We start from the raw sequence: 60,948 nt of genomic DNA on the forward strand, positions 1-60,948 counted from the left end.
ACGAAGAGTCCCGGACTATACACATCTAGATACTGACACTTTTTTTTTTCAGACAGAATGCTTATTGTTTGGAGGCATATTTCGATTAGACGTATTTTATGATTTAAAACGTATTTAATTGCAGTTCAGAGTTTACATTTTGTATTGTCCCTTCGATCAGATAATATATATATATATATGTATATATATATATATATGTATATATATATTTTTTTTTTTGGGGGGGGGGGTCTCTTTCTTTCATATTATTGCCATTATTGATGCTTACGGTCTAAAAGTAAATTCTTGTCCCTGTAATAGTTTCAGTGCATCAAAAACCAATCAGAACGTTTGACTTTGCACGTTTATTGGCTTCTCTTCCAATCATGAGTCATGTATAACTTCCAGAACTACATGTGCTTGGATTTGTGGACGATTGTTGGTACACTTATTACTCACTTCTGCATCTAAAAAGTATATGGTCACTCCAACGTGTTTGACTTACATTGTAGGCTTGATACGGCGACTGGTGATTTATCAGTCATAAGGTCCATACTGGCGACCTAGTTGTCCAGTTTCAAAGTCCGTACGCTAGACGTCACTTCAGCAGTTTAATTAGGCGATGCGGCTTGTTCAGCGCGTTGCACGACACAAACGAAATAGAGATCCTATATGTTTCCTCACAGAACCCCTAATTTCACAATTTTAGTGTAAACCAATGGCGCCGAATTTCTGGTACATGAAGAATGAAAACGAAATGATAATGTGACATGATATGAAGGTGCCTTCATAGCACACTCAGAGGAGAGCAAATTCAGAGAATGCGGGCCAATAAGATGTCTCTGTGTAGACATGCATTCATATTATGTTGCGTAAAAAAATCCACAGTAACATTCTCGTATAGTATACTCCGTCGTATTTATGCAACTATATTGTGTCTAATTTTTTTCGTTCAGTACTGCGATGTGAAACATAAAGAACGTTGCCTTTATTTTCCATGCGTTGAAATATTATATGGCTATAATTTGATCAAGAATAGTACATGAAGAGTGAAGTTTAGAATTAACAGCAATTCGTGTATGTAGAGATTAATCCCGCTTCCTACACGCTTGTTCTTACAGATCTAATCATCCTGCTTGTTTATGCTACGGTATTAGCAGTATCTATTCAGCACATAATTGCTACAAAATACAATACCAATGTGTGTCCATCTAATGGCAAAAGCACACAAGTGCCTTAGAGGCCATTGGCCTTGAGCTCTGAAATGCCTTTGCTGGACTTTTATCGAACCTAAGTTGCAATCATAGATTGCGAATCCTTGCTCTCGATTCGCAGTGCCAAGATCGTGTAGTTTCTGTCATTCATTCCGTATACAGTGTGTAATAATTCAAACGTCCAAAAGTATCGGGCATATTATATTATATCTGCATTGTTATAGAGATAACCAGCGATTTTTTATACCCTTACACGTAACCGTAACATCATGTGTAGATACATTACAAGTTAATTGCATTCTAGTAAATAAATAATCTTCTTTGTGCTATGACCGTCCAGTTGCAAGAATATCGTCCACTGAAAGAATTGGACTCTGCAATACGACAAACAGCTGAATATTTATGTATATATCAGGATGATGAGAGAATTGTTTTTCATTTTGAGAATACTTTATATCTAATAAAGGTGGAAATGGTATAATTATTTTGTCTTTCTTTATGATTTCTCATTAAATGAGAATGTTTATAAATGTATAAATATATACAATGTATATTTATGAATAAATAAATATGAATGTATACATATATATATATATATATATGTAGTGTATATACATATTGTATATATATATACATATATGTATGTATGTAAACATAACGCTATACATTGTATGTCGATTTTATATATGAAACACGAAATGGTAAATCCAACATTTTGAGTGTTAAATTTGACATTTACAAAATATTTAAGGGTGACATTTAAAATGTTGATTTACCTTTTCATTTCCATAATTATATACATAAAGTGCATAGATATTTATACATATACACCGTATGCGTGTGCGTGTGTGTGCGTGCGTGTACACGGGGCTGAATACGCTTTGCAATGTACATAACACCCATGAAGTCAGTCTAAGAAGCCTGTTCGATAAAACGACATTCACACCATAGCGCTGCTTTGCTTTGGTGGCGAAGTTTCGACTGTGAGGGCGCAGTTGAAGGAGACGTAGAGACATCAACACCTAATCTGTAGTATACATGTATAGTATCTCTATGAAGGAGACCTACCAATTTCTAGATAATTTGTTAGTCCTAGAGTAGACTTCACGAGCTCCTGTCACTTCCCCTGCCACGACTCAACATACCGTCGCCCGTCAAGGAAGATTGGACCTTTGTAATATCTTGATTTCATAGAAATATGGATGAGATTTGAACATTACAAACAGAAAAAAGAAAGAAAGAAAGATACAAGTAATGTCCTCATATTCATCTTCTTATACTGGTAAACTAGAGTCCTCCACAATGCAAACACAGTGAATACATTGTAAACAGTAGTCTGTTGCAACTCAACAGTCCTTTCACGTGGCAATTATTTATTTCATCCATGGATATCGTACCCCGTCTTCTAACTTGCATAATTAATCATACATCGATAGGTCATTTCTAGGATGGGCAAGTCAACTTTGGAAATCAACCGCACTCTTGAATCCATGAAAATAACATTCATATCTAAAGTTAAACATATACCAATCGACATATAGCTATATAAATTTGGCTGCCAAATGTTATTACACTTTTAGGGTGGAAGAGAGCCATTATCAGGCCATTATACATGTACACATAGAGTATAACCTGCCAAACATGACTAGTCAAATACAGGATCTGTCTAGACAAACATCCCTTCCATCAAATTAATTGGTGCATAGGCATTCTTATTCATAGGCAACTGTGGGGTAAATTTGTTAGTGAGTAATTGACCAAATTGCATGCATGGAACTATTGATTGTTCTAAATGCTGTCTGTCCAATAATTTACATTAAAAAAACTGCAATGAGTTCTCTATTTGCTTCAACCATTCAGAGTAGAGCTCATACTACATCAAGGAGATACCTCCTTGACCATACCACAGAGTACCAGTACACAATACATGTATGTACTTAACTGTCATGCAATACAAGTGTAGAGACAAGCAATATCCTACAGAAACAGTCAGTTGAACCTGATTTCACAGATTTAGGTCAATGTAAATCTGTTTGTGAGTATTGTACTTTTCTCTGCAAACTTATATGTTGAATATATTCCATTCTCCTTATTTCATTTTCTCATAAACATGGGAAATTGTTACCACATTATGATCACTTGTCACTACCACCAACACAGCAGAATTTCTTACTCAACCAATACAGGTGTATGTATATGATTTCTGGCAGTCCCTGTAGCATCAAAGCAAACATGGCGTCATGCCATCAATACATTTTGAGCATGGCACCAGTAACTTCTTGATCAAAATCAGGGATGCCAAGTTCAAACAATTTTTATGAGTGAGATTTTCATGACTCGGCATCTTGGCGCGCAAATGTGTGCGCGAGCGAGGGTGTGGGAGGGGTTTTTTCCCCCTGTGGCCTCCCACAGTAGGGAGCTTTTTCAATTTTTAGCTCTTAATGGTGTGATCAGGTGCATACTTAAGTGACTATTTTTTACTTATTTCGAAAGACAAAACGGAAATATACCTTCAATTTCAACTATCACTTTAATCATTTAAGCTATGCTCCTTATTATAGGCCCAAGTTGAAGACTTTGCCCGATGAGTGAGAAAAATGGGTGCCATGCGTGAGATCGTGCGACGGACCCTAAATGCTTGAGTCTCACGCAGAATGCGTGAGACTTGGTAGCTCTGCAAAATTGATGACTCATGAACAACATAAAAAACCACCAAAACAAGTTTTGATTGGGCGAATTGATATACATGCACATGTATCTGAAGTAATTATGCACATGAATACGAACAAGTTTGATGTAACTGAAGGGTAAGTAAGTCTCCCACTTTAATAGCGATCCAGTTGAAATTTCTATTGCGTTGCCAAGCTGACCTTGGCTGAACTGTGGCAACCACTACACATTGTCTTACCCCACAACATTGCATGTTTCCAGTATGAGGTGAGTATCCCAGTGGTATAACCACAAGACCTTTCTTTCTCATCAGTGCAACTACGCCTGGCGGGATATTATGCATTTTATTGGACATTTACTAATTAACCAGAAGACTACTGTTAAAGGGGAATTCCAATAGACTCATATAATTTCATATTAAGTAGTACATAGATGGATACCATAGTGCCGTGTTCACAGGGGCAGATCCAGGAATTCCGTAAAGGGGGGGGGGGGGCACAAAATAATATTTCTTGTGCTCCTTCCGGGTTTCACCTCATTTTTTTCTTTTAACTGTAAAAGTGGTTTCTTTCGCGTACAGAAACTTTCGCGGTTTCCATCGGTGCCGACTTTTTTGCGTGTGTTTAAATTCGCGGTCGGTAATGATAGCGTTGTAACAAGCGACGAGTTCAAAACATTTTTGCATGATGTTAAGTTCGCGGTTCAACCTCAAAGCGCGAAAATAAAACCACCGCAAAAGAAACGACTTTTACAGTATTTCTTTTGTTTAAACAACAAATATAGAGGGGGAGCACGCCCGGTGCGCCCCCCTTTGGATCTGCTACTGGTTCAGATTTGTGGAATTTGTCGTGGTGCTGGAGCAGATAAACTAATACAGCTGTACTCTGGAAAACCCAAAACATTATACACTAAACAAGGATGATGAAATAGGAGGCTCACACATTGCAGTAATGTAGTAATGTTATTCCATTACAGTACCACTTGCTTAACAGGTTCACCTGTGTACAACCTATGCATGGTTATTCTTTTGTTCTGCTTCCTTGGGCACCTAGTAATATAGTCGTATGTGAAGCTGCTGTGTCATCATCCTTGTTCATTGTGATTTGTTATGAATTTTGAAAACATTCTTATGCCTCACCCTAATCACATATAAATTCTGAAACTCTGCACCCAGTATAACCAATTTAAAGATGTCTAGATGCAAAAGTTAACAAACCATCTGGGGGCCTCTTAGAAAATGAGAGTCCCTGTACGGCAGATAAATAGGATCAACTTTGCAGACAAAGGTGAAGTATTTTGGTTCAGGGAACGGATTGACACAAATTCCTGCTACACACTACAGTCATTGCTCTTTGTCTAAATGTACCCATCTATGTAGATCCTACAGAGCTTTCTCTGTCTACTAGGTGATGACAGCGACCAAGAAATTCTTTGTGAAAAGACACCTAGTCTGATCCTTACATCGTGTTCATCATCACCTAACTTATGGGATTTTCAAACTTTAATTGTATTTTTATGCTGAAAAGATTTTCATGAACACATAAACTGATGTATTCAGCAACAGCTTATTTTTGTTTTTTCATATCAAAACAAAAAATGGGATTTAAAAAAAAATCCTTGAATCATGATCATTTAACTTAGAGTGTGTGGATCAAGCTTCATCGTAACTGGCAGGGTTTTACACAATCTGCTTTGCACAGTAAGTGACTACTTTGGCAGCTTCTAGGTCAGCAATGAGTCATTCGCTTCACAGAGGATTTTATTGTAAAAAGTTTGTGTGACTGAAATCTCATGAGCAAAACTGTCTTAGATCAACTCTGGCAGATAAAAACTGAGGTGCCTGGAATGTAACTTTGTCTCGCATATTGTATCTGATGAGGTATTTTGACACTAGGATCTATGAATCAAAGGTTCATGATATATTATTCCAAAAATAAGAACCAAAGAATGCTAATCATCAGCTTCCTGATGGTTCCTTCCCTTTGTCCTGTTCTGCCTCCTTCCTGCAGTTCTCTGACTCTGCCGTCTCCTCAGCAGCTACTTCTGTTACCGACTGCAAAAAGTCCCTTTTCACCAGCTCCTGGAGTTCTTCGGCAGACAGGGCCTGCTCGGGGAACATTTTTCTCTTCAAAGCACTCACTTGGGTGTCACTTCTGGAATCAAAGTCGCCGTCCTCATAGTCATACGCAGCGTTGGAGGAAACGAGATGCCTGGCGGAGTCATGGCGGGCCTCATCTAGGGTACGCAGCATATCTCTGGAAGTGAGTCTTTGGTTTGAGCCCTGACCAGGGCTAGGCTTCCCTTTTAGCCTCTTGAGTTTGGCCTCTGTGAGAGTGAGCGTGGAATTAAGAGAGAAAACAGGATGGGAGGGGGGCGGAGGGGGAGGGAAGGAGTGTTTAGATGGGGAAATAGGAAACAAGTAATGGCATTAATGTAAGTACTGGTATGTCTTCTTTTCTTTTCTTTTTTCTTTTAGTTTTGCATTGCACACCTTGCAAAGTATACAAGACAGAAGTTTTGGTATAGAAAAGGAACAGAATCTTATTTTTCTATCCAGATTTTTTTTTGTTTTTTGTTTTTTTGCTGCCATAATCATCAATCTGGTAGTGAAGATAAAACTGTATGATTTGGACATGCATCTAGTGTAATTCCATCATTTCACAGCAAGCCAGTCTGGCCATTACTGAAAGACACTATATTTGCACGTAGTCAACAAGACACTAATCATCTTATGCAGATCTTTCTAATTAGCTTTAGATAAAGCTGCAGTACTATTTCCTATTCGGGTGAAGAGGATAAAAATTAATTTTCAGGAGCCAAGAGATGATTCTGCACACTCTTTGGTTTTATGAGGACTTGTTATGAACATTTACTTGTGTCAAAGCCACACATCTACTTCACGATTTGACACTATCATCTTGATCATAATGGAGGCAAAAGTCCTAATCCTGTTGCAACATGCTTAAATTTAATTCATATCAAACACAGTTTTGTTTTTTTGTTTTTGTTTTTTTGGGGGAGGGGAGTAATGAACTGTTGAACTATGCCTTTCATCCATACAGAACAGTAAATTGACAGTATTGCTTGAATCCAGGCTGCCAGTTCAATATAAAAAAGGAAAATACAGGGTTTCTCACTTTTTGATACATTTACACAAGTACACATCTCACATTTTAACATGTTGTATTTGTATAAATCACGGTATAAATTTACAGACTATAAAATTTAGTACATGTAATAGTAACAGTAATAGTAACAATAGATGACAGAGCTCAGACAGAGGTGCTAATTATGCGGCGCGGCACACTCGTGAAATAGGCCCCACCACAGCATGTCCATACTACATACTACGGCGGATTGCCTGTTTATACTCGTGAATTCAGCCCCACCGTGTGGCATTCATCGGTAGATAAGCACGGCGGTGGGGTTTTCTTCCACAGTATATAATGATTTACTCGTGAATGCGGCCCCACGTGGCCCACCAAACGGCGTTTACGCGAGATTGATAAACAGCGATGGGGCCGATTTCCACAGCATAAAATAGCATCTTTCGTCCTCCCTTTCTTCCGTTTTTTTCTTTAGTCTTTAACTTTTTATTCTCGGAAGGACTCCCTAATATCCCTCGACTAATTCAAGGGCCAATTTAACCATAAATACAAACCTACCTAACCCTACCAAGGATGTACTAGCCTAGTACCTCCTTGACCCTACTAAACCCTAACCCCTAACCTACATTGTAACCTTGCTTGCTGACGCACGGCACGGGTGCACACGCACTGCGGTGGGGCCGATTTCATGAAGACTGTATCATACAAGCTGTAATATCATTTAACATACCTCTAAAGTCCGACATTTATGAAGTTTCATTCAAAAAACAACAAAGACAGCAATCTGAACTGGTATCATTGCATTGTACAGAGACGTCAGAGTAACAAATTTGGGCAATTGCCAGCATAGCAAGACTGGACTCGTTGGCAAGCTGAAAACACACAGAACTCCACACATGGGACTGAGTTAAAACTCGGAACCCTTCTTAGCTAATCGAACACTTGCCAAGGGAAGCCAAGTAGCCATCAGCGCGCCAAGACTCATTCTCTTGATTGGACGTATTTGGTGTTTGTCTGTTCCCATTCAAAGGGTCGAATAACTCCGGAGTGAAATTATCTTCGAAAAAAAGGCTATCACTCTCCGATAATTTTTCACTAACGTTTCCGAACGCAGCATTGTTTTGATCCTCCATCTTAAACAGCGCACTCTGTAGTTGTAGGCAGTGCCGTATATTTAATATTTAATATACGGCACTGGTTGTAGGTACAGACAACTTACGGAACTTTACAGATGTGAGTATAATTCACTTCTGTGGTATAATTATGCAGTTGGCGATTGGGGCCACAAGATGGACAGGAGCACACGCAGTATCGTGTGCTTCTAGTCGTGTCCTTGGCTTGATATAAAGTTATCAATTTTGGATGCTGAAACTAATAAAAAAATTTGAATGATTCAGTGATTACTGAATCTTAAACTCTAATTTTCTGCAATCCAAGAAAGAAGCAGCAATTGTGCAAAAAAATCAATTAAAGGTGGCAATTAGACTATAATATTACTCACGTTTCACCAGGGATGTGTCTTTCTCATCCCCATGATTTCACATGAAATGTAAACATCCTACAAAAATAAAAAATAAAAAATAAAAAAGAAGTTGAGCATTACATTGATTAAATGTCGGTAGATCATCAATCAACTGTTGAGCGAATGTCGTACCTTCGGAGCCACAATTTCCGCGGAGCTGGACATTATTGTTAGCGGAGCAGTAGGCCTACAGGCAGAAAGAGCAAAAGCCGCAACGTGTCTATATCGGAGCTATTAATGTCGGGGTGTGTGTATGTGAGGGGGGGGGGGGGGGGGGAAGGGTTATTGTAGTGTCACTCCAACGCCACCGGGAGGTGCCAATCATGGCCGGCGGAACCGGGGCGTCGCTCATCATCCCCCCCCCCTACTTTTCTGCACAATACATAGGAATACATAGGGTGTAACCCCTTGGTCCCCACCCCATCGGCCACCCCAACTTTTTTTTTTTCCCCGGAAGTGGCACCAGAACATTTTTTTTTTCCGCTTGTCAGCTGAAGAAACCCGAAAATGGAATCAGAAAGTTGTGGTGATTTTTTTTTTCTTGCCAGCTTAAGAAACCCGGAAGAGGCACTAGAAATAGTACCCCCTCCACTTTTCAAAACGTGGTGCCCAATATCTTGCGAAAAAGTGATCCGTTACACTTACCTATATCCTGTTTGAAATATAGTATCTCGTGCAAGAAAAACGGTTATACGGATCGATTTCTATAGAGTATTTTTTATTATCTATTTATCTATTTAAAAAAGTATAGGGCCTACAGAGATGAATTTGTTTTTCGACAGATTTGAAAACAGAATAAAAATAAGTAGGCAATAGTAGTGGGGAGGATTTTCTTTGGATACACAGGGACGTCGATTGTACCAATAAAATATGGAGGGGGTTCCCCTCAAAGAGAGATCCTTTGATATGGGGAAAATCATTCAAATAGATTAAAACATGTAAATATCACATGGCAAATCGTAAACAAAATGTTGCATCTTGTAGTTTTGTAGGTCTAAATCTAATTGTGCAAACTATTATACCATAAGACCTATAGCATGACCACATAATTTCTAATGATCCAGCTGAACAATTGAGTATGATTTCGAAACGTTTTATAATCTCTATGAGACTAAATGTTTGAAAATGGCATGCAATCTTAGAATACATCATCAGAATTGATAATGGTCCAGTCCATTGTCGGCCATGTGGTAGGCTGTAGGCCTATACCTTGAGGTCGAAATTCCATTAGAGATCCAAGAAGAAGAGACCATGAGGTTTCTTTATTATGGTTTCTAATGGCTTCTGTTGGAGTTCAAGGGACCAACAACAATATAATTAGTAATAGACATTATTATGGTCTATTAGACACCACTTCAAACGTTCCCAATGGACCAAAAATCAACCACCAGGACCAACAGAAAGTATCGGAAGAGACTCCACCAAAATCTATATCAGGGCAGATTATCCATCAAAGAAGCCAACAGGACCAACAGTACTGAAAATCACAATCCACTTTTATGGAAACTATATAATTTGAGTATAGTGCAGACTCCTTTGGAGTCTGTTTCACTGAAAATTCGACTGTCTCCCGGCGTGCCCAAAGGGTCCAGCTGTACTAGGCCCGTCCCTGTTCAATATTTTAAGCCTACATCTGGGCCCCATTTCATTAAAAAAAAAGTTGATATGATAGCAACTCTTGCTAAAGTGGCAATTGTCATGCAGTAACAACAAAAATCCAGCTTTCCGATTGGTTGTTACTATTGGAAGTTGCTATTCCAGCAAAAGTTGTTATCCTAACATCTGACAGTGAGAACTTTTTGCATTTTGATGTTGTTAATGCTGCAATTTGATGCATGTTTTTGCGTGTTTTATCGATTTGAAACAGTCCCACTGGTTTAAGTAAAGTGGCAGTATTTTGATGTATTGATCAATTTGCCTATAATCATGTTATCATTTAAATAAATTTCTTGTATGATTTTTTTTCAATGAATATCATGAAAGCTGTCTGTTAAGCAATCAAACAGAATAATCATGAAAATGAGATTGTAGGATGATTTTGCATTTTCAGACCTGAAATTCAGCGATGTGGAGCCAACGTTTGGTGGAATACTTAGAATGTTTTTTTTTCACCAATAAATAAATAAGATGATTAGGGAAGTGTTTGATTTTCAGGGAAGTGTTGATAGCTAAATCTAGGAGTTTAGCTCTTATTCCGCGTGTGCATCACCACTGTGCATGTATAGGATAATGTACAAGATCTAATGAGGTAGAGGTGGATGGTGTGGGAGAGGATTACCCCTCTCGCTCTACGGAGCTATTGCGTTTTTAGAATTGAAATAATGCGATCTGAAGCACACTATGATGCGGAAAATTCGGAAATTGTCATTCCCCAAAGTGTACTAAGTTTGTAGAGGGGACCAAGCAATACCTCTCTCATAGTCAAGGGAGCTTTTTCATTTTTAGAACTGAGATTCAACGATCTGGCGCACACTTTTGTTGGAATATCTAGAAATGAGACAAAGTATAATAGGACTGTGGGACGGGATACGAAAGCCCTGTTTCCCCTCATTCATGAGGGAGATTTTGTATTTTATGACTGCAGTTAAACGTTCTGGTGTACAAATTTTGTGGCATATTTGGAACTGTCTACAGAGTATGTTCAAAGTGTAGCCATAGTTTACTAGTATGCATGGGGGGTGGGGGAGAGAAGGGAGAAGGATTGGGAGAGTGCTATCCCGACCCTTCCCTTATACGAGGGAGCTTTTGCCTTTGTAAAGTTGAAATTGAGATATCTCGTATACGCATATTTGATGGAATATTTGGGGAAATTGTCAAAAATTGTACTAAATCTGAATAGAGGGAACTGAGCGAGGAAAGGGTTGATTGAAAAGGAGATATTTCCCTAGTACATGAGGGAACTTTTGATTTTTTTTTAAATTGAAGTGATTTCGGTTTTGTACACTATTCAGATTTTTTGTCAATCTGAAAAGTGTACTAAGGCTATTGAAAGGGCACAGAGGGGAGGGGTTTTGGGATGGAGTATCCCCCTCCCAAACAAGAGAGATTTTGCTATTTTAGAATTGAAATTCAACGATCTGGTGAACACTTTGATTGATATAATTATTGAAAAATTATAATCTTGATAAAAGTTTGATCGGGAGCAGCTTCATGCACATGCATACAGTATACACGCAATTTTTCATTTTTTTTTTACCTTCTTCCAAATCCCCCGTCCAAATCCTGATGTCTGAATTTCAAACTCAATGTACCTTGAAATGGAACTTTTGCCTGATGAAAGCTAATAGCTACAATAACTTCACTTTTAAACATATTTGTATTATACATTTTTCATACATGGCTTAAGCGGCTTCTATGAGAGCAGAGTATACATGAATATCTCGAATAAGGACAGAATTAGTGAGTGAAGCATTGTTTTTTTTTTTGTTTTTTTTTTTGTTTTGTGTTTTTTTTTTTTTGTTGTTGTCGTTGTTGTTTTTTGCCAACCAGAAAGACAACATCATTGGGGATACATCCTTGGGTGAAACAGGTCTACGCAGCTGCTGAGCCGATTGTGGTAACTTATGATATGGACACGGGGAAGGCAGGAATGGAATCCAAACTTTGAATATAATGTGCAATGAAAAAAGAGATTCTGAAATATGGCCATTCCGTGCCCAATATGTTAAATCTATACCGATGTGGGATAGATGATTGAAAGTGGAAAAAAAAGGTCGACATGAAAGAAATACACACAATATAATCAGAATTAGCAAGGGAAACTTTGAAATGAAAATGACATTTATATCACAGGGGGGAAAAGGACACGTGAAAACGTGTTTAGGCCCTACTTGTTTATCGTTGAATTTGAACGTAATTCAACGTGTGAAGTTGTGTACCTATGAAATTGAAATTCGTACTTGGGACGGAATTGAACGTCTATCTAGCTGCCGTGAAATTGAATGGCAACTTCAATGCCCAATTTGAGCCTTTAAGTTGAATGAACTTCCCTTTAAATAATGAAATAGAACCTAAAAGGAATGACATGAAACGAATAGGGGTGCTCACAGAATGAAAATGAACGATGGTATCAGATCAGTGACCAAAATCGGTTGAATTTGAACGCTTTTTTCATTAATTCGAATGCAAATCTGATGAAATTGGGCGGGAAAACCTATATCAAATAAGCAGATCGATATATAGCCGATATTTGGTTAGTGTTAAAGATTTATCTTCAGATTGCTAAGAAAGACGTCGGTATCGATCCCCAATAATGGAAAGCACAACCTGTGGAATTCTTGTGTGCATCCAAAGAAAAACTTATGGGGAAATCGAAAGGGCATCGCTTGAGCGTCGCTGGGGTTTTACAGACCGCTCGACTTCAAAAATCGTTGGGCGCGGCGATGCCTGAAGGCCGCCTCACACTATACGTGTACCAGTATGAGATTTTTCAAGCGATAGCTTGCGATGCGACACTGAGCGATATCGCACCCCGTTGTCTTCTGAACAGGTGCTGGGCCATGCGGCATCGTACAGCACACCACACAACACGCAATGTTCTGCACACCTCTTCCGGGTACGCTGTACTACACTGTAGTATACACTTACTAAAAGCGAGTTCGTGTCGAGTTGCTAACGAGTGTTTCGGCACGCCAAGATTTCATCAAGACTGAGAAACGAAAGGCATGTCATCTTGACTCTGGTGCATCAGTCCATTTTATCAGCTAAAAACTTTCGGCAGCGATAGACGTTTACTACTGATCACTGCGCTACGTAGGCTCCGTATCTTTCACAAAAGATAAACAAACTGGCCGACGCGACGTAGCTGGACAGGTAAGCACCACCACACACCCACAAGCCTAACCGCACCGGCGACTGCAATAGCATTCTAGGTGGTTTCCGGTTTAGCACAGCTCCTACGAACCCGACACGCACAACTGGTTGGTTAGATTGAACACAAGATCGAGAGAATTTACAGACCCAGTTCCTTGTACCAGTTCATGTATTCGATTGAATTAACGATACTTTTGTGAATGAGCCTCACCATGTTTTGTAAAGCATGAATGGAGTTTCTACACTAAAGCTAAGGCCTATGTAATCCCCTACTACGAACACGGTTACGGTTTACACTGACCGCACTAGCGACCCATATACGCTCCGGGGTTAGGTTTCCACGAGTGTGCTCGACGGGATTTACTGAATAGCCTTGGGATTAGAATACTACATTATGTATGTAAAGTGTAGCAGGGTTGCTTACGGTCCATTGCGGAAGTGTTTAAAGGAATCGTATAGTTTTGGTTCAAGATTCAAGTCATTTATTATCATGCACTAAGGCATAAAAATCTTCTCGACAGTCTCCATGTCAAAATTCCACATGTAAAGGAAAATAAATATATGTATACATAACTGAAAGACAAGTAACATAACACTAAACAAAGTACATCAAGTAAGCATATTCTAATAATCAGAATATTGCACTTGGTCCCTGCACATGTACGTGTGCAGCAGGTTTCTAACTCTTTTTGGTGAGATAATGAGAAACCTCTTATGAAATATGAAAGAGCATGTAATTCGACTATGAGGAATTCAACGTTTATTTGATGAAAATTGGTTTTGAAATGGCTGAGATATCCAAAAAAGAGCGATTCTGACAAAGTGTGGGACCCACACTTTATTACTATCGCTTTGTTTTACTTTGTTTTTGGATGTTTCAGTTATTCTAAACCTGATTTTCATCAAATAAACTTTGAATTCCTCTTAAAATGGTATGCTCAGTATTATATCATATTAGTGTTTTCTTGGTATCTCGCAAAAAGTTGAAAGCCCAATTTTCATCTCCACCAATAGTGTACCCCCTGTACTCAGGAGCTAGAATGTTAAAGTTTAACATTCTAGCTCCTGAGTACAGGGGTGCTCTATTGTACAGTAACTGTTGTACTGTGGTCCAAACGCGAAGACTGGTCAAAATTAGCTGGTAGTACTTACGTGTTTTGGCTGTACAGTAATTCGCATCCTCCATGCTTTTCTGCAGATCTGAAGAAGTGCTCTGTGGGACTGAAATAAGCCAATGCACAAGGTGTGTGCAACCTTTACATATACCCCACAATACACCAGTATTCCTAGGTGGTTCATTTCACTCATTTTGGAGTGACCTCAGGGATCACTCGAAGATTTTGGAGTGATCCCTGAGGTCACTCTAAAACGAGTGAAAATGAACATTTTCACTCAAAATTCACTCCAATTTCACTCTAAATTCACTCTTTTTTTTGTATTCACTCCTTCAAGAGTGAATATTTTCACTTGATTTTTTTTTTTTTTTTTTGTAGAGAATATCTTTCAAGTTGCAGTTGGCTGGATAGAAGTGATTGGAACTTCATTAATTAAAACATCCTCACCATAGACTAAAATTGTAAATCAACTTTGAGAAGTAAATCTAATTTCTGCTCTACATTATAAGGATTATGAGCACAGTTGTGTTCATATCATTACTAAATATTGCAGAAAAATTCCTTCAACCTTACTTAAAACCAGTCCCATCAGTTGCAAGATTCTCAGTGAATACTATCATGCAGTGGGGCCAATTGGATAAAACAGTTCTTTCTGCCTTAACTAACAAATTTGTTCCAATCTTTGTAACTTATATTGTAGGTTTTGCATCATGGCCCTTTCTAAACAGCCACCAACCAGGCATGCAGAGCAGCTAGCTGTTGCAAACAACACTTTTGGGATGCAACTTTTCCAAACCCTGAAGGGGGAAAAACAGAACAAGAACCTGTTTTTCTCTCCCTTCAGCATCTCAGTTGCTTTGGCTATGACCTACATTGGAGCTCGAGAAGATACAGCATTACAAATGTCCAGTGTGCTTCAGTTCAGCAAATTTAGCGACAACAAAGTTCATCAAGCCTTCAAGGAACTAACAACACATCTCTTCACTCAGAATCCTGGTTACACACTAAAGACTGCCAACAAGCTGTATGGAAAAGCAGCTTATCCATTCACTGAAGAGTTCCTGCAAATTGCTGCAGAGTTTTATGATTCCATGGTAGAAGCTGTGCCAGATTTTGGGTCTCCTGCAGCAAGGAAGAGCATTAATGATTGGGTCTCTGAACAGACCAATGGAAAGATTAAAGACCTCATTGCACCTGGAGTGCTTGGACCACTGACAAGACTTGTCTTAGTGAATGCCATCTACTTCAAGGGGAACTGGGCATCTCAGTTTGATGGAAACAAAACTAAAGCAGATGTTTTCAAAGTTCTTGATGACCGTCAGAAAGTACCTGTCAATCTCATGTTTCAGTCTGGTAAATTTCCGGTTATTGTAGATGACCCTAATGACTGCATTGTCTTAGAAATGCCATACAAGGGTCAAGATTTGAATATGCTGGTCATTTTGCCAAACAAGGACGATGGCCTTCCAAAGCTCGAAGAGAAACTGTCTGCTGAAGTACTTCAGGGTTGGAATAAGAACTTACGAAAGAAGCTTGCCAAAGTCTGGATGCCAAAGTTTAAACTGGAAGATGCGTTCAGTCTAAATCAAGTCCTTGTCAAGATGGGAATGAAGGATGCCTTTGATGAAAACAGAGCTAATTTTTCAGGCATTTCAGGAAAACAAGACCTCTTTATCTCTGAAGTTGTCCACAAGGCTTTTGTGGATGTGAATGAAAAGGGAAGTGAAGCAGCAGCAGCAACAGCTGTTGTTATGAAAATGCGTTGTGCCATGCCACGTGAACCAGAGAAGCCAATTATCTTTCGGGCTGACCATCCATTCCTGTTCATGATTTGTCACTGTGAGAGCCAAACGATCTTATTCCTTGGGCGAGTCATGGACACTACTTAAATAGTCTGAGGTCTTGTTTCTCTAAAACAATAAACCAGTTCTACTTCTACATATGAGCAGAAAAAAAAAAAGTTGTTTATACCAACAGGCATGTTGATTTTTAAGTTCACTGGGGTAAGAATCTGTGATGTAATGATTATTCATGTAATCCTTATAAATGCTGCTTGTTAGCACATCAACCTGACAGCAAAAGTTGTATTCAGCCATATCAATAGAAGGAGATTGTTAATACATTCAATGCAAAATAATAAGATGGATGCTTCCTCAAATGTTGCTAGACAGATCATTCTGGTCATCTGGTCTACACAAGTTCGTTCCTTGTTTGAAAAGGATCTATGAATTCCATTTGTTACATAAAGCTTATAATGCATAATGTTGCTCTGAAAACAAGAAGTCCCCCTAACTTAGAAAAAAGAAAAGTCATTCGGACTAATGTGTTCATGAGCTAACTCCATATTGGCTTATGTCCCTTGCGCCACAGGGATATGTGCATGTTGTACCTGTGAAGAATGAAGTTTTCCACATAGGGTTCTGCAATATTATTTGCAAAATTATGAGGCAGATGATGTAGTTGCCACAGTAAAGAAGCAGAAATGTGTCTCTTCACCATTTCATTTCAGACATATGTATTGAGCCTTTGGTTAAAAAGACCTTACTTATTTTCATTATATATGTTTATCAGTCCTGGTGCCTTTGAAAACAAATAATAAAATTCATGAGAATGAGTCATACCACTATAGAAGATTCTTTAAGGCCTGTACCAGCACAGGATATGATACATTCCTGTAACAGGGTATAAAGGTTTTTATTTCACTGCTAGAAAGACAAATTGGAGAAAGAGAAAGAGAAAGTGGTACGTGTACGTACATACATGTATATGAATACCGGTAGCTTTTATAAATGATTGTCTGAATTATTGTTTTTCAATTTCGTGGTGAGTCCATGGAATACGCTATGGTAGGTTACGGTTTCTATTTCATTTTCACATTAAGATAGCATATATTGTGTTTATATTATGCATATTGGACTTACAATCTATACAGAAATACATATACATACATGTCATCACCTACTTATACATACTTACCAACTTGTTATAATGTTCAAGAAGAGTGATGACATGTAATAGATATTCATTTTGCATGCCTTAATAAGTAGCAAAGTTCACTATGATATAAGTAAACTGTATTTTCACGTAAAGGTGTATGAATGATAATTTATGTTTGGGCAAATGTGTGCTGCAATATATGCATAACCTTCATTTGAGATGTTTACTTCTGATGATAGTATTCATACATCAACCTTTATACTTATAGAAAAGTTTTAACCTCGTTAGAAACATCAGTTAACTGTAACTATCGATAAGTAAGGTACATTTATACGTATCACATCAGCAGATCAAAACACAACGTCATTCGTACACGTCTATTAAATGCAGATTATATCACACATTTGAAACGTAAAGGATTTTCTTTTACATTCTCATATATTTCGGTCAATCCACAGTCTTTGCTTATGACTTATTACATGTATATACATGTATATACAGGTATAGATGTATACCGTAATCACGCGGAAATCATTATATACGTGATAGGGGAATCAATAGCCGACTAAGGCATTGATCCACATATACAGTACATTACTTTGTATACCACCTTGAAGTTATGAGCTTCACTCTTACTCCTTTTGTCAGGTTATTGTCATCGCTATTACCGTTGATTGCTCTGAAACTTCTGTTTTATTTACTCATAGTTATTATGTTTTGTAGTAAAAATGCACCTGGCATTATTGTCTTGCCTTGTGTTTACTCTTTCTCCATATTATTACACCATTCCTCAAATAGAGCTGTGTAGTTTCGTTTAGTGCTCATGAAATTATCTCAGAGGGTTTCGTGTACTTCGTTTATATTTACAGTATATGAGGATCGGAGAATTTCAGATACATTGTATTCAATTACATGTACATACACATTGTATGTCGTAACCCTAACCAGGCCGGGCTTTTTGGCCTGTTCTGTTGCCAGGGGAGGGTTGATTCAACCCCCCCCCCCCCCCCCCCCCGCTCGAGATCTTGGACGTTGATCGCGAAAATTGGCTCATACATTATCTGTTGCGTAATCTACCGAAGTATAAAAGAAAAAAATGAATTTTTCATTTCGTATATTTTATATTAATAAAGCTAATGGCATCCTAATTTTTAGTGACATTATTCCTTGTAGCATTCCTAACAATGTACTAGTACTTGAAGAAAAAAAATCTGGTATCAAAATTAAGTTCTTATGTACTCTATTTTATGGATTTTTAATATATTTCTTTGTTTTCCGACCTTTTTTTTTTCATTTTTTCCACAAAATTTATTACAGAACCTCTTTTAAGCATAATTATGCTAAAATTAATTGATTTCAGCCGTTGAAAGTGAAAATAATCATATCTTTTTGAATAAGGTGAGAAAACTATTTGCATAGACTTTGTATACAAAATCACCTTTTAGCCATTTTGGGTCTGACAAGCATGTATAAGAGGTCGTGCAGCGTCGTGATGGTACGTCCAATTTTCGCGAAAATGGTGTCATAAGATGTGCGAGACTTGAAAGTATTAAAAAAAAAAATCACGCGGCAGAATAGTCGCGGAAAATGTCGAGGGGAGAGTGATTCAACCCCCCCCCCCCCCACCCCCCGGCCCTTTTATGGTAAAAACATTGAATTTGCCAAGATACAGTATATGAATAGATTGCCTACTTTTTAGTACTATGACTTGGACAGTAGGCATAATTGAGTACTTCTCGTCATCAAACTTGGGAAGTTGATGCACGGTTGAGGGAATAGTCCATTCAATCATGGTGAGAATCGCGGAAGGTCAGAGGTCATCGGTCAAGGTCAAATTTGATTTTTTTTTTCTTGTGATAATATGTGCAACACTTGCACTGTATAGGACATTCTTGGAACATGTCTTCAAACTTTGCACAATAAAGCCATTCCATGGTAACTGATTTTACTTCGGCTGCGCATATACATTGTAGCTTTCATGAACCTTCAGTGTATGGTGGAATGAGTTTGGTTATAGAAGCATACCGGAAGTCGTAAATAGCGCATAATGTGCGCAGTTGGTTCGTGATCATTTCTAAGTGGCTTGGGGGTTGGGCTTTAGTCGTGTTTGTTGACCTGCATGTGTCGTACATGTATAACCGACGATGTTCTGCACTGCTTATTAGTAGATATCTAACTGCTTCCTTGAAGGCACTATATGCAATGCAATTGTTGTAATTTCGTGATACACTCGTGCCAAAATGGACATCTACATGTAAATACGTGTCATGTTTTATAACAAAATTTTTCTACTATATTTCTTCAGATATCTTAGAATTGCCCAGAAAAAAAACCCCAAACAAGTCTCTAAACTGATATGCTATCTACTATGTTCATGTTAGTGCATTGCAGAGAAACGTGTCAGTTATGCTCAGTTTATGTACATTATATAGATGATGACTGGCGGGGGAGGGAACATACCGAATGTTCCACCCGAAGGGTTTGAAATGCCATTGAGGGAGGTTATAAGTCCCGAGACGAAGTCGAGGGACTTATAGCCTCCCGAAATAGCATTTCAAACCCTGAGGGTGGAACGTTTGGTACATGTTCCCGACAACAAAAGTCATCATCTGTTATATTATATGGGTTAGTCAAATACGTCAACGTTAACCACCAGATCGTAGAGATTCAGTGTACTTACGCGTAGCTAGCGTAGCCCCGCGCCCGACCAGACGCCGTAAGTGCGCTACACAGCGACTTGACTGTAGTTACAGTGTACGATCTTTGCAACCACCAGCATGAGCACAACGCACTCGATAGCTCGCTCGCGCAGAGCGAAATTCACTGTGCGCGCGTGGGTGGCCGGTCCTAACTAGGCCTTCTGTCATTTGTTACGTGAAAATGTTCTCCCATGGGAGAACATTACCAAGAATGGTCGCCCATGGGCGAACATAACGAATGTACCTCCATCACGTTTAGCTAATCACTAACCGGTATTTGACTAACCCATTTAATATAATACACTGTAGTTACACATCAGTCTGGGGGAAGGTGCGTTCCATTGTCTGTTGTTCATCATAATTACGATTGTAGTACTTTATCAGTGATTTACAAATGATGTCATTGACAGAATCTTGCATGGTTCAGAATGTTTCTCCTTTTTTTTTTGTCTTCTTTTTCTTCTTTGTATGGCCGTATGAATACTATATCCAAGAACATGTACGCAAACTGAATAAAATTAGAAAAGTTATTATGAAGTACGTGTATTCAGATTTTCTTTTGACCACATAATATGTGATGATCAAGGTATTATGAATCGAACAATACAAGCCAGCATGCGTACCTGTATGTGATGCATTGCTCCGGTAAGATCCACTCATGTGTGATCACTGCCCCATACAGTAATATTTGACCTGTTAAACTTGTTCTTATGGTTTCAACACGCGTTGATATTCCCGTGGGTTTGTGGTTGTACAATTGTCGAAGTTTTGTTGTTCGTCTTTCTCGTCATGCAATGTTTGAAATGTTATACCAATTGAATGCATCATACGAATCAAAATATCGAAAAGAGTAAGATATTTTGGTGTGGAAAAGAATAAGAACAAAGAATATTTGACCTTTCACATAATTTTCAAAAGTCAAAGAGTAGTGAATATAAACTCTCAAACTATAGTGTTATGTCTATTTGTGTGGTTTTTTGTCGAGCCCACCGGAGGTGTGGGGAGATTAAGAGATCGCCTGCGGCGTCTGTCCGTCCGTCGTCCGTCCGTCGTCTGTCCGTAACGCTACAAAAACTTCAATAACTCTTTACTCTGGGCTTCAATTGCAATCAAACTTCGAGGGAAGAGGGGTCATACAAAGTTTCACATTTTACCATATATGAAGGTCACCTCAAGGTCAAAGCTCACAGGCAGGGGTCAACGAACTCTAAGAGCCCAATGTTAAGTTTTTAGGGCGCGTTTCTATTATGGGTCATAACTTTTGATCAATAACTCCATTTGTGACTAAACGTGGATGGTAGATGTCCCTTGGGGAGTGATGATCACCACAAGGTCCAAGGTCACAAGCAGGGGTCAACGAACGTTTAGGGCCCTATGTTATGTTTTTATGGCGCGTTTCTATTAAGGGTCATAACTTTTGATCCTTAACTCCATTTGTGACTAAACTTGGATGGTAGATGTCCTTTGGGGAGTGGATAATCACCACAAGGTCAAAGGTCACAAGCAGGGGTCAACAAACTTTTAGAGCCCAATGTTAAGTTTTTATGGCGCATTTCTATTATTGGACATAACTTTTGATCCAAAACTCCATTTGTGACCAAACTTGGATGGTAGATGTCCCTTAGGGAGTGGATGATCGCCACAAGGTCAAAGGTCACAAGCAGGAGTCAACGAACTTTTAGAGCCTAATGATAATGTTAATTTTTATGGCGTGTTTCTATTATGGGTCATAACTTGTGATCCATAACTCCATTTGCGACTAAACTTGGATGGTAGATGTCCCTTGGGGAGTGGATAATCACCACAAGGTCAAAGGTCACAAGCAGGAGTCTACGAACTTTTAGAGCCCAATGTTAAGTTTTTATGGCGCGTTTCTATTATGGGTCATAACTTTTGATCCATAGGTCCGTTTGTGACCAAACTTGGATGGTAGATGTCCCTTGGGGAGTGGATGATCACCACAAGGTCAAAGGTCACAGGCAGGGGTCAACGAACTTTAAGGGCCCAATGTTAAGTTTTTATGGCACGTTTCATTTTTGCCATAAATTTTTACCCTATTTTATCTCTTTTTATCTGTTATATCTCTTTTTTTAATCTGTTATATCCCATTCGCGTACAATTTCTTGTACGCGAATGGGCGAGACACATTATGGCGCTTGCCTTGTTTTTCATTGAAGTCGTCCTTTAGTACACTTGTACTTATGCACTTGTACTAAATTATGTTTCGATTGTATTCTTGAGACATTAAAAGTTGACTGGTATGCCCCAGGCCTGGATAAACTTGTACATGCAGTTTTCTCTTCAGGATTTAATTCCATTATCATGAAGACTTTTTCATGTTCTTACAACAACGAAAGATTGGATGATGTACGCACAGAACGATCAATGAAAAAAAAAGAAGCTTGACAATACCCTTGAGAACCTGTCCTAAGTGTGCCAACAATATCGTGTACCATTGAGGAAAATACATTCCCATGTTAAATATATCGATGTAGATTTTGATTCATCCAGGTAGTATGCTAAAAGCGTGTAAATTAAATCTGTTCGACTGGACTTACTTGTGAAAATCACGGAGAAAACAGTTTCGTGACTCGTCCGAGTCACTTCTTCAGCTCTGTCTGGCTGGCGAGCATTCACCCGTGGAGGGTGAATGGGCGATGTTACTGCCTTTATTGTCTGTACGTCGAGGAATTTTCCGGATCACCGACTTGTATGTTGGTGAAAGGTTGTGTCGGAGTCCCCCTCCCCTATTGAGTGAAGGATTTTCCGCATTCACATACACAGCTTCACGGACTCCTCTTTCAAACCATATCTCCAGTCCTAGCCAACCTGTACATGGAACACTTTGAAACATCAGCTCTAGACTCATTTAATGGAACAGGGCCCTCCCACTGGTACAGGTACGTTGACGATACATGGGTCAAGATACAGTCTACCGAACTGGACAGTTTCTTTCAGCACATTAACAACTGTGATCCGTTCATTAAGTTCACCGTGGAGAACATCAGGGACAACAGTCTCCCTTTCTTGGATTGCTTGATCACGGTCAACAAGGACGGCACCTTATGTTCTTCAGTTTATCGCAAACCCACACACACAGACCAGTACTTGTTGTTCGACTCCCACCACCCACTTATTCACAAACTTGGAGTTGTAAGAACTCTGTTTCACAGAGCATCCTACCTCCCTTCCTCTGAAGAGACAAAGGAAAAGGAACATCAACACCTACGAACCGTCCTGAAAAACTGCGGTTACAAACACTGGAGCATTGAGAAAGCCCTTCACCCTCGCAAACGGGACGTCAGAGACAGGGCTTCCAGTAGCACAACCCAGCAACGAGGCAGAGGGGTTTCAGTCCCATACTGCCAAGGACTGTCGGAAAAAATCCAACGGATTTTCAGCTTCTACCGAATTCCTGTATATTTCAAGCCGACCAACACTCTTCGACAGAGACTAGTTCATCCTAAAGACAAAATCCCAAAACACAAACGGAACAATGTAATTTACAGGATAAAGTGTCAGGGAAAAGACTGCAAAGAAAACTACATCGGCGAAACCAAACAACCTCTCCACAAACGTCTCTACCAACATCGTAGATCCAGCTCAGCTGGGAACGAGTCAGCCGTGTTCACCCACCTGAAGAACACGGGGCACCTTTTTGAAGACAAAGAGGTCGACATCATTGACAAGGAAACCAGATGGTTTGAAAGAGGAGTCCGTGAAGCTGTGTATGTGAATGCGGAAAATCCTTCACTCAATAGGGGAGGGGGACTCCGACACAACCTTTCACCAACATACAAGTCGGTGATCCGGAAAATTGCTCGACGTACAGACAATAAAGGCAGTAACATCGCCCATTCACCCTCCACGGGTGAATGCTCGCCAGCCAGACAGAGCTGAAGAAGTGACTCGGACGAGTCACGAAACTGTTTTCTCCGTGATTTTCACAAGTAAGTCCAGTCGAACAGATTTAATTTACACGCTTTTTCCCATGTTAAAGTTAATTGATTTCAAGGAATACAGCACATTCAGTTCGGTCATTGTTTATGTAACTTTATAAGTAGTATGGTGTGGAGTTGCACTTTACAGCTCCGATGTTTCCAAGGAATTAAACAGATTCATACGTATTCGAGAACTTTTGTATCATGACGATGAAGAACAATGAACTGATGTGATTAAAATAACAATTTATTTCGTTTCATTTATGACACGTTACATCATATAAGTTGTACAAAATACATGAAAAATTAGACTGAAATTTCATCACCCCATGTATACAATAAACATTCTTGTGCCCATAACACATTATTATCATGCGCCCATTTATGATAATCCGAAGTCACGGGACAAAACTACAATTTGTAAAACAACAGCAACAACAACAACATATACACACTAGTAAAATAACTTTAAGAAATACACTTAAAAATGAGAATGATATAACCTTTCCAATGAACAACATTGCATTAGACCGGGGGTATGCACATCTATGTACATTTACTTAGAACAACAACAAAAACAACGAAACAACCCATGATAGTCCGCAGCAGGCCGAATTGAGCTACATTGTAGTTTGCAATACAGTATGGATACTGCATACATTTTTTTTTTTCATCAGAAGAGGTGACACGATAACGTATTTTTACATGAATTTTATTTTGTCGCACTTAAAAATACTTCGCCATCAATATAGGAGCAATGATTTATCATAATTTCCTTTGTATAGGGCCTAATTTTGTTCTGTTTTGGTGTCTCAAGGGATCATTTTCACCATTGTGCATCTTTCATCACTATCCTTTATCCGTTTTAACATAATTATGAACAAAACAAACGAGGAAAGAATACGACACGACTGACGTAAGGATCGAATGGGCGCGATCGACTTTTTAGCTCACCTGAGCCAAAGGCTCAAGTGAGCTATTGCGATCGCCCTTCGTCCGGCGTCCGTCGTCCGTCGTCCGTCGTCCGTCGTCCGTCGTCCGTCGTCCGTCGTCCGTCGTGCGTCGTGCGTAAACTTTTTACATTTTCATCTTCTTCTTGAAAACCCCATGACTGATTTTCATCAAACTTGGCAGGTAGCATCCCTAGGGGGTTAGGAACTCAATTTGTTAAAATGGGCACCATGCCCCACCCAGGGGGCCCCCAGGGGGGCCCAAACCCCCCAAAATTAAGGAATCTGTAAAAATCTTCTTCTCTAGAACCAGAAGTGATAGAGCTAAGTTAATACTATGACTTAGTACATTGATGACTGTAGTTTCAAGTTTGTTCATGGCAGAATCAGGGGTGCCCCCTTGGGACCCAGGGGAGGGGGGTGGGGGAGGGTTCTAATGGGGCCTAAATTGTACATTTTCATCTTCTTCTTGAGAACTCCATGACCCATTTTCACCAAACTTGGCAGGTAGCATCCCTAGGGGGTTAGGAACTCCATTTGTTAAAATGGGCACCATGACCCACCCAGGGGGCCCCCAGGGGGCCTAAACCCCCCAAAATTAAGGAATCCGCAAAAATCGTCTTCTCTAGAACCAGAAGTGATAGAGCTAGGTTAATACTATGAGTTAGCACATTGATGACTGTAGTTTCAAGTTTGTTCATGGCAGAATCAGGGGTGCCCCCCTTGGGACCCGGGGGGGGGGGGGTGAGGAGGGGTCCTAATGGGGCCTAAATTGTACATTTTTATCTTCTTCTTGAGAACCCCATGACCCATTTTCACCAAACTTGGCAGGTAGCATCCCTAGGGGGTTAGGATCTCAATTTGTTAAAATAGGCACCATGCCCCGCCCAGGGGGCCCCCAGGGGGCACAAACCCCCCAAATGAAGGAATCTTTAAAAATCTTCTCTAGAATCAGAAGTTATAGAGCTGAGATAATACTATGAGTGAGTACATTAATGACTGTAGTTTCAAGTTTGTTCATAGGAGATCCAGGGGTGCCCCTCTTGGGGGTAGGGGGGGGGGGGGTGGTTGGAAGGGTCCAAATGGGGGCCTGAATTGTACATTTTCATCTTCTTCCTGAAAACTTCATGATGGATTTTTGTCAAACTTGGCAGGTAGCATCCCTAGGTGGTCAGGATCTCAATTTATCAAACTGGGCACCATGCCCCACCCAGAGGGCCCCAGGGGGCCCCAATTCCCCCAAATTAAGGAATCTTGAAAAAATTGGGCCCTTATTGTACATTTTCATCTTCCACTTGAGAATGCCTCGTCAAATTTTGGTAGAGCTGTGAATAATTTAGATTAGTGACTGCGTGAAAGGTGAACTTGCGATACTCAGGTGAGCGCTAGACCCGCGGGTCTCTTTTTTTTTTAATGACCATAAATTGCTACTCGTCAAACGATCCTGAGACTATTGTGAATGCATATTCGCTCAAATTTTATCTCTGTAAGTGTAAACTGACATGAAATACATTTTGTATCCTTCCCTTTTCTAACTGCAGATTTTTTTAACCTCGTTCGCCATGGCATCGTCGACGCGCCCGACAATACCTACAGCCCAGCTGGCCAGGGCCAACAATGGATTCGCGCTAGACATGTACCAACAGATATCGGGTGAACGGAAGGGACGAAATCTCTTCTTTTCTCCTTTGAGTATCTCAACCGCCTTGGCAATGACTTACGCTGGAGCTGGCGGTGATACAGCGACACAAATGTCAAACGTGCTGCGATTTAGGGATGTGAACAGTGACCAACTTCACGAGGCATTCAAACAACTCCATTCCTGCATGCACGATCCAATCGCGCGTTGCAAGCTCAGATCTGCAAACAAATTGTACGGAAAGGCTGGATACCCGTTCTCTAAAGAGTTCCTAAACACTGCCGCAGCATTTTATAAGTCCACCATAGAAGCGGTTGCCGACTTCGGCTTACCTGAGGTAGCCCATACTATCAACTACTGGGTCTCTGAACAGACAGAAGGAAAGATAGCGAACTTGATCTCACCGGGAGTACTGAATTCCCTCACACGCATGGTGCTGGTGAATGCAATATACTTCAAAGGACCATGGGCATCGCCATTCAAATCTTACCAAACTAATCAGTCGGTCTTCAGGGTCCTGGATGAAAGGAAAACGGTACCAGTGCAACTCATGCACCAGTCCGATGATTTTAAACTAGCAGAGGACAACGCCCTGGACTGCATGGTGTTGGAGTTGCCTTACGAAGGCAATGATTTCAGCATGTTGATTGCTCTGCCGAACAAGGATGATGGTCTCGCGCACCTTGAAGCCAACCTTTCTGCTGACACACTCAAACGATGGAATGATAATCTCAAAGAGAGACTGGTCAATATCTGGCTGCCAAAAGTCCGAGTGGAAGATGAATTCAATCTCAACAGGGTCCTCAGTGACATGGGAATGACAGACGCGTTTGACCATAACAAGGCCAACTTTGAGGGCATCTCGGGTAATCGTGATCTGTATATCTCTGATGTGGTCCACAAGGCCTTTGTCGAGATCAATGAAGAGGGCAGTGAGGCTGCCGCTGCAACTGCAGTTATGATGACATTTGGCAGTTGTATGTTTCTCGACGCCCCGAAGCCCGTTAACTTCCGGGTTGATCATCCTTTCCTTTTCATGATTTGGCATCGCCCTACACAGAGCACTTTGTTCATTGGTAGGGTCATGGACACCTCAGTAAATTAAACATCATGTAAGCGAACTTGTCGATGCACTCCGTCTGTGATGAAGTTATCAAAGACGAGTAAATTTTGTACTAAATCGTGTCAGACCTTTCATGCTTATCAAAAATAGCGCTTTAGGTATAGGCCTGATACATAATACTCAAAGATATGCAAAGTCTCATACTGGTCATTTGGTTTTTTTTAAAGCTCGCTTTGATTAAGTACATGTAGCTTATAATCATAACAGAGAAGTGAAAACCACCTTCCTGATCATACAATGCATTGTATAGGATGATTACATGATTATATGGTCACATCCATAGTGTATTAGTGTGGAGGGAGTGTCTAAACAGCATATAGGCCTGCAGGTCACGGAATCTTCTGTTATTACTCTTGTATTGTCATGATATCTAATTTTAAGTAGTGGTCGATCTTGCTGGTGGGCTTATTTTAGTTATCAAAGATGTGTCGGTTACGGATATCGATATGGTTATACATGTACGTATTATTTTTGAAATATGCTTTCTGTGATCATAATTAAGAACCTCCCAAAGAGACAAGATATATAATAATGTATGTATGTGTATAAATCGTGGTCTTAGTCGTGAGGCCACCGTTATTATCTTATCAGTTTGTATGGGATTGTATCGGATCTTGAGGTCAATCCTGAATCGTGGCAATCGCGTTAATCGTAGAATTTTTTTGGACGGTTCAAAATTATCTACGATTAACACAATTGAGTTTTGATCGTGATATTCGCCTTAGTCTGTCTGGGATCGGTTCAAAACGCAGCAACTTCATCTAATCATGATTCTTTATCGTGTTGATAGGGATCGACTTTTTCACTTTCCTTCCGCTTATTATTATTTTTTTTTTGCACATTTTCCCTCATTTTACTCGAAGATTATAGTATATTTTGTATTCAACGAGGTGGTAGCCTGCATCTTTAGATTATTATTTCTAAACAGCAAATTATATGACTGTGTAGACATTTCATTAGCATTATGTGCAAGGTATTGTGATTAATTTGTTTATAAGTTCATGAAAATGAAGTTGTATTATAGATTGTTATATATTTTCATACATTATGTTAATGATATTTTCATACATTATGTTAATGATATTATCATTAATAGCTTATTATTACCATTGTACAGACACCCAGAACAGGAATAATTCCCCGTTATCAAAATGGGGTAGCTTTTCTTTTTAACGAAAACAAAAATTGAACAAAAATGGAATAACTATTATGCCTGCATGTATTGATTAACGTCTGTATAAAAATGAGAATGATTTTCTGAAACGTGCATGGGTGAGCACACATCAAAGACAAATGGTTACTTTTTAAAAGTATACTAGACTATATTTTTTGGGTGTGAAGTATTTTGTTTCTTGTGTCTTGTAAAGAATGATTAAGCGTTGTTGTTTCATCATCCATCGTTGACCCTTCGCATCTATAATTGTGACACTTAACATACATGTGTGTGTGTGTGCGTGTGTGTGTGTGTGGTTGGTTGAGCACAATTTTAGAGGAAAATTGCTATGGTCAACTCATTAACTGCAAAATCCATTTAGTTTATAGGATTGTTATCTTATAATGCAACCAACATCTAACAGCAATGTCGAGTGAGCATAAGGAGTAGTCGTGTCTTTGTTGAGATAGCACGAACACTTTAAAGATGGAGCAAGAAAAGCAAAACTGCACTCTTGATACTGAATAAAGAAGGGGTGGCATAATGGGTGATAAAATAACAAGACCATTGAAACATTCACCAGAAGCAGGATGTTTCACGTACCCCGCAAAAATAACTTCTGTGACTTTTCAAAAGTTGTAGTGGATGTAAGTTAACTCTCATTATTTTTCACAGTTAGTTAGTCAGTAAGTGTAGCAATACCCGTGCGAAATAATTTTGCTTAAAACTTTTTGTTTGTTATATCAGTTACGTTAAACATTGTTAAATAAAACAATAAATCAAGCCAAATCAACTAAACCTTCAATACTCCATGACATAACGACATTTTGGCACATGGCACATGGTGTACACGGCGTTTATAATACATTATGTTAGCATTCAAAAAGATCCAATCCTCTTTTTTCAACTTCAGTTTCATCATATTTTCTTCATGTATTTCAGAGTAAGGCGTAAACTTTTGTTTTTCCGGGGGAAGAGCGTAATGATCTGATCTTGTGAATTCGTTTTTTTTTTTGTTTTTTTTTTTGTTTTTTTTTGGGGGGGGGGGGGCTGGGAGGGGAAGAGTGAGCATATCGATATAGTAATCAATTAATTTCTTTAGGTTAAAAATTAGAGGAGGGACAATATGACGTTGGTGGCTTGAGTGATGTTTTCTCTATTATGATAACGTAATCGTCATTCGCAATATTGCAAAGGTCACGTTGTCATCCTCAACCTGTCAACCCTTGCCATCAATGGTTGTGGATGGTAGGCCTAATCACTCTGCAGAATTTAAGGAAACAATGAAATCCATTGTCAGCCGGACTATTATTTCCATTTGGGTCCAATCGCAGGTTAAATGGGGTCGCTCTTGATCCTGATCGTGAAACATATCGTATCTTATCTCAACATCCCGCACTGGTTCGCGGTACACGTATTGGAACGTACCAGAACGTAGCTGCACCCACCAAATCGGGGATCCCGATTGTAATGATTGTGTTAGATCGGTACCAATCGTGGACTCAATCGGGACAATCCTATCGGATCGTTTTTGAACGGGAGACTAGATCGCGTCGGATCGTATGGCTTGAAATAGACCAATCGTGATCATATCGCGTCCAAGCGTACCAATATACCAACACGTATCGACTTTAATAAAATCGTATCCAAACGTGAAATTTCAGAAGAGTTGAACAAAACTTCTACGATCAATTAAGAATATCCAATCGTTACATGGCGTTCGTAATGGATCGCACGATATTGGGAGTGCCGCTTGAGCTCTTGACGTTTGCCAGCCGACAAAGCTCGGGAACGGCTTTTCTCCCGCTTGTCAGCTGAAGAAACCCGGAAATAGAATTAGAAAGTTGTGCTGATTTTCTTTCTCTCTTGTCAGCTGATGACACCCGAAGAGGCACCAGAAATAAGTCCCCCCCCCCCCCCCCCCCCTTTTCAAAACATGGCACCGGCCATCTTGCGGGAAAAGTGATCTGTTACACTTACCATTGCTTACCTATTAATATCCTGTTTAAATATATAGTATCTTGTGGAAGAAAAATCGGTTGATTACGGATCGATCTCTATAGAGTATATGTGACCCTGCACCTCAAAACAAACAAAAAGTCGCCAGACAAAGATTTTTAGTTAAGACCATATTCTGAAAGAGCAGACTTTAAGCTTTAAAATGATGTATAACTCAAATCAAATGGACTCTCCTAACCTATCTAAATATTGGAAAGAAAACACAAAATCAGGAAAAGTGTGAACTGAGAAAAGAGGCTCTGAAGTACAGTGTCTATTCAAGCGCTTAATCTTTACCAAACCGTGCTGGCTGTGCGATGAATGGGACAAAAAACAGGAAGTAAACCACCAGAGTAACAACAATGAAGAGATAAACAGATTAAATTGCAATTAAGCATGCCTCATTAACACATTCTGTCCATAATTAATGCCAACTTTCAAAGCAGTAGCACTATCCTTTCAAAAGTTATTAGAGTTGAAAGTGAAGAGTGTGGACAAGGTTTTTCAGAAATGAAAAAGGGATTCTAAAGACACACCTAATCACACTATTTTACCAAAAATGTTCGAGATAAACTGCTAAAAAACACACTTTCCTGCCCGTTTTATAATACCAAATTTTAGCACAATGTAAAAGTAGACCCGCTCTTTCAGAAAATATGAAAAAGTCAAGTTCAGCTAGGTTGACCCATATCACTTATTTTCTGTCCTCACGCAAAATCAGTGTGTGCGACTTTATGTTCGTTTTGAGGTGCACTGTCACATATAGGACCTACTGTAATGTATAGTTGTGTATTATTTCCAGAGAGCTACTCGCAGTAAAGGATGAGATCGTACATCAAGTTCTTCGTTCTGAAGAGAGCTATTGCTCCTTTACTGAAACGCAATGTACATAGCCGGTGTATAGAGAAGGGAGCAACTCAAGAAAGCGGTCCTTTCTCAATCACAGTCTGACAAGCTCTCTTTACATGAATGTCCAGTCTGCATGGTCAGCGTGCTTCTTGTCATATCAGCAATTTGGGAAGAGGAGTGGGTGTGGTACTTGGACCAATCATATGAGGGGGAAGTCATTTTTGGAGGGAAAGTTAGCTTGGGGGAGGGGTCATGTTTTAGATGGGACTGGCCTGGATGTTTGGAGCCAGTGGGGGAGCCGGATGAACCTTGAAGCTGAGTGGGTCATAATTGGTCTGAATGAGAGCACCTGTTTGGGGAAGGGAAGGTTTGCAGACTGGGAGAAATTATATAAGATGGTCATTAAAAGGAGGGTGACTTTAAAGGTGGGATGGGCTCAGGAGTACTGAGCTAGTTTTATACGGAATGTATAAAACTGAACTGAACTGAACTAAATGTAGACATTATTAAAATGTCCTAAATACACATTACACTACCGAGTTGAATTTGTTTTTCGACAGATTTGAAAACAATAATAAGAAGTATATAGGCAAAAGTACTGGGGAGGTTTTCCTTTGGATACACAGGGACGTCGATTGCCCCGATAAAATATTGGGGGGGGGGGGGGGACATGCTGTTCCCCCAAAGAGAGATCGTTGGATATGGGGGAAATGATACACGTAGACTAAGACATATAAATAACACATGGAAAACTGTTAACAAAATGTTGCATTTAGTTTTGTAGGTCTATAGTATATCTGACTGTGGTGCGGACTATATCATTAGGCCGATAGCATGACCAGATAATTCTTAATGATCCAGCTGAATTTGAGTATGATTTCGAAACGTTTAATATTCTCTGCAAGACTAATGTTTAAAGGGGAAGGCTAGTAACTGATCAGTGGGAATCAGTGGAAATGCTGGGAGATGATTGTTCCAGTCCTTATGGGATTCATTCAAGAGTTCATTGTATATCTATTGTTGTGTGAAAATGATTTGCTTCAGAACGGTCTCATATTCAAGTAATGTGCAGATTAATGCTCCGTCACTGACCAGGGACGCTAACCTGGAAGCATTAAACTGCACATTACTTGAATATGAGACCATTCTGAAGCAAATCATTTTCACACAACAATAGATATACAATGAACTCTTGAATGAATCCCATAAGGATTGGAACAATCATCTCCCAGCATTTCCACTGAGGCCCACTGATCAGTTACTAGCCTTCCCCTTTAAAATGGCAGTCTTAGAAATACATCATCAGAATTGATAATATCAATGGTCTCCTAATTGTCCAGTCTATTGTTACCTCTCATGTTGTTTTATCATGGTGTGGTATGCTGGATGTAAGCCTATATACCTTGACGTCGAAATTCCAATGGAGATCATCAATAAGAAGAGAACATCACAGGTTTCTTTATTGTGGATTCCTATGGCATCAGTGGGAGTTCAACGGACCAACAACCATTATTAGTAATATACATTATTATGGTCTATTATACAACACTTAAAAAAAGAGTTTCCAATGCATGGACCAATATCAAGTTCAAGTTCAAGTTCAAGTTCAACTTTATTTTCATTTCCATTAAATAAACAGGAGAAATTATATTCAATGCATAAACAAAACAAATTTGTAGTAATTTCGATAAACGTACATCAACAAGATACATGTGATGATGAGTAACGACATAATTGCATTTATGGGCATATGACACGGATGGGAATGGAAATGGAGGGTCTCACTCAAAAGCCAAGCTTGTACGATATGGGACCCTCAGAAATACATAAAAAGCAAATAATGGCTTCATGAAACTACAAACAAATATATGAAACAAAATCAAAGAAACCAATGTCAACTGACATGAAATGAAATAACAGGAAAGAACGAAAAAAAAAAGAGAAAAGGGAAGCAAAAAGTGAAACTGCAACACACGCCATTGTGGACACAAGCAAACAGATTGCCAGGATGTATAGGAGTAATAAGACGCACCCTTGAATGATATTGTGAGTATAAGGATTGGGTACATATACTAGGTGTTTCAAAAAACATTTCCCACTTCTGATTCTTGATAATTCAAATACTATATATCAGATAACACTGTCATTGATATGAATGATAGGTGAATAATGTACAATTTGGTTGAAGGTGGTTGAAATATGAAAGCATAAATAAGTTTCATGAAATCCATGATTAATTTCACAGTTAGGTTCCAGACTTTGCTCTATTTTCAACCCTCTGTACAAAATTTCACTTTGCACAGGGGTCAATGGGTGTGTATGGGAGTGTGTGGTCAACAGTCTGACAATGGTCCTGAACAATGGCCAGGGTTTAAATGCTTCATTATTCATTCATGAGAAATTCCACTATCACAGCTAGTCTTTATTCAGCCTCTGGCAGTATCTGTGTAAAGTTAAACGCCTGTCGATACTGTCGTTGAGTCGCGTCAGTGCTCTCCCTACTTCTGAAAAACAAAATTACAATGAATACCTTCTGTTCTATCGTAAACGTGGTGACAGGAAGTAAAGAAAATCAATTAGAGTATATATACACTTGTGTATATGGAGCCTTAAATAAATCTACTCTGAAACAAATAGCCCCAATGATAAATGCTGCTGAACTCTTTACCAAAAATGATCTCTTTTTATCGAAAAAGCGAAAAATTTGTCAGACTATTTAATAAGTAGACAGTTGTATTAAAATGAGGAACTTTAGATCATTTATGCTTATTTATATCCCAAATTTAGTGATATGTGAAGCAAAATTTGAAAATGATTGCCAGCTGGAATGAAATGTGGTGTTTGCAAGCACTTTACCGTCCATGAATTCAGACTAGCAGTGCCCAGGGCAATCCACATGAATTATTGATTAAGCATTCATGTGACAGGGAGCGCCAGACTGACACCTAGTCAACAGGTGGTTCAGGCATGTCCATTGTTCAGGGCCATTGTCAGCACACACTCACATACACATGATTGGTTCCTGTGTGATTGACAGTGGCGTATCTAGGGAAAACGGCGCCCGGGGCAAGCGCGAAAATTGCGCCCCTAATTTCTGAAAAAGTGTTCAACCCCAACCCGATCCCGGTAGGGACTTTAAAAAAAGGTCCGCATGATATGCTTTTTCAAGCACCTAAGAGGGGCCTTTTGAGGGTGATTTAAATGAAATAAATTTTGATAAATTTTGGCGAGCGAGCGCAGCGAGCGAGCCGAAAATTTTTGTATTTCAGCTTACAAAACATGGAATTCATGTCATTTTTTCTTATCAAATCTTACAATTCTAATCTAGATATAGTGACGGCCTTATAGATAACGATTTATACCAACAAACTAAGGACTTGAAAAAATACTCTAAATTAGTATATATGCGCGAGTCAGCCGAAATTTTTATACTTCTGCGTCATCATCACGTTTTGTTCTTATCTTCTTCTTTTTTTGATAAATTTAGGCGAGCGAGCACAGCGAGCGAGCCGAAAATTTTTGTATTTCAGCTTACAAAACATGGAATTCATGTCATTTTTTCTTATTAAATCTTACAATTCTAATCTAGATATAGTGACGGCCTTATAGATAACGATTTATACCAACAAACTAAGGACTTGAAAAAATACTCTAAATTAGTATATATGCGCGAGTCAGCCGAAATTTGTATATTTCTACGTCATCATTACGTTTTGTTCTTATCTTTTTCTTTGATAAATTTTGGCGAGCGAGCGCAGCGAGCGAGCCGAAAACTTGTGTATTTCAGCTTACAAAACATGGAATTCTTGTTGTTTTTTGCTTATTAAATCTTACAATTCTAATCAAGATATAGTGACGGCTTTAGAGATAACGATTTATACCAACAGACTAAGGACTTGAAAAAATACTCTAAATTAGTATGTATGCGCGAGTCAGCCGAAATTTGTATATTTCTGAGTCATCATCACGTTTTGTTCTTATCTTCTTCTCTTTTTTTTTTGATAAATTTTGGCGAGCGAGCGCAGCGAGCGAGCCGAAAACTTTTGTATTTCAGCTTACAAAACCTGGAATTTTGTCGTTTTTTGCTTATTAAATCTTATAATTCTAATCAAGATAGAGTGACGGCTTTAGAGATAACGATTTATACAACAAACTAAGGACTTGAAAAATACTCAAAATTAGTATGCGGAGTAAGTCGAAATTTGTTCATTTCCGCGTCATCATTACGTTTTGTTCTTATCTTCTTTTTTTGATAAATTTTGGCGAGCGAGCGCAGCGAGCGAGCCGAAAATTTTTGTATTTCAGCTTACAAAACATGGAATTCTTGTCTTTTTTGCTTATTAAATCTTACAATTCTAATCAAGATATAGTGACGGCCTTATAGATAACGATTCATACCAACAAACTGAGGACTTGAAAAAAACTCTAAATTTGTATGCGCGAGTAATGAGTCGACATTTGTATATTTCTGCGTCATCATCACGTTTTGTTCTTTTTTTTTTGTTAATTTTTGGCGAGCGAGCGCAGCGAGCGAGCCGAAAATTTTTGTATTTCAGCTTACAAAACATGGAATTCGGAATTCTTGTGTGAACACAATAACACAATAAACATTGTTATTTGTCCGCGTCATCATCATGTTTTGTTTTTATCTTGTTTGATTTGGTTTTCTGCCCCCTTCTCCCTCCCCCCCCCCCCCCCTCCTCCCCCGTCCGGGCGAGTTTTGTTTGTTTTGTTTTGTTTTTTTCCTTCTTCTTCTTCTTCTTCTTCTTCTTTTTTCTTTTTTTTTCTTCTTCTTCTTTTTTTTTTTCGTTTTTTCGTTTTTTTTTGCGCCCCCAAGGAGTGGCGCCCGGGGCACGTGCCCCCCTTGCCCCCCCCCTAGATACGCCACTGTGTGTGAAGTTCAATTTTTGTACAGAGGGTTAAAATTTGACCAAAATCTGAAACCTTCCTTCAAAATCAATCTTAGATTTAATGAAACTGATTTATGCTTTCACGTGCAAATCACTTTCAACCAAATATACATTATCCAGCTATTACTCATATCAATGACAGTTTTATCGAATGAATAGTTTTGGAAATATTTATGATCAAAAGTGGGAAATGTTTTTTGAAACACCTAGTACCAGAAAAACTACAAAAGAGCGGACATATTAAAAACAAAGAATAGACACAATGATGCATTGTTCGATGACTGTCATATTTGAGGAGAACTTATATTCGACAGATTATTTTACTCTGATGATAGAAAATAGCTGATGTGTAATGATTGATGCACATAAGTCTTGTAAAGATAAGTGATAACTTAATTAACTTAATGAAACAAACCTAGTTCGGTAATATGTTGTAAGATTTCAATAAAAATAATTTCAATTTATTCTTGAAAGAATTCAAAGTTCGTGCTGTTACAATATCATTAGGAAGTGAGTTCCAAAACTTTGGCCCATCATAAATAAAGGTGTTCTGAGCCAGCAGAGTTCTGAAAAAGGGCAAATGAAACTCATTCGAACGCCCTGTTGGGTAATTGTGAACGGACTGATTTCTTGGAAACATTGTTTCAAATATATTTGGCAGATTTTTTTAAATCATACTTAAACAAATTGTCCTAGGTTATACAGATACAAATCCTTGATTTTCGATATTTTGTTTTCAAAAAATAACGGGTCAGTATGAGACAAATGCAGTATGACATACGGAGTGAGTTCTTTTGTAATAAAAGTAATTTATCTAAGAATGTTTGATATGTACAGTAAACCTCGCTTAAGTCGACATCGCATAAGTCGACAACTCGCTTAAGTCGACACGATAAAAAAGTCCAGATTTTTGCCTTTGTTATTCCTTGAAAATTTCTTTGTCTAAGTCGACAACTCGCGTAAGTCGACCTGATTTTTTAGTGCCAACTGAACTGAAATACGTCTTAATTCCCTCGTCTAAGTCGACATAATTTTTTTCGCTCAAAATCGTATCGCTATTCTCTGAAAAAGAATTGTTTTCCCGCTCCGATTTGCCGCATTTCTACTCGGTAATTCGCTATAGCGTACGGCGTGGTAGCGTTCGCGCCATGCGTCCATTGTCTTGTACGCCGAAATAGAAAGGGCATACATGTACACTCATTTACATTGGAGAATTACATGCAGTACCCAAAGCAGTTCGCTTTTCCCATTTTCTCCTTCTCGTTATTCTCAAAACGCACAAAGTTTGTACACCTATAGGTCCTAGTAGAGAATCATTATCAGAACATGAAATAGGTTTTCCTGTTTATCCGAATATTCTAACGTTAATTATTTCGAAGCGGTATTAGAAACCTGGGCCCGTTTTTAGAAAATTGATTAAAATGCAACTACATGTAATTAAATGCAACTAAAAATCAAATGCAGGTGTATCAGATCACGAGCAACTTTGCACATGAACGCAAGTGCCTTCCTGAAAAGGCTTGCGTTTGATAATCATACACACAGAGAAATTAGGGTTCTATTAGGGTTCATATTTTCACCCTACGAGCAAATCTAACTAAAAGGCACCTTATAGGGTTCGGGATGGGTGTAGGGGTGCAAATCCGAACCCTAAAGGGAGCCAAGTCTTAAGGGTTCGAATTTGGAACCATTCCATAGTCTTTCCCGAAAGCTGACATGTGGGTGTTGAATGGTGTTTGCTTGAAATGCCACACTATTTTTGGATATTATCGTATATTTTTATTTGAAAATATAACTACACGTTGTTAAAGAGTAACAGTGTCATCAGTAATACTGTACTAAAAAAATTACTACTTGAATTAAACATTTGTTTTTTCTTCTCGCACCGGGATCAAGAATATCATTTCAATGACGTTATCATAGAGTACACGTATTATGCGTGCACGCGTGGACCGTTCAGCACTTGGTCAATGGCAAAGCTAAAATCGCATGCGCACGCCACGCCGTTGGTCGCGCGGTATAGGTACGTACGTGCATACTACTGACGTTCCTCGTTTGAAATGGACAGACGACCGTGAGGTTGGGATGATGAATTAATCTTTTTGATGAGCCAAACGTTGTGAGTAGATAGTTGTACTATAATTCCGTTGAAAATATTTCACAGTAATCGATGATGATATGTGTGAATTATGCTAATCGAATGCTGAGTGGTGAAAACTGATGCGAAAGAGTTGTATCGAGGTACATGTGTACTAACATGTCAGAAGTGCGATCATACATATCAGGTACATACAGTAAAGCATAGCGAATAAGTCAATGAAAGTGCACGGTAATACGGAAAGCCTCAACCAAGGTACTAACTACGACCAACAGCCCCATACGCATAGCCATAGCGTAATTACGCTATGCGTATGGGGCTGCTGGACGCAGCTACCAAGGTACGTACGTAAATAGGTGACCGGATATAGTCGCATCATATTCGTTAATAGGAATTATTACGTTTGAGCAGAGTTGAGGCTCAGTTGGATATTGGTTTCTGTGAAGTTGACACGAAGAACGATGTAGGCATGTATGATGTGCCTAATGAAGAAAAATAGCGTTCCTGGTTCATTTAGGAGAATTTAAGACATGTATGAAGATTGAAGTCAGAAAATTTAGGTTGGCCTTGACTCCTTGTTGTCTATCAATGAAAATAGAATGTGTGTTATAAATTAGCAATGCCCTAGTCACAGAGCATAAGCAATGATACACGATATGTGAATTTAGATAATATCTACTGGAGAAGTTGCATGTGCTAGACATGACATAAAATAAGTCACACAAACAAGGTATGTAAACGGTATATCACTTCAGAAGTACAACTACTTGATCCCATACTTTAGCAGGTAGATATTCCAATATTGATTGTATGTTGAACTTTGTTCTTTTCAATGACAGGTTGAGCCTTGCTGATCCATGATGATGCATGGTGTTAGCTTGGTCTCATACTGGGCCAAAGGGACCTGTGATTATTCATCATCGAGTTCACTATGCATCAAGTTCAATAATGGTCTTCAGGATGAGTGATGCAGGTCAACCTCGAGAGACTGGTGAGCCATATAGGATGCCAGAGCTGGAGATTGAAGATGTTCAGGATGTCAATCCTGGTTCCTCGTTGAGTCAGTGTGGAAGCCATGCCAGTCCTTCTGAGAGTGATGGCCAGAAGGGCATACTATTTGGCAGCTGAAGCAGGTGCTATAGAAACGCATCAAAAACTAGAGCTCGAGGAGTTTCGACTTATGCAGCGTAAGATGAGATTAGCTATGAAGACCAAGCTGCAGGTTGCTGAAGCAGAGGATCAGATATACCTTGACTACGAGAACAAGAAGTTGGGAGTCGGCTTTCCTGTGAAAGCAGAGGATGAAACCTTGCTGTACCCAACTGAATGCGCCAACCAACCAGTACACATGAGTACACCGATTTCCCTGACTAGAGAAGTAGCAAAAACGTTATTTTCAAATTTTCTTTGACTTTTAGCAGATATAGTCCAAAAGCCAATAAGATCATCAGCATCATGTAGTATCCCTGAACCAGGTTTGATGAAAGCCCATCAATTTTTCCGTAGATACATCCGCACAGACCGGGAGACAGACAGGCAACCTGAAAACATATGCCTCCGGCACCATTCAGGGCAGAGGCATAATAATGAGACTCCTATGTCATAGGCTATGTCATGTATGTTTAGACCATATAAAATTTGAGACGGGTCACATTGAATCCCCCCCCCCATTAGAATTGCTAAACACCACGGCTCTAGAAACATCTTTCCATTTTAATCCAGAAAGTAATCACCTCCCTGTTTTTAGCCGAGGGTGAGCATGAAGCCACCCCATGAAATGAAGATTAGCATTTTTTTTTTTTTTGCAAAATATATGTGAAAATGTCTAATTTCATAGATAACGATAACTATTTATTCTGTCTTCTAAACTGTTGTCAGGTTATTCCCTTTCTTAGAATGCACTGGGCTTGAATATTTACAAGAATACTCTAAAGAAATATATAATAGAAAAATACAAGAGAACGAACTGGCAAATTACAAATTTAAACACAACCTAAAGAGAACTTGACTTCTATTCACTTTTATCTTTTTTTCTTCTTTTTTTTTTTTGGGGGGGGGGGGTGGATTATGGATGAAAATATGAATCTGCTAATGGATATGAAATACTCAAATTATGCTTTCCATTATATTTCATACTAGATGGGGTTAGTTTGTATTGTTCATATATTAGATATTTCTTCACCATCGATAGCCTCAGTGCTTCAATAACACATGCACACTTTGAATTGATTGTTTAAGTAGGGAACAAAAAAAAAATAAGTCGCCTGCTGTTTTTTGGTAGTAGACAGCCACACAATGTATGTCAATTTTGGGCAATCTCTGGCAATGCAATGTCATAAGTGGAGTAGCTTTGTGACACTTGACAGAAGAATGATTTTCTCACAAACCCTTTATGTATATAAGGATTGAAAAATAGAGTTTGTTCCAAAACCTGAGAAAACTCAACATATCATATCTACTTTTTTGCATATAAAAGAACACTGGACTTCACTCTTTAAGAAGGCAGAAACTACATGTATTATCATTGCCCTTACATACGTCAGTGACTTGTTGAGGAAATGTGCATGTTTTACCTAAAAGAAAAAAAAAGTGAAATTCTCTTTAGGTTTTCCTTGAATTGTTCTACGCATGTGACATCATAAACTCTTCTCACTCTGCTGCGACTGCACAAATGATTTAAAGATTATTAACTTTTGAACTGAATGTCCGCTTATCACTTTTTTTACTGATGTGTTCTAATAGTATAAGCGAGTTCGGGGTACCAGTTTGAGCATGTGCGGAAAAAGGTTATTTGTACCGAGAGACAGGTTGGTTTTTTAATTTCACTGAGATAAGCATCTGTAATGCTAGGATTATTCATGGAATCCTTATAAATATTGTCTGCCAGTACATCCACTTGACAGCAAGCCTGGTATTTGGCAATGTTAACACACAAAAAAAGTTTGTTAACATATTCAAAACAGCACTTAATAAAATAGATGATTCCCTAAGTGTTGATTGACGAACCATACTGGTCACTTCATCTACACTGGTTAGGTTCATTCTTTGTTTGAATATGAGTTCCATAAATGGCTATGGTGGGCAAGCTGCTGCATTATGTCACTTTGAATTGAGTGAAGTGCCTAACCAACTGAGAAAAATGAAAGGTCAGTTGTACCTATGTGCACATGAGCTATCTCCGGACTGGCTTATTGCTGCGCATTCACTCAATCCACATGTAGGTCTATATGAAGGTGGTCTTGCCCTCTAACTCTGATTATAATTTTAAGCTTTCTCTAAGTAGGTTGTATAAAGTGCTGATATATATGTGTAAGGTTTGGTGAAAATTAAGTGTTAAAATGATTGGAAGAGTTGTGAGACTGTAACATCAACACTTGAGGTATTTCTCATGCATGATCATAAATCTCTGTAAAATATTGATGGTAATACATGTAGTAATAATGATAATGATAATAATAATAGTAATAATAGTAATAATGATGATGATAGTAATAATAATATATTTTGCTTCTGATCATTATGCTTGTGATGGTGCCAATACCAATACTTGCTTTATGAATGTGAAAAATCGACTGCTCTTTACAATATTTTGAATGTTGGGGCTAAACTGCATACATTGTGTAATTATATTTATGGTCTACTGAGTACAATGTGCTTCTTGTTTCCATCGCTTGAAAAAACAACAACAATGTATCAAAAAAATTGTTTTTAAACTTGTCTCACAAGACATATTCCTTCCTCTTTATGTCCAGTTTGTCATGCCACTGATTGGTTAACTTTATTTTCCCTTTCTGAGGTTACATTTTCTGTGGAATTGTTAATGTTAATTTGATGCAATGAAAAGTGTTTTCAGATGTGCTATTCTGCCCAAGATTTATAACTGGGACATATCTTTAGCTGTGTTCATAAAAAAGTAACCAAATTTAGATGTGCATTCTTCATTTTTTGATTCTTTTTTTCACCTTTCTTATCATTGGTGTAATTGTATATGAAAAACAAAATGTGAAGTATACTAATTGTATAATGGCGCACATTCGCTAGCTCTCAAGTTTGGAATTGGATGGAATATGTCAGTACAAGTAGTGAGTTTCAAATATATATGACAGAACTTTGCCATACCCTTCATTGTTTTGGCAATAACTTGTGTACGAGAAATCAGAGTTGACATTTCGCTGTTAACGTCTAAGAGCGTCATAAAGGTGCTTTTGATTACACATAAAGGTGCTTAAGATGTACCGGTAAATTCAAGGTACATATCTATGATCCATTCTAGAAGTAGAAGGACAATGTGAAAGATATTTGTCACGTAGTTTACTATTACTCTGCACAAGCTTCAGGGATTTTTTAAATAAAAAGAATTAGTGCTTTTTGTCAATGTGGTAACTTCCTTTAAAAGAAGAAAAAGTAATCATTTGATGGAAAGAACAAATATTTTTTTCTTTTTCAATGTACTGACCAAATTTCATACATTTTTGATTTACATTGCCCTTTTTATGACAAAATATGCATCTCGTATTAGAATTTGTAGAAATACAATGTATATTTGATGTTCACTTTAAAGTAAACCATGAAAAAGAAAATCGCTGTTAACTTGTCCCTCTTCCATTAGACATATATTAAAATGTTAATAATTTATATGTAAGTATGCACTGTATTCATCATGTTTATGTTCTATTTGTTGTTGAATTGAAGTCTCTGACTTCATTTTTCGAAAGATTGTGGATTTAATTGACTGAGAAACTGTGTGTAAATCTATGCATGCTATTTTGCTTTATGTCTGGAGTGTTGCCTTAGGTAATTGTTTGTGAAGTCAGTGAAGGCATCCAGTAGACATTAGGTAATTGTTTGTGAAGTCAGTGAAGGCATCCAGTATATAATTATTTTGGTTTTTAAAAAAAGGTTATAATTTTCACCATATGGGGTGCAGAAAGGTAACCCTATATAGAGACGTGTGCAAATTGTATTGCATCCTATATTGCGGTGACTTTATCACCCCATAGGGTGCAAAATTACAACAATAACAATATGAACCATAATGGGTGCAGGTATGAGGTGCAGAAAGGGAACCCTGTATAGAGGTCCATATTTGCACCTTATAGGGTGTTGAATATAGGGTGCTAAATAAGAACCCCCCAGAATAGAACCCTAAATGGAGCCGCTGGTGTTACAACGATATGAACCAGAAAGGGAGCAAATTTGCACCTGAATTTTTGTTCACCATATGGGGTGCAGAAAGGGAACCCAATGTAGGGGTGCAAATATGCACCAGATATGGTGTTGAATATAGGGTGCTAAATAAGCACCCCCAAAAATAGAACCCTAAATGGAGCCGCTGGTGTTACAACGATATGAACCCTATTGGGTGCAGAAAGGAAACCCAATGGAGGGGTGCAAATATGCACCATATATGGTGTTAAATATAGGGTGCTAAATAAGCACCCCCAAAAATAGAACCCTAAATGGAGCCGCTGGTGTTACAACGATATGCACCCTGTAGGGTGCAAATTAGAACCGTAATTTCTCTGTGTGTATGAAACTAGAAAATAGTTGCACGAACCTGAAACTCAATTGCGTTAAAAATCAAATGAAGTCCATCAAAACACGCGCAACGCTGTATTCAAACGCAAGAGCGTTGCAGAGAAGACTTGCGGTTTTCGTAAGAAACTAGAAACTGCGTTTAAAAGCATCTCTTAACATCTACGGAGGTGCGTTATTGTTGAAAAGTCTTGCATTATTTTTCATTTCGTTCGCAAAATCAAAAACTAAACGCAACTCTGAAAATCAAATGCAATTGCAAGTCCATCATATCACATGGAACGCTGAAAAGACTTGCGTTTGATAATCATACGCAACTAGAAAATTGTAGGGAACTTTTTTTCAAGTCAATTGCGTTTAAATAGCAACTCTAAAATTTAATGAAGTCCATCAAATAACGCGCAACGCTGTATTCAAACGCAAGAGCGTTGCAGAGAAGACTCGCGGCTTTCGTAAGAAACTAGAAACTGCGTTTAAAAGCATCTCTAAACATCTACGGAAGTGCGTTATTTTTTAAAAGACTTGCATTATTTCTTATTTCGTACGCAAAATAAAAAAAATTAATGCAACCCCGAAACTCAAATGCAAGTCCATCAAATCACATGGAACGCTGAAAAGACTTGCGTTTGATAATCATCCGAAACTAGAAAACTGTAAGAAACTTAAACTCAATTGCGTTTAAATGCAATTCTAAAAATCAAATGCAAGTCCATCAAATCACAAGCAATGCTGTATTTAAAACGCAAAAGCGTTTCAGAAAAGGCTTGCGGTTTTTGTACGAAACTAGAAACTGTTTAAACGCATAAAAGTATATACGGAAGTTTGTTATTGTTGAAAAGACTTGCATTATTTGTTATTGCGTAGCGGAACTTTCGCCGGGACCGAACTTAGTCTGCACCAGCAGGAAAAAGACATCGCAACATTTACACGTTTCAAACTACCGAAACGCATGCTACTTCAAGAAATGTCAATGAAAAAATAGTAGCAAATTATTGTTACAGTTCGCGATGCCGAAGGTTTGAATCTCAGTCCAAACTTAAATTAGTCCGACAACATGTCGTTTTCGGATTAACAAACTTTTCTTCTTCTTTTTTTACAGACTGGCCCGCGCCGTACAGAGCGGTAATGTTGCGAATCGGAGAGCAAGAACAATTCATTTTCAGAGTATGGCAATAGAAATTTAAGCAAAACAAATATGGCGACATAGGGAGGGAAAAATCACACATCCTATTTCAACTCAGTCGGCACTAAAAAATTATCTCGACAGAATCATATTAATTCACATGCATATCTTCACAGCAACGCACTTTAATTTAAATCGCAAAGTTGTATGCAATTTGAGGAATATGCGTTTGATTTTTCAAATCAAATTTAAAACGTACAGTGTCTAGAAACGGGCCCAGGTTTCCGATCCCGCTCTCTCAAAATCTCTAAAGAAATTTGGAAATTGTGCGTTGTCGTTACTAATCCGCGCGAGATTTATGCATGAACTAAAACATAATTGTTGCTAATGTCAGTAGGTATGTTTTGGCGGCAAAAGGAGTAAGATCTGGGTGGCGATCTGCATCGTGATCTTACTCCGTATAGGGGGAAATTAGTTTTCATTTATAAGTCGACAAAATGTCGACTTACGCGTAAGTCGACTTTCGCGTAAGTCGACGTGTTTTTCTCAGTCCCGATTATGTCGACTTACGCGAGGTTGACTGTATTTCCCCAAGCAAGAATACCATAATTTAAGTATGGCAATATGAGAGATGAATGTAATGTAATAAGGGACGACGAAGGAAGACAAAATTTAACCTTGTTGATTATACCAATATTTCGTGAAATAATTTTACATATACTATCAATATGGAATTTCCATGAAAGCTTATTATCAACTGTTATTCCCAGAAATTTAATATGGGAAACAATTTCCAGTGGAGTCCCATCAAAAACAATGTCAACAGGTGGTTTCTCTATAGAGTTGCTAAAAAACATATAGTTTGTTTTTTGAAGATTGAGAGATAATTTATTTGCCTTTATCCATTGAGCGACAGTTTCTAATTCAGAGTTTATTGTATTTACAAGAGTACGAGGATTATTGTGCGAAAAAAATAAATTTGAGTCATCCGCAAAGAGAATAAAGGAAAGAACATCTGATGACCTACAAAAAATAATTTATATAAACGAGAAACAAAAGCGGACCTAATAAACTTCCCTGTGGGACCCCACATTTGATATTTAACATTTGTGAATTATACCCACTCAAAGAGACATATTGCTTTCTGTTCATGAGGTGGCTCCTGATCAACCACCAGAATCAACAGAAAGCATTGGAACAGACTCCATCAAAATCTACTACATATATTAGGGCAGGTCATCCACTAAAGAAGCCAACAGGGCCAACTGTACTGAAAATCGCAGTCCGCATTTTTATGGAAGCTAATTTCCATATTTTGTGCGGACTCCTTTGGAGTCTGTTTCACTCAAAATTCGATTGTCTCACGGTGTGCCCAAAGGGTCGAGCTGTACTTGGCCCATCCCTGTTCAGTAGGTCCTACATCTGGACCATCATTTGGAGAGATGGTGTCTACGTCCCTGGGACATGTGAGGCAAGTGATGTTTGAATTTTAATAGATATAGACTCTCATTTCATCCTTTAGGTCGTAAAAGCGTAAAGTTTGAAAGGTGTCTAGCAGCCGTTCAAATTCAAATCAAATCCAAACGTATTTTTACTTTTTTTTTCAACAGAATATATATATATATATACATATATATATATATATATATATATATAAAGAAATAATATGAAATTTGATAGGCATTTTGTCGAATGATACACAGATGTTGAATAGATGTACTGGAACAAGCTATTACAGCTTAAATAAGAAACCCAACTAAATATATATATATATATATATATATATATATATATATATAAACTTCAAATGAAACAGAAAAAAATTCCGTACAGATTGATGCAAAAATGACAAAATCGGATAAGAAATAAGAAGTTTCACATTTTTTTTCAGAAAACATTTCTTGACCAGTCCTTATGAATATTCAAATGAGCGACAAAGATATATATCTTGATTATATGAAATACTTTATTGCACCATCCCTAGTTTTAAAAGATGAGCGGTCGATCACGGTGAAGACAAGAGGATTCGCGAATAAAATTTGTACAAATATTGCTGAAATTTGAAATCATAATAACAAGTATAACTCAACTGTAACATGTCTGGAGACCCACTGGCGTTATAATGGATTAACAATACTTGAAGATTGTTAATTAATTAATCGGAAAAGTAATAAAACCGTCTTTCCAGGAGGGTACAATTTCATACATTCACAACACTCTGCTCCGACTTATTTGCGTTTATAGACCTACGTATTCTGGACGGGATTAACGTTTTGTTTCACCGGCGTATAGGGAGCGAGCGGGGTGTGTCTCCCCCCCCCCCCCCCCCCCCCCCCCCCCACAGTGACAACTTTTTGCATTTTGATGTTGTAAATGGTGCAATTTGATGCATGTTTTTGTGTGTTTTATCGATTTGAAACAGTCCCACTGGTTTAAGTAAGGTGGCAGTATTTTGATGTAGATTATATTGAACAATTTGCCTATGTAAGACGGTCGTTATCATTTAAGTCAATTTCTTTTATAAATTCTTTTAATGAATATCATGAGCGCTGTTTATTAAGCAATCAAACAGAAAAAAACATGACAATGAGTCTGTGGGAGAGGAGTATTTTTCCTCCCACACGAGGGTGATTTTGGATTTTCAGGCCTAACATTCAGCGATGTGGAGCGTAATTGTTTGATGAAATACTTAATTTTTTTCACCAATAGATAAACAAATAATGAAGATAAATAGGTTTTTTTTTTTCAGGGAAGTGTTGATAGCTAAATCACGGAATTTTGCTCTTATTCTGCGTGTGCATCATCACTGCGCATGTATGTTCAAGATCTAATGAGGTAGAGCTGGAGGGTATATGGGAGGGGATAATCATCTTAATATAATGATAATTAATATAATATGATATGATAATGTTTCTGTGATATTAATGTGACTAACAAAAGACATTTGTTTGTTTGTTTGTTTGTGTACAAGATAACAAGAGAACGGGTAAACGGATTTGCACGAAATGTTATGGGGATGTTTGGATAATGGCAGGAAATAATCGATTAGATTTTGGTGATAATCGGTTGACCCTTGCAAATTCTGTGTGACCTTGAAGTTTTTGACCCCATGGTATAGTGACCACTCCGAAAATTTCCCGTTTCTCACTTTGCGATTTTCCGCTACCATACGAAAACATAAACTCCTAAACGATCCGACTTCGCTGCTCAAATGTTCGTAAGAATTCCGAAATTTACGTTTAGGCCTATTTGAGGGACTATGTCCTTCTAGATTTATGAAAGTTCGTTCTCCGTCGTCACAAACTGGCCCGTATTTTGATGATTTTTCAAATTAACATTGATTGTTTTTTTCGTTGGAGGAGCATTTTTTCGGTCGCAGTCACACTGCACGATATGCGTGCTCAATGTCAATGCGTGTGCAAGGCCGCTGAAAATGCATCGCGCACTACACTGTTGGTGCAAAATTGCATCGGGGACGTTGCGGCGCTCGTTGGTGGCCGAATACTGGTGCAGTAGACATTTGCATTCAACCCTTGCATTGAATAATTCCCGTAGACACTAATCATAGGGGTAATTGCCTAGGGGGTACGTAAATTTTGTTTTTCTTTTGCCGTTTTGTGGATACCATCAAAGATCGTACACTCATACGACCTTTGATATCATCACACTCTCGGCTTGCTATAATCAAAATATCCCGCAAGAAAACGGCGTATTTCTCGATTTTTAGCGCTTTTTCCGCGACCCGTCGCGTAGCGTGACAATACTCTTAAAACTGGACTTAATTCGCGCGCGCTTGGAAAAGTTCCGATTCTGCACTTTTGACTGTGGAATTTGGGATTTTCGATGGATTTTTGGAGGAGACTTAAGGACTTTCCTGTACGTGAATGAGTGTTAATACCGTATGTGTAATGATGTGATTTGCGTGTGATGTGACTGTAGAACCAAAGATCGTACACTTCAGTGTACGATCTTTGGTAGAACTCACTGGCTGGTGATAAAGCACACTGGCAATTAAGTGGCCGAATTCTGGTAGATGACCGAATGCACATTATGTTTACCCCGACTTTGTACTTAGGCGTGGGTCTGCCGCCTTTGACGGCCCCTCTCTAGTTACGATTGTAGTCCTTTACTAGTGATTGACAAATGCTGTCATTCACAGAATCTTGCATTGTTCAGAATGTTTCTTTTTTATTTTCTTTGTTTTTCTTTTTATGGTCATATCAATGCAATATCCACTTACATGTACACAAACTTAAGAAAATTAGAAAAGTTATTACACGTATGAAATACGTGGTACATATTCTGATTTTCTTTTGGCCACGTAATATAAATGATGATCAAGGTATGTAATATAAATCAAACAATACAAGCCAACATGCATGATAGTGATGCATTGCTTTGGTAATATCCACTCATGTGTGGTCTCTGCCGCATACAGTAGTATTGACCTGTTAAACTTGTTCTTTGGGAATAGGGTTCCAACGCGCATTGATGCTCCTGTGGGTTTGCGGTTGTCCATGTTGTTCGTCTTTCTCGTCATGCAATGTTTGACATGTTATACCAATGCATCATGCAAATCAAAATGTCGAAAATAGTAAGATATCTTGGTGTGGGAAAGAATAAGAACAAAGAAAATTTGACCTTCACATGAATTTTCAGAAGTCAAAAAGTAGGGAATAAAAGCTCTAGAATAGAGTTATGTTGATTTGTTTGTTTTTCATTGAAGTCGTCCTTTAGTACGTACACTTGAAATAAATTTTGTTTCGATTGTATTCTTGAGACATTAAAGGTTGACTGGCATGCCGCAGGCCTGGATGAACTAGCATGTAAACGTAGTTTTCTCTTCAGGATTTCATTCCATTATCATGAAGACTTTTTCATGTTTTTACGATAAATGTATAGATTTGATTTTGTACGTACAGAACGATCAATGAAAAAAAAAACACCACTTGGCAATACCTTTGACGACCTGTCCTAAGTGTGCCAACAATATCGTGTACCACTGAGGAAAATATATATCCATGTGTTAAGTTGGTTTCAAGGAATGCATCACATTCAGTTCGGTTAATGTTTACAAGTACATGTATGTAACTTTATAAGTGGTATTGTGAAGAGTTGCACTTTACAGCCCTGATGTTTCCAAGGAATCAAATCATATTCGAAAACTATTTTGAAACAGGACAATGAAGAACAATGAACAGATGTGATTAAAAGAACACCGTTAAATTTTATTTCGTTGTATTATTACACATCATTTAAGTTGTACGAAATACATGAAAAATTAGACCAGAAAATTCTTCACCCAAAGTATATACTAAACGTTCTTGTGCCCATAGTATATATTATAATACGCTCATAAAAATCCGAAGTCACGAGAAAAAACTACACTATTATGTAAGAAAAAAAACCCTCTTGAAAATAGGAAACTTCGAAAAATACTCTTGAAAATGAGAAAGATATAAGCTCTCCAATGACCCACATTGAATTGAGGTATACACATACATGTGTTTTTACAACATCAACAACGAAACAAACATTGTAGTCCGCAGCGGTTGTGTTGTCTTTCAATGGATAGTTTTCATTACTTTGCTCGAAGACATCAATTATCACTGTCGTATATTTTTTTGTTTTAATACAATTATGAAAGAAAGAAACAAACGAGGAAAGACGACACGAATGACGTAAGGATCGAATGAGCGCGATCGACGACTGTTTTTTTATGACCATACATTGGTACTCGTTCAAACGATCCTGAGACTATTGTGAACGCATATTCGCTGAAATTTTATCTCTGTAAGTGTAAACTGACATGAAATACATTTTGTATCCTCCCCTTTTCTAACTGCAGATTTTATTTTTACTCCGTCGTTCGCCATGGCATCGTCGACGCGCCCGACAAGACCTACAGCCCAGCTGGCCAAAGCCAACAATGGATTCGCGCTAGACATGTACCAACAGATATCAGGTGAACGGAAGGGACGAAATCTCTTCTTTTCTCCTTTGAGTATCTCAACCGCCTTGGCAATGACTTTCGCTGGAGCTGGCGGTGATACAGCGACACAAATGTCAAACGTGCTGCGATTTAGGGATGTTAATGGTGACCAACTTCACGAGGCATTCAAACAACTCCATTCCTACATGCACGACCCAATCGCGCGTTGCAAGCTCAGATCTGCAAACAAATTATACGGAAAGGCTGGATACCCGTTCTCTAAAGAGGTCCTAAACACTGCCGCAGCATTTTATAAGTCCACCATAGAAGCGGTTGCCGACTTCGACTTACCTGAGATAGCCCATACTATCAACTACTGGGTCTCTGAACAGACAGAAGGAAAGATAGCGAACTTGATCTCACCGGGAGTACTGAATTCTTCCACACGCATTGTGCTAGTGAATGCAATATATTTCAAAGGGCCATAGGCACTACCATTCGAATCATACCAAACAAATCAGTCGGTCTTCAGGGTCCTGGATGAAAGGAAAACGGTACCAGTGCAACTCATGCACCAGTCCGATGATTTTAAACTAGCAGAAGACAACACCCTGGACTGCATGGTGTTGGAGTTCCCTTACGAAGGCAATGATTTCAGCATGTTGATTGCTCTGCCGAACAAGGATGATGGTCTCGCGCTCCTTGAAGCCAACCTTTCTGTCGACACTCTCAAACGATGGAATGATAATCTCAAAGAAAGACTGGTCAATATCTGGCTGCCAAAAGTCCGAGTGGAAGATGAATTCAATCTCAGCGGGGTCCTCAGTGACATAGGAATGACAGACGCGTTTGACCAAAACAAGGCCAACTTTGAGGGCATCACGGGTAATCGTGATCTGTATATCTCTGATGTGGTCCACAAGGCCTTTGTCGAGATCAATGAAGAGGGCAGCGAGGCTGCCGCTGCAACTGCAGTCGTGGCAGTTTGCGATTGTATGTTTCTAAAGCCAGTTATCTTCCGGGCTGATCATCCTTTCCTTTTCATGATTTGGCATCGCCCTACACAGAGCACTTTGTTCATTGGTAGGGTCATGGACACCTCGGGAAATTAAACATCATGCAAGCGAACTTGTCGATGCATTCCGTCCGTGATTGTGATATCAAAGACCAGTAAATTTGTGCTAAATCGTATCAGACCGTTCGTGCTTGTCAAAAATAACGTTTTGTTATTGTAAGTATAATACATAATACTTACAGATATGCAAAGACTCTTAGTAGTAATTTAGTTTTTTTACGCTCGCTTTGTTTAAGTAGCTTATAATCATACCAGAGAAATGGAAACCACCTCCCTGATCATGCAATGCATTGTATATAGATTACAATATCATGGTCACGTCCATAGTGTATGTGTGGAGGGAGTGTCTTTACAGCATATAGACCTGCAGATTAGGGAATCTTCTGTTATACGCTTATCTTGTCTGCATAACTAACTATAAGTAGTGTTCGATCCTGTTGGTTAGCTGATTTTAATTCTCAAAGATGTGTTGGTTACGGATATCGATATGGCTATACATGTACCTATAATGTTTGTAATGTGCTTTCTATAATTAGGAAGCTCCCAAACAGACAAGATACATGTATGTGCATTTCTTTTAGTTTCGTGGTAGCAGTACACCATAATAATTATGACTATAGTATGGTATATAACCGATTAGGTCATCACCAGCTGGAAGACACGTGTCTTCTATAAGTACACAAAAAGAGGTCCGGCTTGCCCAAGCGTTTATATGATTTGTAGATTGATAATATGTCAATATCACTGTGTGTTTACGTATGGTAGATGTTTGGAGTCATTGATTATTGATCGCGAACATTGTGTGTTTGTGCTTTCTATGATCATAATTTGGAAGCTCCTAAAGAGACCATATACATGTATGTGCATTTCTTTTAGCTTCGTGGTAGCAGCACACCATAATAATTATGACTATTTTGTATGGTATATAACTGATTAGGTCATTATCAGCTGGAAGACACGTGTCTTATAACTACACAAAAAGAGGTTCGGCTTGCCCAAGTGTTTATATGATTTATACATTGATAGTATATCAATATCACTGTGTGTTTATGTGTGATATGTGTATGAGTCATTGATTGTTGATCACGAACATTGTTGTGTGTGTGTGTGTGTGTGTGTGTGTGTGTGTTGTGTGCACGCGTGTTTGTGAGTCTGAGTTTGCATGGTATACGTATATTCAAAATTACAGGCCCGTCACTTTGTTAACTACAAGATCCTGCCAAAGTTTTAGCAAAAAAAAAAAAAAAAAAAAAAGTCATGCATCATGATTAGTTTGGTTGAATATGAAATATGTGTCGGTTACGGATATCGATATTGCTATACATATTTATATTGTAATGTGCTTTCTATGATCATGATAAGAAAGCTAGGTACAGAGGCGAGATACATGTATTATGTACATCTCTTTTAGCGTAGTAAAAGGACACCATAATCATTAATAATGACTCTGCGTTGTAGCTCCTAATTGATCAGGATACCAATCACCAGCTGGAAGACACAACCGTTTCTTATAACCACAAAAAATGTTCGGCTTGCCCAAGTGGTGTTTGGGATTTGTAGCTTAATGGTATTTATAGGTCAATATCATTGTCTGTTTATGTATGATAGATGTTTGTAGTCGTTGAGTCTTGATAGCGGACATTGTGTGTGTGTGTGTGTGTGTGTGTGTGTGTGTTGCGTGTGTGTGAATGTGCATGGTGCGTATATTCAAAGTTGCATTTTACTTTGTTAAATGCTTTGTTGACTACAAGATTTTGTCAAAGTTTTAGAAAGACGGATGAAAGAAATCATGATTAGGTTGATTATATGAATAACAAATACAGTGTATTTGGGAAGCTGTAAGAATAAAAGGCCTACATGACATATTCGATGGGTTTCTTGTTGCCGTAAATTTTTGATAAAAAACCCACAAATTTTGGTACCATTGTGCATTTACTGTTTAATACTATACATTACATATACATGTCTTTGCATGGTGTGGTAGTGCATTTCGATGCTGGGTTAAAGCTTTGTAAGCAGGTGTTGCCAGCTGTGCCATGGATGTAGGAACCCAACGGAATATCGGGTGTGAGGCAGGGATGATCTCAATATTTATGACTATGCATGTGCAGATAAGGAAGTGATAGATTTCTTATTAAACCCCATAAGAAAACAGCGAATTTCATTTTATGCTGTTGCATGGTGTAATTTATACCAAGGAACGTCTCATTAAAGGATATGTCCACCTTCATATACATGTGGATTAAGTGAATGCAGCAATGATTATAAGTAGAACACGTCAGTGAGAATTTGAGGAAATTGGACAATCCGTTCAAAAGTTATGAATTTTTAAAGTTTTTGTTTAGTCACTGCTTGGATGAGAAGATGGCAATTCGGTGTCAAAGGGCCTTGTCATCTCGGTGTAAACTACCCTTATTTTCAAGCATGTAAAGATGCAGCCATAACGCTTATCCTTGCTTAACATGGAGAGGTCCAAAGAAATCTACCACTTCGTAAATAAATAGAGCTTTAACCAGGTTTACTCTTTCGTCGGGCAAGTCCGTCATTGATTCTGATGGCTTAGCTTTTCGCCTTTTATATAGCGTAAGCATTTTCCAATCATGTCGAATTGCAGCACCGTCCTCAATTATGCAGTAATGTTCTCGAAGGGAGGACCATGTCATCCCAGCACCGGAGTGCTCTATTAGGCGGTGACAGTGTACGATGATTAAGAGTGTGACATGATAGTCATGTAGTAGGATGATTGGATGTCTAGAGCTGAAGTTGATCGTAGGTCTAGCGATACAGCTGCCGACACGTAGTGCTCCATTTACTACTCATGGAGCCAGCTTTGCCAGCGACTTTCTAGAAGACTTGCCTTGCAACTCGTCAGGAAATTCTTGTCTCTGTCCATTCCATCAATAATTGTCGTGGGGGCAGCACGTAGCTCCTTAGGAGTTAAATTTCAACGAGTGCACCGTGTGTCTCTGATCACCTTCATGCGCAAGAATTCTATGTACCGCAAAAGCCATGCTATATACGCTCCTTATGTTTGTCCCACGTGGATTAGCGTTGGAGAAGATCTCTTGACTTCTATTTTTGATCGTAGTGGACATCTGCAGCTTTCTTGGCTTCCACATCACCTTCCTGCAAGTCTAGTAGTACACCAGGTGGATTTGCAAGGTGCCATCTTCTCATTGACAAAATTTCGGACCAGTGAGCCATCTAGGATTTTCAACGAAATCCTTGGCCTTCATTGCTGTTGACCCATCGTCAGCCGGATTCATTGTGGTGCCCACATGTCGCCACTGGGACAGGGTCGTCACCGCGTGAATGTTTGCTATTGTGTTTGGCGACGAATGTTTGAAACCTCCGGCTTTCGTTTCTGATGTATTGTAGCAGCGAGATGGAGTCAGTCTAACTATTCCTGCTGTACCAGAGTGTTCAGATCCACTGTAAGTACACCTGCTGTTAGCTGAAGACGTGGGATTAAGATATTCTTTTGAAGACAGAGACGAGAATTGCCTATGACGAAGGAACAGTGTATATCCCCTATTACGTCTACTAGGCTCAAGTACGACATCGCTACATACCCATTCTGAGATGCGTCACAGAAGTGCAGCTGACATGACGTTACTGTCCCAAATCCTGTTTGCTTGAGACACTATGGAATCTTGATATCAATACGTAGTGGCAGTTCATCTGGCCATTGCTTCCATCTTAGAGCTCATAATCCGTGACTGTTTCATCCCAGTTCACACCTCTACGGCAAAGGGACTATAGCAAGAACTTGGCTCGTTGGATGAAGGATGCAAGAAATCCCAAAGGATCATAGAGTGAGCTGACCATGGATAAGATGCCTCTTCGTTTTGCCGCCGCTTTCTTTTCAACTGCACCTTAAATCCGCAGTCTCTACATTCCATAGCACGCTTAGTGTGCGTTCGATCGGTAGTGGTCCAGGTCGAGATGACAACTGACTGTGCTCTATCTGCTTGTATTGAAGCGAGGACCTCCATGTCGTTACTGTACTTTTCGTTACTGTACTTTTCGTTAAGCGGAAACCACCTTTCTTAAGCAGCTTGCAGAGTCTTTGAATCAGGTTCTGTGTTTCTTCTTTAGTTGCAATCGACTTGAGGCAATCATCAACATAGAAGTTCACAGGTACCTTTACTTGGTGATACATGGCCTCGATGTCCCCCACCATCGCCACAGGTTTCTTGCGAAATCTGGTGAGAACTCCGACAAGACTGTTTGTATAATCTGGCCCATGTAGGAGTTGATAATTGAGGAAGGTCCCTTGGTAGCGTGCAGCACAGTCGAACGCTACCGGTACCTTCTCTGGCTTGTGTGGATGTAGATCAGGGTGATGGGGTAGATACCACACCTGGTCTGTGTTATAATTAACAATGGGACTTTTACATAGCCCTTGTCGATGTAGTCTTGCACCGTAGATATGTATTTCTTGCAGATGGTTTTTCAATTACCTTCTTGAGATACCCTTCTTTCAACAACCTTGAGATATTAACTTCAACCTCATATCTGTCGTTTGCCAATTATCTGCCAAGATTGGGATTGTGCTTGCATGGCAGACCTACGTCTTAGTGACCTTCTGAGAAGTTTACAGTTGCATCCATTGTGACCTTGGCTCGCTGATCTTAAATTGACTTCGTGAGATCTTGGAGCTCTGCAACATCGTGGTCATGCTGCCAGAACTTTCTCTGTTGATTTTCGAGTGCATCATCTGCTTTGAGGAAATTTGCTTCTTTGGGAGTTTGACCCGCAGAGGACCTTGTTGGCCCTAATATGGTCCACCCGAGGATTGTTTTCACGGCTTTTGGTTCCTTCCTATTGCCGCGCCTTTGCTCCAACCCCAGAAGGCCTCTGGTGCCCCCTCCTATCAGAAGGTTGAACTTTCCTGCCTGTGATGTTTTTAGGGGGAACTACTCCTTCCGGGTGTTGCCAGCCTTTTAGGTCCTGCGGTGTTGGTATGCTGGTGGAAGATATGTTCAGGTCGCGTACCGTCCAATCCTTAAGTAGTCGGATGCCTTCCCCGTTACTGATTTTCTCCGCTGTCAATTTCACCTCGAACACTTTCTTTACTGCTCCGGTCTTACCAACAGTAGACAATTGGTAGTATTTTTTTTTTCGTTCATTCCCCGTATGCCAAGCTGCCTTACCAGGTTTTCATCGCAGAGGGAGACACCTCCTGACTATTCCCAGTAACCCTCACCGGTACTGCGCGTAGACATACCTTCCTGCTACATAGTGGTACTGTGGCATTGGCCGTCTTCTTGTGGTGGTTAAGTGCCGGCCCCCTAGTCGTTTTACTTGCCTCTGTCGAAGTCATTGTACCAGCCGTGGTTGAACTCTCGTAGTGTCCTTTGGTGGGTTTCTCTGTGTGACTATGTAATAACGTGTGGTGCTTCTATTTACCGTAGTTGTCCTCCTTGCAGTTGCTCTTCTACCTGCAATACTATCAAAGTGAAACGACTTGAAACAGTTGTAACACAGTTTGGCTTCCCTCACCTTTCGGAGTCGATCGTCACGTGCCCTTTGCTTAAACTCTTTACATGCCTCCAAGTGGTGTGTTTGAGAACAGCAAGGCAATTTTGTTTGCGATCGTTGACTTTGAGGCCGGGCTTGCGTAGACATTGTTGTGCGTTTGGCCGTACCTGATTTGTGGTCCTTTGCATGGTGACCCTGTTTTGGCCGATATTTTGCCCAAGCATGTTATTAGCAAGCTCAGCACATTTTTCCACGTGATCGGTCAGCACGTCGAAGTTTTGTGTTATATCCCTCGCTTCATCATATTGTGAGCATTTTTTGCCCACTCCGTCTGCAGGTAAAGTGGTAGGAGTTGTATGTGGAGCAAGTTGCCTGAACTATCCATGTCGGCACGTTAACCCAGGACAGGAACAGGCCATCTCACACCTCATATCACGTGCTAGGTCCAAGTGTGCTGTTCCATCATTTAGACGGATTTACTGACCATTCAACACCCTTTTCATGAGGGCAGTGGTCACTTGGAAGGACTGCCCGAAGTGGTCATATAGAATTTGTCTAGCCTTTCGATAGCCTTCTGACCCAAGAAACGTACAATTTTCAATGCTGTCACGTGCTTTGCCAACACAAAACTGAAACAAGTACATCAATTTCACCTTATCGTCTACTGGCTTGTATTCGATGGTAGCTTCAAATTTGTTCATGAAACCACAATACTCTAGTGTCATTTCTGGTTTGGGCGTGCCCAAAGCCAAATCTACAAACAGAAAAAAAAAAATCAGTGACTTTCGGCTCTGTACTAATTTTAGGCGCAGCCTCGTTAGAGCTTATATCTGCTCTGCTCCTTACGTGCATAGGCACAGTTTCATTCATTTTTTTTTCTCTTAACACTTGCCTACAAATGGACATGCACTCACTTGCGGCTGGCTCATTTTCAACCTCTTCTTGGAGGACATGTGCCTGTACCTCTACTTCAGCTTGCTGCATGTCATTTGCAGGATCTATTGTAGCAAGTTCTTGCTGTAATTGCATTTGTTTCATCTTAAGTTCTTGTGTCTTCCTTACATCTTCAACTTCAAACATTTTTTCATGCACGGCCTTGATGCGGGCATCTCTCAGCATCGCACTAGATGTCGTGTAAGTTGAATGCCTTGATGACCTGCTACTCCGGGATGCTGAAGACCTTAGCGACACTTTGTCATCATCTCTACGTGAAACCGGTTGCACCATCATTTCCTGTGCGCTCGCCCTTGCGTCCTTTCTGTTTTACTTTAAAGTCGTCCATGACGGAGTCGGATTTCTGACCAGTCAGTCTCTTTTGAATTTCATAGAATCGTTTCTCGTATGATTTGAGTATCTTGTCCAACTGCCAAGCCTTTTCAACAATATTGTAAAGCATCGTTATCCACGCTTACCATGCAGCTCTCCAGTTCCCCGAACTTCCTTGTGAGTCTGCCAGCATAAGCGCGACCAGACTGTGCCAGAGTCGTGACGTCATCGTTGTCATCACTTTCATTCGTACTTCGATTTGCGGAATGTTATCCATAATTGCATTTCCAAATCACAAGATCTAAACAACTCATGAACTCATGAAGAGGCTACATTAAGTTCATGATTGTTTGGCTTCTAGAATTTTTCAATTTTGCTGAACATTCCAAGGCAGTAGTGGGATAAAATTCTGCAGTTGAACTTCCTTCTGCTTGGTGATGCCTTGCAAGGTGATGGTTGACATCTCCCTTCCGCTTGTGTGCCCAAGGTGTTAGCCAATGGGTAAACTGTTGCTATGCCTCTTTGATCTTGCTGGGATGAAACTGACAAGCCACAAGTCTAATTATTATCAGCATGACTCTCACTGAGAGAAAATGGGTTTCTTTGTCTAACCATTGTCTTCATATGAATACATTTACATATCAATTCAAACTGTCATACTGATAGTCTTAGTTCACTGACATTCCAGATTTAATAGCGCTATAATTCCAGACTACAGGGTTTTATAGGAGGGGTAGCAGTGAAGATGTGGGGGGAGTGAGTTTCTTAGGTCAATATACAATATTATTACATTTTGTTTCGCTTACAATTGTGGGGTTTTTCTGTCTTGATTAATCAATTTGATGACTATAATGCCAGGTGTCAGATATCAATTTTTTAGTTAAATTTGCGTGAAAATAAGTATTACACATACAGGAAAAGTATAAGTACTTTTGTTATGTATATTAAAATGCTTATATTTGTATTGTTTAGATGATAAGCAATACAGATCGTTGAAAACAGACTGGTCGCCTTGGAGATTCTATGCATCATCTGTACAGACTTTACGCTTTCATTTTTTTAAAAACATCTTTCTATCATTTCAACCAAACTTGGTAGAAAATGTTTATTGTTGTACGGGATGCATTTTAGTCCAAATGAATTCAGTGACCCCAGTTGGGGCTTCTTTGTGTGTGTGTGTGTGTGTGTGTGTGTGTGTATGTGTAGGGGGTCAAAATGTCCCGATCCGACAGTCTCAAAGACATAAAGATCCAAAAGTAATAAATGATGTCCAACCAAGTCGTTTTACGTCGAGAATTCTCTGAGAGGCTTTGGTTTGGATGTACCGTAATGATCGATAATGGTGAACATTTTCAGTTGCTGCTTCGATTGTATCATATTTTTACCCAGCAGATTGACGGATGTCGATCTTTAAGGAATTAAAACTGGTTGTAATGACACAAATGACAGTAATTAGACCATGGAGTATAGGACCCCAGGGTCATGATGACCTGCGAATTTGAAATGAGACGTTTCAAGTAAATCGAAATTTGATCTAGGTAACTGCATGCATGGGCCGAGATCAATGATAAGCATGATCAGGGCGGTCGACAATGCATTAACCACTTAGAGAAAGATTTTTCACATTTGAACCTAATTTATACAGCCAAGATGACGTCAGATCAAAAAGTCGTTTTTCCGTGAAACAATTCATACATACAATATTACAAAGTCTATAACTTGTACGAGTCCAAAATATAAGGCAATAGGTTTGAGTCAACCCAGATACAGCATGCAGTATACGTTTGACCTTCTAACCTAAGTCGCACAGCCAATAA

The 60,948-nt window shown here is 39.1% G+C and overlaps 2 protein-coding genes and 1 pseudogene across 3 annotated transcripts; 2 read left to right on the forward strand and 1 right to left on the reverse strand.

The window, feature by feature from the left end:
• Positions 1–5,519: 5,519 nt before the first annotated feature.
• Positions 5,520–8,103, reverse strand: LOC139735670 (uncharacterized). The gene is made up of 2 exons (XM_071646421.1): positions 7,917–8,103; positions 5,520–6,188 (listed from the first exon to the last, which is right to left on the reverse strand). Exons 1-2 carry the CDS (start codon positions 8,101–8,103, stop codon positions 5,821–5,823), a joined length of 555 nt encoding a protein of 184 aa, XP_071502522.1. The 3' UTR covers positions 5,520–5,820.
• Positions 8,104–13,084: 4,981 nt separating this feature from the next.
• Positions 13,085–27,695, forward strand: LOC139735689 (leukocyte elastase inhibitor-like). Of its 2 annotated transcripts, none has more exons than XM_071646435.1 (2): positions 13,085–13,304; positions 26,488–27,695. In XM_071646435.1, exon 2 carries the CDS (start codon positions 26,509–26,511, stop codon positions 27,688–27,690), a length of 1,182 nt encoding a protein of 393 aa, XP_071502536.1. In that variant the 5' UTR covers positions 13,085–13,304; positions 26,488–26,508; the 3' UTR covers positions 27,691–27,695. The 2 variants fall into 2 exon arrangements, with proteins under 2 accessions (XP_071502536.1, XP_071502537.1); XM_071646436.1 differs by lacking the exon at positions 26,488–27,695 and adding an exon at positions 15,120–16,520.
• A 23,553-nt stretch (positions 27,696–51,248) lies between these two features.
• LOC139735671 (leukocyte elastase inhibitor A pseudogene) lies at positions 51,249–52,418 on the forward strand (annotated as a pseudogene).
• Positions 52,419–60,948: the final 8,530 nt, after the last annotated feature.

The sequence above is a fragment of the Diadema antillarum genome, unplaced genomic scaffold, assembly GCF_040938485.1.
Source record: "Diadema antillarum isolate AM-2024a unplaced genomic scaffold, OU_Dant_1.0 seq00000590_RagTag, whole genome shotgun sequence".
Classification (NCBI taxonomy): domain Eukaryota; kingdom Metazoa; phylum Echinodermata; class Echinoidea; order Diadematoida; family Diadematidae; genus Diadema; species Diadema antillarum.

Bases quoted from the DNA above. Each gene is read 5' to 3' on its own strand.
- LOC139735670 (XM_071646421.1), bottom strand. From the start codon at position 8,103: ATGGAGGATCAAAACAATGCTGCGTTCGGAAACGTTAGTGAAAAATTA. The intron at 6,189-7,916 runs GCAAGTGTTCGA...TCACTCTCACAG, and splicing joins TGGCTACTTGGCTTCCCTTG to AGGCCAAACTCAAGAGGCTA.
- LOC139735689 (XM_071646435.1), top strand. From the start codon at position 26,509: ATGGCATCGTCGACGCGCCCGACAATACCTACAGCCCAGCTGGCCAGG.